Below are 63,647 nucleotides of genomic sequence, written 5' to 3'. Positions count from 1 at the left end.
AATAGCTTAAGTATGGTGAAACCAGTGAACAGTATAGAATATGAAGTGATGTTCTGTCGAATACCTGTTTTGCCTTGTTTAGTACTGCAATGCTTCGTGATACTTTGGAATGAATATATCTTACGTGAGCTCTGCAGTTAAGTTTTTCATCTATTATTACCCCCAGAAATTTATTTTCACTGACTCTTTCAATATCAACACCATTTATTTGAATCTTTGCATTTGTATTTAAACTACTATTTCCAAATAACATAAGTTTAGATTTATTCAAATTTAATGATAATTTATTTTTATCAAGCCAGAACTTCACTTTACTTATTTCATTAGTCATATCCTCCAATAAATTCTGCAGATCATCACCAGAGCAAAAAATGTTTGTCGTCAGCAAAGACAACCATTTTTAATACTTTGGACACTTTACAGATGTCGTTAATGTACAAGTTGGAGAATTTTGGACCCAAAACTGACCCTTGGGGTACACCACAAGCAATGTCCATACATAAGGAACAACCATTTATTTTCACAAACTGCTTTCTGTCACTTAAATAACTCCGGACCCAATCTGAAACTACCCCTCTGACACCATAACGTTCCAGTTTTCTTATTAATATATCATGATCTATAGTGTCAAATGCCTTTGTCAAGTCTATGAATAACTCAGCCACATATTGCTTTTTGTCTATGGAATTTGTGATGTATTCTATTGAATCTAATAGTGCCAATGATGTTGATCTGCTTGATCTGAATCCGTACTGACTCTCAGTGAGTAGTTTTTGTTTATCTATAAATTTTTACTGTCGGTTTTTAAACAGTTTTTCAAGAACTTTTGAGAATTGAGGTAGTAAAGAGACAGGCCTGTAGTTGGTGAAATGGTGTTTGTTTCCAGATTTGTATAGAGGTATAACTTTTGCTATTTTCATTCTGTCTGGAAATCGACCAGTTTGAAATGATAAATTACAGATGTATGGTTTTATAATAGCCTCAATGACTCTTTTAACCACTATCATATCAATATCATTACAATCCAAAGATTTCAGATTTTTACAGCAAGTGAAGTGAAAAAGTACAGGCTCTGAAACATACTTAAAATAAGAAAGTAGAAATAGCTCCTTGAAGAATATTTCTACCACCTATTTTTATGCAAAGTTAGCTGAACCTTTTGCTACATTAATGTAATAGTAATGTAATATTATTAGATAGAGTAAAATAAAGTTTGTATTCCTATCTGTAGTACACAGTTTTGCCTCTTTCGTCTCTTTCTATGTGACATACCCTGGTGATTAATACAAGAACAGGACTGTCTTTCATACGTTACTGGATCTTATCCCAGCTGTTAAAACTCCCATTAACTTAAAAAAAATTAAATGTTATCCTCAGAAATTGTTCAGATTTTCAAAAATAAAAGCCTTCACTTATTTATCATTTTATTATGATTCCTTAATGTGCCAGGTTTACAAAATAAAAGCACACATTTTTCTTAGTTACAGCACTTAACTGTTTTTGTATCAACTGCTATCTCTACTGATCCTTTTTAGCCAAACAAGCACTTTTGTACATTTACATTTTATTTGATATGGACGTAGATCCTTAATATACCTGAATTTCTACGTTTTCATGATGCCACCCGACTTCAGTTTCTCGCTAGTGTTATCAGGCAATGACAGATATTTGCCATCAAGTTTTTTCCAAATGTTGTCAAGCAAGGGCAATTGCAAAGCAATTTTGGCTGTGCAGGGATAGGGTTTAAAAGGTGCCATTATCACATCCGATAAACAACAGCAATTATGTATAATTTCATGTCTTGCCACTGATGTTGAGATTGAAAAAAGACATACATATACACAAGGAAAGGTGGAAGAAAATGGAATTTTGTTGTTTTGATGTGCACTGTGCTTATATTATTTGGGCTTATTCTTGATATTGTGTCTAATGGGATATACACATTCTGCAACTTTCCAGTCACTTTAACTGAAACTGTGTAAACCTTGTGCACTGAAAGTATTAAATAAACATGTCTTTTGAAAAAAAAAATGCTAGGAACATAATCATTTTTCCAAATTAAAAAAGAGGTACTTTTAGCTGCTCCCTTATTTCCAAAGGTTTGTCATTTCCTGATGCAGCCCTCTCATTTGGAACCAGCATTAGGAGTATACTAGCTTGTGACCACCTGAGGCTGGGTTTGCATCTCCTCCCAGTCTCAAACTGGAGGTCTTTTATGTTCAAAGAATAAACGAATCAATTTAATTTCATAGCATACAGAAAACAAATAAACAAAGCGGTCACTGCCTGTAGTTAATTGTACATTTGAGACAATACTCTATAACTTCTTATGTCATGAGAGTATTGCTAAATGCATCACGTTTTCATGCACCATACTATTGTACTACTATGACATCACGGAACCAACAGAGGCAACCCTCTGTGAATGGATAAGTACACAAATTACTTTTTATTGCATAAAAATACTTTCTTTTGGCTTCTTATCTTGCAGGTGTGTGTTTATGATCCGTTATTTGGTGTCCACTGCCCTCTACTGGTTGGAAAAGGGCACTATATGCCACTATAAGCAGCCCATCAATGCAAGGTTACTTGTATATACAGTTCGGTTGCCAAAAAAAAAAAAAAAAGAGAGCACAGAGCTTACTCATTATGAAGAGTTCAAATAAAGAACCTAACCCATTTTAATATAACTGACCTCATATCCTGTCTACTATGGTGTGTTTAAAAATATGATGCAAAACTTGGTGGTTTTTTGTTCCACTTCAAATTTCAGTATTCGGATAATAATCATACTAGTGTAAGCTATTATTGGCCCAGGCGTGAATTCTCTTTGTAAATGAATTACACTTTATGCATCATCTTCTAGGTAATTCACGCACTTACAGACGCTCATAATGTCACCGAAATGGCTCCAAAAAAGTACACCACAGTGGCTATATTTATTACATTTAGTTATATTTATTATAATTACTTGTGTAGAACTTTTGCTCTGAATTATCTGACGGACCTCTAACAAGCGGATTGCTCAGCAAAATTATAAAAATAAGGTGGAAAGCTTAGAACTTCACAGAAATCAACCACAGACAGTGCATTAGTAGTAATAGTTGTTGTTCGTCGTCGTCTTCTTCTTCTTGTTATTAGTAGTATCAGTATTGGTTCTAATGGAAACATTGCATTCATTAATTAAAATGAATCAGGGTCTTTTGACTTGTATGAATACATTTTCACTTTTGAGCAAAAGTACATAAGGTACACATATCTAGAAGCTGCGTTTCCAGAATAATTACAGTTCACAAGACAAACATGTTTTTCGCCCCGCTTTCAGGATGTCACCAGCAACCCGGCTTCGACCTGGTCTCATGGTGCCTCATTAACGTTCTCACCTGCCCACCAGGAGTATTTGGTTACAATTTTTTTTTTAATTATTATTATTTTTCTCTGATCACGGACTTCTTTGGGCCTATGCTGTTATCTTACCCCACACACTGACGGGGCGCATTTGAACACTTAGGTCTCCATCTCATCAGCTAATGATTGACTACCTGGTGATTATGGCTGTGCAAGGTCCCTTCTAATCGGCCAGGGGACGACGGCTTGTTCCCATAGATACATCCCAACAGTTGAGCTCCCATGATACCCAGTCTACATAGAGTAGGGAACTACTTAGACTCGCTGGGCTTTTTACCATCACCTGCGGTTTATAGCGGTGCACACGCTGTAGCGGTTACTCCACACACTCCTGTGCAGAGGAGCGGGAATTCTGCAGACAGCTGACATTTGTAACGCAGGGAAACGTCAGCACTTTTATACGCTCCATCATACTTTTAATCAGCAACTTTCTTAAGTGCAGAAAGCAGTTTTTTCCTCCTCTGGATTTTTCTCTGTCCAGTCTGCTGGTTGAAGATTTGCCTCCATTACCCATTTTTACTCAACCCAGAACATTTGACGAGAATGGAACAGCTCTAATGACGTTATAATGGCCCGTACCTCTGAACCGTGAGTTTGTTGTAACGTGTTTTTTTCCCTCTCCGCCCGCTTTTACGCACAAAGATGAGTTCGGAGAGGCCAAACTTTCTCTCTCAACCCGTGGTGAAGAACGTTTTCATGTTTCGAAACGGCGATCCATACTACGATGCTCGGCGGATAGTGATAAACCAAAAGAGGATGTGCAACTTTGAAACCTTGCTAAGAGAGGTGACGGGCGGCATACAAGCCCCGTTTGGAGCCGTGAGAAACATTTACACACCGAGAGGAGGTCATAAAGTTGACTGCTTGGAGAGCCTGAGGAGCGGGGAGCAGTACGTCGCTGCTGGGAGGGAAAAATTCAAAAAGCTAGAGTAAGCATACATTGTGGTTTAGGCAAATAAGCTAGCCTACTTTTATAAGGCTTTCACGCTGTGTCATTATACAGACGTCAATAAGCATTAGATGCATACAGCTGTAGATGACCAGGAATAAACCATCTACCAGTTGCGGATGCATTCAAGAGGGAAAGCTGGCCCTTAGCAATCATTGTTAATCGAGACTCATGCAAATTTCTTTTGAAATATCCCTACTGTTTCATAATCATTGTAGCTGACATTAGCAAATATATATGTACGCAAATCGAGCCAATTGTCAGACACGGAGCTGAGTCGTGGCTTTAAAGTTTTGCACCAGTGCTGACTCACGGCAGTGATAAATGAGATCAGCACTGTAGAGAAGTGTACTCTGCCCTAGCCTAAAAATAAGTGGCCTCATGCAGCAGATAATGAGATTTGAGCAGCCACTTATTCATAGAATGCAATGGAGAAGCAGCAGAGGGGAAGTTAATGTATCCCAGATGCAAAAAGATTGCATACTGTCTCCATCCTCCTTTATTTTTACAGTAAAAACCAGAGAAAGTGCATGCAGATTTATTTTCTTTAAATATTCAGATAAAAATGTTTGGAATATCAGCTGTGATGATGCAGGAACAATTGAAATTAACACTCTCTGTATAACAACTTATTAAATTTTGTGCAGTAAAAAGCTGCACATTTGGTAATTGACTTTATGCGACAAGTGGCTAAATTCTAGTTGTTTAACTCTTGGTACAGCTTTCAGCAGTTAGGGATGAGAATTTGCTAACTGCTGAAAACGTTATTCTGCATGTGTGGGGTGCAGAATACCTTACAGAACAGGAAACCTAACCTTTACGTCACGTTATCTCTTGTTTTTAGTTATCTACAGATTGGCTCCAGGAAGAAGAAAATGATGCAGACCGTTCCAATGCAGGTATGGCAAAGCGGCTTCAAAAGTCAGTAAGATCCACGCTGTTATAGGGTAACAGTGTTAACAGCCTGGAATTCCCAGGATTTTTTTTTATAGCTGGCTTTAAACTAGCAATTAGAAGAGATGGTTTATATAATTTACAGTTCCAATAATCCAGCTAGACTCCTCAAATGCTCTCTTACTACATCAAGTCCACAGGTTGCATTAGATTTAGTTTCAGACACTTTAGTGTGTTGAAGTGGCTACATTTCAACTACAAAGTTGTTATGTCCAGTTTTTAACATCCAAAACTGCTTCAAACTGAAAAATATATTTGGGAACACTCACAGCATAAAGATTTTATGAAGATCCTTGAAGAAAGGTGTTATGTTTAGCATTCCCCCTAATTGTTCTCTGTGAGGAATCACTGTGTTGTCGTCTCAGTTTCCATGCATTATTGATTTATGGATCATAATCCTCCCTCCTTTTAATACATCTTTAATGCATCAATGAAGTCAGAGCCAAAGGAGCTTAAAGTCAGGTAGCCCACAGGTTCATGACCTCCTTATTTTTTTTTTAAACTAATATAAAATGTATCCTGGCGAAAGCACAGAATGGTCTAGTAGAACCCAAAATAACAAATTTTGCTGACTTCATTTGCATTATGGACAAGATGTCAGAAAATAAAGAGGTGCAGAATTTGACATGCTAATTGCTGTCAGAGCAAATAATGGGGCACTCCAAATTTTGTCAGGGTATTCTAAAAAGTGTGCAGCCCATTTTTAAAATTATTGTAATTTATTTTTTTTAACTTATGACCACAACTTTAAAGACACTAGCTGTCATCATCTGCTCCTCTTGACTGTAACGTGTTTATCGTTCAAAGAGAACGTGCTCTTGATTATGTCTCATCACCCGCTGCAAGAACTTTCATTATAGATGACCTTGTTAATTGTTGTTTACTTCACTGGTATCTAGCGAGTGCACACTCAAGATATAACTGAGTAGGTGTGTGATGTGGCAGAGGTTCCATTTAAATGATGCACTGAAAGAACAAGGAGTTTCCTTTGTTTTGTTTTGTTTTCTGCCAAGTGGACTATGTACAAGGACGCTAAAACGAGCCGTGGGGACTTTTTGCCCACTATAGAATGAAAGATCAGATACTGATAAACAAATCGATAGATAATAAAAACTTGTGCGATGTCCCTAGAGACTGATGCATGCCTTGCCTTGCTTGGTTTCTTCCTGATTTGGATTGGTTAGCTAGGTCTAACAAAAAACATAAAATAAATAAAAATAATTCTATTCTCTAGCAAACAGCAGATTTCAGGATTTTTGATTGTGGTGTTTTATCATCTTCTGTGGTTTCCAAAGCCTCTCTCTGTAGTATGTTGTAGCATTTTCTCCCGGTGTGTTGTTAAAAACTGGTGTACCACTGAACATGCACCGCCCTTTATTTATCTAAGATTTTTTAATTTTACTTCTGACCTTCACACCTCAGTTGCCAGGTTGCACTCACACACACCAGAAGACTTTTAATATAACTCCTCCCTCATCCCATTCTCCCCTAGGATGCAAGTCTCACAGTAGGTTACAGGTGTTGTGGGACAAAACCTGCAGAGCTTACTCTCTGCAGCCTCACATCACAGGGGAGCTCATTCTTTTGCTGTCATGGACATCACGGATGATTTTAGTGTGGACAATAGCGGATTTTCTTTATAAGTAAAAGCTTTGATGTTGCTCTTTCTTTATTTTGTACTTTCGTGTACTAAAAATACAGGGAGTGCATAATTATTAGGCAAGTTGTATTTTTGAGGAATAATTTTATTATTGAACAACAACCATGTTCTCAATGAACCCAAAAAACTCATTAATATCAAAGCTGAATGTTTTTGGAAGTAGTTTTTAGTTTGTTTTTAGTTTTAGCTATTTTAGGGGGATATCTGTGTGTGCAGGTGACTATTACTGTGCATAATTATTAGGCAACTTAACAAAAAACAAATGTATACCCATTTCAATTATTTATTTTTACCAGTGACACCAATATAACATCTCCACATTCACAAATATACATTTCTGACATTCAAAAACAAAACAAAAACAAATCAGCGACCAATATAGCCACCTTTCTTTGCAAGGACACTCAAAAGCCTGCCATCCATGGATTATGTCAGTGTTTTGATCTGTTCACCATCAACATTGCGTGCAGCAGCAACCACAGCCTCCCAGACACTGTTCAGAGAGGTGTACTGTTTTCCCTCCTTGTAAATCTCACATTTGATGATGGACCACAGGTTCTCAATGGGGTTCAGATCAGGTGAACAAGGAGGCCATGTCATTAGTTCTTCTTCTTTTATACCCTTTCTTGCCAGCCACGCTGTGGAGTACTTGGACGCGTGTGATGGAGCATTGTCCTGCATGAAAATCATGTTTTTCTTGAAGGATGCAGACTTCTTCCTGTACCACTGCTTGAAGAAGGTGTCTTCCAAAAACTGGCAGTAGGACTGGGAGTTGAGCTTGACTCCATCCTCAACCCGAAAAGGCCCCACAAGCTCATCTTTGATGATACCAGCCCAAACCAGTACTCCACCTCCACCTTGCTGGCCTCTGAGTCGGACTGGAGCTCTCTGCTCTTTACCAATCCAGCCACGGGCCCATCCATCTGGCCCATCAAGACTCACTCTCATTTCATCAGTCCATAAAACCTTAGAAAAATCAGTCTTGAGATATTTCTTGGCCCAGTCTTGATGTTTCAGCTTGTGTGTCTTGTTCAGTGGTGGTCGTCTTTCAGCCTTTCTTACCTTGGCCATGTCTCTGAGTATTGCACACCTTGTGCTTTTGGGCACTCCAGTGATGTTGCAGCTCTGAAATATGGCCAAACTGGTGGCAAGTGGCATCTTGGCAGCTGCACGCTTGACTTTTCTCAGTTCATGGGCAGTTATTTGGCGCCTTGGTTTTTCCACACGCTTCTTGCGACCCTGTTGACTATTTTGAATGAAACGCTTGATTGTTCGATGATCACGCTTCAGAAGCTTTGCAATTTTGAGACTGCTGCATCCCTCTGCAAGATATCTCACTATTTTTGACTTTTCTGAGCCTGTCAAGTCCTTCTTTTGACCCATTTTGCCAAAGGAAAGGACGTTGCCTAATAATTATGCACACCTGATATAGGGTGTTGATGTCATTAGACCACACCCCTTCTCATTACAGAGATGCACATCACCTAATATGCTTAATTGGTAGTAGGCTTTCGAGCCTATACAGCTTGGAGTAAGACAACATGCATAAAGAGGATGATGTGGACAAAATACTCATTTGCCTAATAATTCTGCACTCCCTGTATGGTTAAAATGATTTTACAAAGCCATTTAATTACTGTCAAACTGTTGTTGCTAGTTTTGACTCTAGAGCTTGCATGCTATTATTAACCCTGATGAGTCTTTTGTATCCAGTATTTAGGATGAAGGGTTAGTAAAGTGCCCATTCTGTTTGGACTACAGTATGAGCATTGGTCTGCAAAGTCCCTAAAGTTTATACAGGTCTGTTGTTTTGAGCCTCCAGATCCCATGTGGACAAGGTGATTCACCAACAAGCTTTTAACTTAGTCCTGTTATCACAAAACATCAACATTACTCATTCAGCTTAATGCATTATTAAAAACTGCACTAATAGGTTTTTTCTTCCAGATAAATTTAATTAACAGCTGTATGTTTGATATAGACTTATTGACACTTTTTGACTGTTTCTTTTTTTCTCTTTTTTTTAGATTAAACCATTTCCACCAAATAGATTCATTGTGTCAGCTCGATTCCTGAAACCCATCAAGGAGCCATGCACCATATTGTAAGCTGAATTTTCATTTTTCAAGTTTTTAACTTCACTTTGGGAAAAAAATCTTCTTAAATTGTCCCATTATTTTGGATTAAATACACAATATAAATATATGACCAATTTGGACATAGAAAAGAAGTAGATGTAGTAGATAGGTAGTGTAAGAAAAACTGGACTTGACAATGGAAACTGAAGCAGTTTGCACCAAAGTTCTGCCTTTTATTTTTTTAACTGTGCATTTCCCTTCCATAGTGTGGTGGCAAATGGTGATATATTGAACTCCGCAGTGAGGCTGTTGGTCCACCAGAGGATACTGGGCCAGTTTGACAAGATACTAGAAATGATTACAGAGAAGATGGGTTTAAGAGTCCTCGGGGGAGTTAGAAGGTAGGTGGACAATTTCAAAAAACAAAAAACTGCATAAATGTACTGCATTTCTTTGCAAACTTTATTATATAAACTAATTTGCATCAGACTTTCAACACATGCACTTCCGTTACAGCACATTATTCCCAATTTCATATATTTGCATTATTGAATTTTGATTCGATTTTTGATCTCAAAATGTATTTACTACCGATGCTAAAATGGATTTTCTTTTATTAAGTAAAAATATACACTACCAGTCAAAAATTTGGACACACCTTCTCATTCAGTTATATTGTAGGCATATGCTAAAGACACCAAATATAAGAATTTAAAATATAAAACATGTTTTGAGTTATTTAACTTTTTTGTTTACTATACAATTCCATATGTGTTCATTCATAGTGTTGATGCCTTCAGTGTGAATCTATAATGTAAATAGTCAGAAAAATAAAGAAAAACCATTAAATGTGAAGCTGTGTCTAAACTTTTAACTGGTAGTCTATCTGCTCTGACACTATATGAAACATACATTCTACTGGCACAACAAAAGTCGGTATGCTTCATTTTTCAACCAGCTCAATAAACGATCACATGGAGCCAGCACATGATGTAAACAATAAGGCTTTTGATTCTCTTTGTGTGTTCTAGTCTCTTTACCTATGAAGGCCAACAGGTGACTGAGGGGAATCAGCTAGAGAGTGGTCAGCTTTATGTGGCTGTGGGAAGAGAAAAGTTTAAGAAGCTTCCTTACAGTGATCTGCTCTTCACCAAACCCAGAGGGACGAGGCGAGTCAGAGGGTAAAGAAAGTAACACTTTATCTTAACACTGAGTGCTTGATTTAAAAACAAAAATGAAGACTTGACATTTACCAAACTGTCACACATCTAAGATCTGCAAAATGATGTCATTAGGTTTGAAATTTTGCATTTGATTTAGCCTGCATTAAAAATAAACACAAGCATTTCTACAATAGAATTGCACACGAATAGCAGTGAGTCATGAGCACCGTTAATATCCATCACTATGTGTAGTCTTGAGTCATTCATGAAGAGCTGTGGAACTTTAAAAATAGAATACTATGGTGACCAGGGATGCTTCTTGGAAACCGTACAGTTTGTGTTTAGATCTTTTCCACTGGGGCAACTAATTACTCCTTTAGGGCTACAAAGCTGCTTTTAATTCCCTTGAAAACTACAATCCTCACGCATGTTCCATCTGTATGAAGGTGTTCTGTTTGAAATGATTATGATTACAGATAGATATTATAGGCACGTACACACAACTATGAAGAGCTTAATTATAGACAGACTAAAAAACAAACATAGATATTAGGAAGTTTGTGAACAGATGTTATTTAAGATAAGACAAGACTTTATTGATTCCACGATGGGGAGATTTTTGCGTTACCTCAGCTCAAGTACAGATATCAGAAGGAAAATACAAAAAATACAAATAAAATACAAACAAATAAAAAAGAAGTAAGATAATGCACTATATACAATGGTAGCATACACAGTATGTGATTATGGATATGGTTGTGGAAATATGCAAGACATAAACTATATAGCTTAAAATAACTTTTCTACCACTACTATTCCTATGCATAGACATGTACATGCACACACACGTACACACTAAATATACCTGCACATGTCATGTTCAAATGTATTACACTTCAATCCTTTATGTATGGGTTTCATGTATGTAAGTCAATATTCGTTAATCATTTTTGCAGTATCAAATATATATGTCAACACTTTTTGTCTGTTTTCTTTTTTTCACAGAATGAAATCTTATTCTTTGCCGCCCATCTACAGGTTCTCAAAACAGAGTGAAAATGTCAGTAGTCCAATATTTTGTGAGCTGTTATTTATTTATATTTTATAATCCAAAACTTTTCCAGGATTCTTTAATATGCAAAGCACAGAGAAAAGATTTTCTCTGAAAAATTCTGCTGGTTTAATTATTTAGGGATGGCTAGCAAATAATGATGTAAAAACATGGTGGTCTAGACTCCCCAGTCCTAAATTTTAAGCCTGAATTAAATTTAGGATCAAGTGGACTTGCAGAATTGTATTTCATTGTGAATATAAAATATTTAGTCATGTTTCTAAAAAAAACAAAACGTTATGGTTCATTTCAAAATCCCACCTTTGGATAAACTGATGCAGCAAACCCAAGATGTAAGTCTTTTTTTACTCTCCATCATCATGATTATGAGAAGTTTCTTACTAACTAAATCTGACTGCTACTTTCTGCAGGGTAAGTCGATGGTCCAGAGCAGTGACAGTGGAGATGGAGAGTCTCCTAAGGCCTCGCCTCCAAGCCACAACAAGGAACACCTGTCCTCCATTGTAAGAGAGATTTCTCAGGCCAGACTGCTCTCCTTAAAGAAGATTAAGAGCAGACAGAGCTTGACTCCTGGTGCATCTGACAATGGTAATGCAAAAACACGAAAAAGATCACCGTGAATAGAAGTGAAATTTTAATATCTACACCTGTTTGTTTTCATGGTGGCTATTAAGCTCAGCGGGGCTGTATTCATCCCGAAGTCAAAGAAAGGAAAGCATTGCTACTGTATATAGTATAGGTTTATATTTAAGGGTTACTTTGACTACACTGGATAAACAATATAGCAGTGACATGCTCTTGCTCATATTATTCTGGGGCTTGCATTTGTAATTATATCCTTAAGTAGTTTGTTTGTAATATATATTTAAACATAGAGTTATAATCAGTAGTATTTACTTGTTTCAACACCGTCAAAAAAGTCACATTTTAATAAAAATGAGCTAGTGAAGGAAAATCATACAAAAGGAATCTAATCAAAGTTTGTTTGACATATTATTACCCAAGAACTAAAATAGTTTAGTTCATGGATAATAATATACCCAATAACCAATAGTTAGCAACACTCATGCTCCTGTGATTCTGTCATCATCATCACCACTTTCTGTATTCATTTTTCATCTATAGAGTATGGTAGATGTGTGCAAGTGGAAGGTATCAGAATAATCTACTTCTTTAAGAATTTGCCATCCCATGTTTCACAAGTGGTGTTTATGTGCTGCTGAGAGTTTAACATACACAAAAATATGATGTAATGCTTTGTCACTGGAATCTTATGTAACCTGCTGCATTCATAAATGTCCACACAGTGGCACTGTTGCTCTGCAAAATATTTGCCATGAAATATTAAAAGTAGGTCTAACATGATGACATTAACCTTTATTACAACAAACACATTACGTCATCTTCTTGTGATACGTATATAATAATGTCCTACAGAAAGTTTGGCACCTGCCATCCTTTTTTTTTTTTTTTTTGGAAATTAGGAGGTTTTGCTGCTCTGGGACTCTTAATCTCATTATTATTATTATTCATCCATCTATCCATTCATCCATTGTCTTTATGATTATCAGTTTTAAAGTCAAAGGGAAGCAAATCTTCTGCAGACTGCTGCTGACCTTGTTATAACTGATTCTGTGGTATGAACCACATTACGTCATGTTGTGGCTCTTAATAGATTTTGCCTGTTGGCTCTCTGGCAGGGGATTTGACAGCAGAACCCCCAAAAGAGCATGGAGAATTTGTGACTGTGGTTCAGAGGAGGTGGCTTTTTGCATCAAACGAGAGAACTGAGGAACGTGTGTGTGTGTGTGTGTGTGTGTGTGTGTGTGTGTGTGTGTTCTCTGTGTTGGTATGTTCATGTCTGCATTTGCAGCCTGTAATGTCACCCTCAAAATTGCCTGTATCAGATTGTGTGGCACGTCATATTACAGGCACAGAAAAGCATACTGCATTGTTGGTCCCCTTGGATGACATTGAGCAAAAATTACATTAACAGACAGACATCTCAGAAAACAAAATCTGACATAAGACATCTTTAAATGGCTTTGAGGACATTTCACTTTCTCATGCAGTCCTCACCGTTTGACCTGTACAATGCTTTCTTAGTCCTTTCATGTTAGTGAGACACAATATTTTCCTTATTTGTTTGGTTTCATAGAAAGACGGAGTGTTTGTCTCTGTCCATGGTCCTGATTTCACTCTAAGCAGTATATTTAATTCCCAAAGACATCTTTATTCTTTTTATTTATTGCTTTTTTTTTTGTTTTGTTTTGTTTTTTTGGTTCTCAAATGAAACATGAACAAATACTGGCTTACACAACAACGACAACAACAATAAAAATGTCCCTTTAGCCTACCATCTTAGGTAGGTTAAATTCAGTGTTGTGTTAGTATTTGGCTTTGCAACAGGAACACAGTGTTCATATCACCTTTTATGGTGATTGTAAGCAGCACAGAGGTGTTTGGTGTTATTTTCCCTTTGGGAAATCCTGCCCTGGCCGGGCATGAGGTAAATACACCCCGCTCTGGTGCCAAAAGGAACACAGCCAAAAGGTTGCCAGACTGGCAGAGGCTGTGGAAAGTACAAAGCATGAAACCCACACTTCAGATCTCTGATGTGTTGGAACATTGGAACCAAGACAAAAGATATTATATGATTATAAAAGCATCAATTCATTATAAATGTATTTGTCAAAGATGGCTTTGGAATGAGGGATGAGACTGTAAGGACAAGCAAGCCGATGACAGCGGGAAAAAAAGACAAACGAGACCGAGTGACCCTGTAACCGGAGATTCTCCCTCTGCAGTGCACTCACTGTGTTTACAACATGGAGTTTAGTTTTTGAGTGCGTGTGTCTGTGTGTGTGTGTTCACCAGTCCCCGTTACTCACCGTCTATTGTAAAGCCTTTACCTTTGCTGTTTCATTAGGGAACACAATGCTGAGTGAGAGCAGAGAGAAGGGAGAGGAGGTGTGACATCTCATGCAGCAAACTTGGAATGAATGACATGAATTTGACCTTAATATAACAAAGAGACCCAGCTTAACCCTTGCATCCTGTTCAGGTCAAATGTAGCCTTTTTTGACATTTGACAGCAGAAAACGTACCCTAAATGTCATGCTTTTGACCTGGATTTTAAGACTTTTTATAAAGTGACCCAAAATACACAAGATGTATTTAAAAATTGTATTGTATAATATAAATTGTTGTACCCTGAGGCTGTTCAGGGTCAAATTTGACCCATACAATTGCAATTGATTTTGGATATATATCAATATTCACCAAAGTATTCCCAGCCAGCCAAGAGACTTAAGGTCAAATTTGCTAATGTCTTATGCCAGTGCCATCTGGGTTTTGGCATTAAAAAAGTACTCTTGGCATTGAGAGTGCAGTGATAAGATTGTTTGGAAGAGGTGGGAGCTCAAAGATTTTTGCACCAGAACCTGTTGTGTCGTATTTCTGGGATTTCCTTTCTCAAGTCATAAAATATAAAGAGGAGGATATTTAAATCAAGCATCATGCAGTTATGTAGTATGTGGGAAGCATATGTGAAAATGCCACATACGTAAGGTTTTAGTGGTTAGGCATAACAACTCCCAACAGTTCCAGAATGTTCTCGTGATTTCCGCTTTTGATAAAATATGTTTAAATTCATTATATTTGTTATGTTTTCATGTGTTGAGTAAAACAGGGCATGCTACTGTGTGATGGTAGATACCATCCAGTAGCCTAAACGATACATTCTTCCTGCTCTCTGAAACATTAATTAAGGATTATTAACATTATTGTTAATTTCAGAGATGCTATTTAGACATTCTAAATTGACCTGTAGTTCAAAACACACTTAATATGAGGGGAATTAACCCAGACTATACTGTGAAGGCATGAAACATAACCAGTATCTGTGGGTTAAAAGACTTAACCAGAAAGACACATGGCTTGTTGGTTTGGTCTTTATTATTCTTTTAAACTTATTGGTCCAATTTAGTCAGTGTTAGCGTTTTCTTTCAAAAACAGCTTGAATGGAAGCAATTAGCAGTTGTTGCTAGCCTCAAAATAGAAATGGGATGTTTATCAGTGTTCTCTTTCTTAAATGGCCTCTGTGGCCAATTCAGTTAATGGCTCTCCTGGGAAAAGAAGGGGAATGCAGCAGAACCAAAAGGGGAGACAAAGAAAAGCGTAACCGAAAAAGGAGAAAAGGATGTGTTTAGACAGGTGATTGGGGATAAAGAAGGAGAGAAGAGGGAATAAAAAGCTGAGATGATGAAGTGAGTAGAACATTATGGAGGTGGAGAAGGGAGGAAAAGGGAAAACAGGTGGAATCAAACAGTGAATTTGATGAATAACCAAGGGATGATGAAGCATGAGTACTGGATGGAATAAAAAAAAAAAACGCTCAGAGAGATATTAACGGGTAGAGGGATGGGTGGGGTTTGGATAATTGCCTTTCATTTGGATAATCTCTCCATTTAGAGTCATCAAAGCAGATTTTTAGTTGCCTGGGCCCCTCGCTGGCGCCAAATTGCTGCTCTGAAAATCAACAAAAGAGCCTTGTACTTCAAGAAGAAATTACTGATAAAAAGGTATGCACAAGAGGAGAGAGAGGAAAGGTAAAGGCAGAGCAGGGTTCTACTGATTATCTGAACTTTTACAGGCTGTGTACATGCCTACTTATTACATTAACACTGTTGGTGGGGGGTGGATGAGACACTAATTAAAGGGTCAGGTTTATTTTGTTCCCTAAAGAACTTTTTGTGTGATTAAATTTGTGGAATACTTTTAATCCAGGATGCTTTTTCTTGTAGGAAGAAATAATAGCACACAATGCAATAAATAGTGGATGTAATGCAAGCTACAGTACAAATAATGATTAGAAGTGGAAGCCAAACATTGTTTTCCACTTTGTAGTTAGTTACTATAGGAAGTTACTATAGGATTCTTTGCAGCTTGAAACCCTCAGAAATAGGGTAAAAAAAAATGCATCAGCTTAGCTAAAAATGGGCTTTCTATTTCTACTTCTATTTACTTACAGAGCAGCCAATATTCCAACATGGTTCATCATGCCTTTTATTTAAAAATATAAATCTAGAGATGTTGAATTTCACACACATGATTTCTGCACTTGCATTAATACTTCAAGGGCATTCACTTTACACAGAACCTTCATGTCTGAATAGCATGGCTCCCTTCTTTTCTTGTACTTTATCTTTTTGAAGGTAGCAGAAGCCAGTTGAATTTCTGTTGTATTTAAGTATGTTTTATGAAGGATGTACAGCATACATTTTCTCAAAAGGGCTTTGATTTGAAGTCAGTTTTAAATAAGAAAGGGAACAAAAACCATTCTTTGTATTATTTGAAAGTTGAATGTGAGAGAAATAAAAATTGCTGGACATGAGTGAGTGAGCTTGTGTGCATGTGTGTTTGTGTGATTATGCTTGTCTCTGCATGCCTTTGCGTATGCACAAGCCAACCAACCAGATCAAACCTCAGCCTCTGGTGTCATAAAATGTGATTCTGCTGGGGGGAATTAGCCCTGTTAGCATATGTATCTATAATGCTTGTCAGAGTGAAATAGGGTTCAACCCAGTGTTAGGAGGCAGGAGACATGTACACAAAGAGAGTGTGCATCTCAAATCGTGTGCCTGTGTCAAAAAAGAGGCTAAGCAGTGAGGGATGAATGATGGCACCACTTTTTTTTTTTTTCATTTGCTAAGTTCTGACAACGTGTGCTGTGTGTGTGTGCGCACACATGTCTGTTTTTATGTGCATTTGTGCACACGCTCATATGTCAAATTTCCGACATCACCGCCATGCTTGTCTGTTCTTCGTGGATTCTTCTATTCCTTTCATCTCCTTCCTTTTCACTACAGCAGAAAAGGGTTCTTCATGACCCATTGATGCAGGATTACTGGATTAAAGAGCAGGGAAGCTGTACTAATCTGCCACATTCATCTGTTAACAAGTGTTTTGGCTGTGACATACAACAGCACCGGCTGTGATGGTGATGTGTTAAGGTGATGTGTGACACTCTTATTGACACAAATATTCCTCATGTCTATCAGGTTCAATCTCTACTTTTCAGGCTTGTCTTTTTTTTAGCATTTCTCTTCATTTGGCCATCTAAAGTTTATATTATTTGTTAAAGAGAGGTTTAGGAATGCAAGCAAATGGCATCAACGATGCATTTTAAAATGTGTTTTTCTTTCTTTTCTTCTAGTTTTAGTCCATATAATGTAGTTTAGAGGATAAAGAGAACATGAACAACTATCAGAAAAGATATAAATCAATTAGTAATTAAATAAATATACAGAAGACTATCAGTGCTTGAATTATTAGAGAAAGGAATTGCGTTCAGTGTTTTCTTAGATTTGATGATTACAACTCAACAGCATAAGTACTTGAACTTGGAATAAAATGGTCATGCTCTCATGTTTTTTTCAGTTATGTAGAAAGGAAAAGAAATCAGATTTTAATATGTGTTCATATTGCACTTAGACATTCATTCAGATTAAAACCTTTGTTTAATGAAAACGGTCAATGGCAAGATTTCAGGCAACTTTGAGAACAGTGCAGGGGAAAAAGCTCCATGAATTATTTAAACATTTAACAGAAGCTGTGACCTTTATAAATATTACTTTGGCTGTCTGGTTGCAACATTGTTAAGCAAAGGTTTTCTTTGATTTAATGTCAAAGCTATCTAAGCACAGAGCATATGAGGAATTTTCTACACAAAAGTGCATGGCATTTTTTTTTCCAGATGTATCTTGGAAACAAATCTCAAAGATAAAGGCTATACATAAGAAATACTTAATGCCACAGTGTAGACAGCTTGTGTCTATTCTTAATGCTAGACATTTCAATATACCATATCTTTTAAAAGGACATGGCAAGGTTTTGCACTTCCATTATATAACAATAATATTTAGCGATGGCAACAAATGCCAAGATAGTGATCCATTGTACTGAGTTAAGCTCCGAAACTGGTGGATCTTACCATTCTAATAATACCAACAAAGGGAGATTCCAGCTGTCTTTATGAGTAAAGTCCTTAGGGTTGATTTGGAGTAAGTGACATGTGAGTCACCAAATCTTCATTAGCATTATAAGTATCAAGTCATGTTATTGTGGTATCACAGAATGAAAGAGTTAGACCAGTCAACCATTTTTATTCTCAGCTGTTCAGCTTTTCTGTGTTTCAGATTTATGTAAAGCCAGCAGCAGCTGGGTCTCCCATGTAGCCATACAGTCATTGCATGTTTTAACAGGACCCTGGTCAGTGACCGGAGCGCACATGCAGAGTGGCAGCATTCCAAATCACTGTGCATGTTGTTTTACACCCAACTATAACTCAGGTACAGGCTGAGTGGATTAAATCATCTGGGTGTAAATATGCAATTTACTGTACTGTCCAGTGAAATACAAGGAGTGATGTGTGAAGTGATTCAGGTCCATTAAGTAGTATTTCAAGACTTGAGAATTTATTAGCTGCAGTACAGTTAATGCTAAAGTAGACCAGGCTTGTGGAGGCCAAGCAAATAAATAAATAAAAGTACACATGTGTGTGATGTAGTGTGGTGCTTCCACAGTGTAGTAGTTTACACACTCGCTTAACAAAAGCGCTCCAGCTTGATCCTGAGAGGAGACACGAGTCCCTCGAGGGTTGTGTCAGGAAGGGCATCTTGCTAAATCAAACATGCAGAGTGACCCCCTTGTGAATAAGGGATCAGCAGAAACTGGCTTTACTGTGTAAAGCAGTGATTTGTTTTGCTCTGAGTTACAACCTACTGCAAGTGTCACCCTGTCAGAGGTTATTATGCCTGGTGATCATCAGCACTGAAAATGTTGCAATAACAAATGTCTATCCTACCTAGTATCCACAGATACTAGACAGAGCACAGTAGTTATTTTTTCTGTAAGGAAGATTTGGTTAAAAAAACAAGGTAAAGAAGAGTTTTACCTGGGTTAATGGTTTTCTAAAAAGTCCCAACACAAATTAGAGAATAATTTGCAAATTTGCAGAACAACAAAAAGAACAGTGTAGATTATACCACTCACTCACAGATTCCTTTGCAATAGTGGTTAAAAATGTCCTGTGGAGAAGTTTATTGGACTTTAAAGTGCTTCCTGAAGGAGTGGAAAATCTTTGAAACATTCTTGTAGAATGCATCTCTTTGCTCATGTTTGATTATTAAGTTCTGTATTAACCTCTTCACTACACCTTCTAAGAACATCACATGATTTCAGCAATCCTTTACATCTGGTAGGCAAAATGATAAAATACCTGCTTTGCTACTGTGCTAAGACTTGAATTTGGTGAAATGTCCTTTGGCAACTTTTTAACAATGCATTTCAGGATTTAGATCAGCAAAAAAACCCTGCATCGCTAAAAGCAGACTGTATTTGTGTGTGCACGTGTGCAATCTATCCAGCCTATCACTTCATCTTGAGTTGTGTTTTATTGCATTTCTCTGGAGCGACAATCATCTGTAACTTTACCTTCCAAGATAATGCCAGCAAGAGTCGTTTATATGAGTAATTATATCTGCTTGCAGTTGCATACAATTTTACTTCTTACTAATGGATGCAGCACATCATCTGAAATGTGGGTGTGCTCTGTCTGCTTATGCCTTGTGGAGGAGGGAGTGTGTGTGTGTGTGTGTTTGCCTGATTATGAAAGGAAAAGTCAGACACATTTTACACTCAGTTGCACACACATACATAAAGCAGTCCAACCATTTGCAAAGCCAGACTCTCCGGATATACTGGAATGAGAAAGAAGGGGGAGATTCTAAATATCATATTTAATTTGATTTAGCATTTTCATGAGCCTGTTCCTCATCCTTAAATCATGTTAAGATGTTTAGAGTCATAGCAGCTCCTCCTCTGCTTACTGCTTACACTGAATCGCTTGGCCCTCACTCCTAATGAATGCGGGGTGATTTCCATAAAATATTCTTAAAGAGGTCTGTTATTATTACCATAACGTTTCATCTCCCACCATGGCTAAACTTCAATCAGTTTTGCATTTGAAATGCATTAAATGTCTCCATAAACTCTTCTAATCTCTACCGGAGTCATTTTTCTTCCTTAACCGGTATGTGTAGAAAGGAAAACTAATATTAAAGATATTAATTGCACTGTTCTTTTTTTCATTCCTGATTAGAAATTTCAGTCTCATCCAATGTTTCAAAACAAGTGTGTAATTATGTTGTTTATCAGAGCGTATACTTGTCTTCCTCTTATGTTTAGGGTTAATTACTCCAAGGTCTTTGATGCACATGCTCACATGAAAATAGAAAAGCCCCGTATCCATTTTCACACTCCAACAGAACTGCCTTGCTGAGCTGAGCTTGTTTGGAGTTGTAGTACGATGTCTTCATTTAAATTCCTGGACTCCCAGTCTCACTTTACAGTTGTTTGTGTTTCCTCGGGGGGAACTGGAGGATTTCTTCTACAGGCCTCTAGTCTGTTGGATGATTATCATGGGTCATCATATTTGTTTTGTGATATCATACAAAAGCAATGGTTAAAGGAGAAAACCATCTACTTTGCATGCCTGTGGTGATGATTAGGATGATTACTGCAGTGGTGATAATAAAGATGAAGACAATGTTAAACATTCAGTGTAAAATTTAGATCACTAAATGAGCTTATAAAATGTTTACTGGCTCTCTCCTGCACACTTCCATTGTCTAGGGAAAGTTGTTTACTTGCAACAAATTATCTTGGGTGCTTTTCCTTTAGACCAGCAGGTGTCACTCTTGTGCTGCATGTATTCAAATTTGGCAACATCTGCTGAATAAAAGCTGAATAATTTCAACAAGACTTCGACTGAAGGACGAATAAAAGCACCCATATTTATGGGACAGATTTTTTGGGTTTGTAAAATGAATTAATTTGCAGTGAGTGCGAAAATTTTGGTTTCAGGGTCTTGAAAAGATGAGCAGTGGGCACATAAAGGAACACTTTGGCTCTTTAATGCCCAAAGATTGACAAGATTTGAGGGCAAGTTTTTACAGGTGTGACACTATATTCATCTGCTTTTTTTTTTTTTTTTTTTTTTTTTTTTACATGTATTCATTAACATTGTCAATTATTATTATTTTACTGTATTTTACATGTTTGTTTCTGAATGAGTCCAGTTAAGTCTACTGCATCTATACCAGGATAGTAGGACACTCTTTATTTACCTTTCCTTTATGTTGTACTGGCCACAACAAGCCTTTTCAGTATTCAATATTGCACATTAGGATGGAACACAACTGGAAAACATGCTTTAACTTGTTTTTTTCGGTACTTTAAGGAATCAAATACCTCTCTGTAAAATGAGCTTCTGATTTTGCATGCAGAGCTAATATTGTCTGTTTTTCTAGATGAACTGGAACAGAAGTTTGATGAAGGAAATGCTGATTGCCAAAAACTAGAAGACAATGGACCTGAAGCGGTATAAACATACACTACTCACTCGCTCTTTTTATTTTACATATATATTTACAGTCATTTTTATACATAATCCCTCATTTTCAGACTCAAGTTATTAAACAAAGCATTTTTAAATAGGATTGTTCTTAATACTAATAATGAAAGTCAGTGGTGGTAGTCTAGTCTACCTGACTGACAGCCTGAAGTCTAGAACCCATGGACATCACCAAATGCTGTTCTTCCTCCTTCTTGAGGTGGCAGGTTTTTACTCCAGCCACATTCAGTAGTTGCTTGTTTGTGGGTCTCTCTGCTTTTTCTTCAGTTAACTGAAAAACATGCTTTATTTGATTGGGGTCAGGTGACTCACTTGGCCATTGAAAAATATCAGATTTTTTTTTGTCTTGACATATTCTTGGGTTGCTTTTGCAGTTTGCACTGTGAAGCACTGTCTGATCAGTTTTGCAGCATTTGGCTGAATCGGAGCAGAGAGTACAACCCTGTACACTTCACAGTTTATCCTGCTACTTTGTCATTCACATCATAAATAAACACTAGTGACCTGGTTTCAGTAGCCATACATTCCCATATGTCCATCATGTCTGACAGATGATGTGGTATGCTTCGGAACATGGGCTATTCCTTTTCTTCTCCATGCTCCTTTCCATGATTCTTGATTTCATCTGACCAAAGAACAGATGAAAACGTTGTTCCAGAACTGTGTAGGCTCTTTTAGATATTTGCTATGTTCTTCCCATTCTTCAGTGGAACCACTGATTTGCACCTTCTCTTTCCATTTATGAAAGCATCTCTTCATTTTAGACTAAGCTCCTTGATAGTTTTCTTGACTGGTCTAGAAGTCGTGAAGGCTTTTTTCGTAACCAACAAACGATGGTGTTCCAGTCCTTTTGGTTTTGCTGAGCTGGCCAGTGCATAGGTCTCATAGGTTTTTGTTTTTTTTCATGTCTTTGGGACATCACATTGAGAATTCGGGGGAAAAGATACCAAATACTTGGATTCATCTCCAGATCTTTTTCTGCTTAATTTTTTGATAAGATTATGAGGGGACGGACTGGTTTCACCTGGGCATGAAACCGCTTGTCAGTTAACTGTTCAATTACTTCAGGCGTCTAAAAACTATGTATAAAAATGACTGTAATTCCTAAACAGTTACAGTATGGCAATAATTGATTGCTGTTTATCGTTTCTTGATGTTTGATTTAAAATCTACTGTGCGGGTGTACAGAGGCAGATAGCACCAACGAACCATAGCATCAACAGAACAGTGTAAATCACAGAAAGAATTCAACATACTGCATCTGTTAAAATATTTAGAGATATTAATTGCTTCTGTGGTTATACTGCATTACAGAAACTTGATGCTACTGATACAAATGAAACAGAGGAGAATGTTGAAAAGCCAGAAGAAAAAGAGGAGGTTGCCACTGAAAATGGCAGAGAAGAAGGTGATTTACCTAGCAGTGAAAACAAGATGAATAACCAGGAGACAAACGGTGAAAAAGAGGGGGGAGGTGGAGGAAAAACAGAAATCGATGGACAAAAAGATGGAAAAGGAGAAGACATAGCAGAAAATGAGAAGAAAGTGGAGGAAAAGAAGGAGGATCCAGAAAAGAATAAGAAGGTGTTTAATGGTGAAGAGTATGGATCTAGCAGTGATAAGGCTCTAGACAGTAAGGAGGCTGAGGATGGAAACAATATGTCTTCTCAAGGTGAAAGGAGGAAAATTGTGGAAGATGAGAAGGAAGATAAAGACCACACTGAGGTGGAAAAAAGCACTACGGATCACACTAATGATGTAGACACAGTGGAGGAACAGAAAAAGACGGGAAACGGCAACGATCCAGAGACGACTCAGTCAGATAACGAGACTAAAGAGAACGATAGCAGTAGAAGTAGCAGAGGCAACAGTAATCAAGAAGAGGATGAAAACGAAACAAAAGAGGGCACTACCAAAGAGTCAGGTGAAGAAGAAGAGAGCAAGGTGAATGCTGAGGTCAGTGGAGAAGATAATGAGGTAGAAGGTGAAGCAGAGCTCAACACAGATGAGAAAAAATGAACCAGCAAAGATGCCGAGTGCACACACAGGGGAAGATGGTGATCAAGAGAGGCAAGACGAAAGTGAAAAATTTAAAGGATAGGAAAAAACACCAAGTTCTTTATACTGAAAATATGAAATTACAAAATCTATTTATATAATGAAAGTGACAGATGAAAATTTATAGAAATTTATAGAAAACAAAGCAATATAAAAGCAGTTTTGCAATGCTGAGCATGTAACCTAAATCTTTAAATGGTTGTCTGCTAAACTACAGAAACACCATATGGATCAAAACTTTATAACTTTCATGTTTGAAACAGAATACACATATAAAATCCATATATATTCTTATTTTTGCATTAAAAATGTTCTTAACTAATAGGTTGCTTTATTGTTTCTTTACACACTGTCTGTGAGCACTGTTGTGAGTGATGCAGAGAAATGATAATATAATAATATCCTTTGAAATTTTTCGAAAGAATGGTTATGCCTCTCATAGAAACTCATACAAATGTATTTAACGAGACATATATTATTGTTTGTTTTTGAATGGTAAGCTAATTTATAAAAAATTCAGATCTTCTTCCTAAATGAGTGCTTCCATCTGTAGGGCTAAAGTTGTCACTGAATGATTCAGTTAGCATCAAAGTGATGTGCATCATATAAATTTAACATACCAGAACACTCGTGCAAGATTTTTGTCCATTATATTTTTAGTCCCCTCTAACGGCAGGATCAACACATCACACTAGTCAACATCTTTTATAACAATGATGTTTCATCCCTGTAATGCAGTTCCAGAGACTTACAGAATTATTCCCAGTCTACAAGTGCAAGTGGAGGCCCAGAACCTTACTGTTACGCCTAATGTTGATTTCTGTCACTGAACCATATTTTCAATGTCTAATTTTTAAAGGCAGTTTCATGTCATATTATTTTGTAATGTTGCTGCTATGCCAATGTCCATCTGCTTCCAGAAAAATTAAACTGAGGGAAAAAAAGACAGTTTTTTTGGTCTTCTGTAACTGATACTTCAGTGCTGAAATGCATTAGTCAATGGAATAGTAAAAATAAAATCATTTAAAAAAGTGATGATGATGTATGATATTGGAAATTAATTTCACAGCAGGCGTAAAGCTTTTTTTAAAAGTTCACTGAGATGGAACTACACTCTCCATTCCACAAGAGTTGAGATGTACGTGTAAAATGTAAATACAAGAGATTTAAACGTTTTAATGTCCCATAAGCCCGTTTTTCATTCACTTTAGAACATAGAATGATATCAAATATTTAAACTGAGAAAACTATTTTGCAAAAGAAGAAGAAAAAAAAAGGTCAGGATTCTAACTGCTCAGTAGTTTTCAGTCCTACTTTCCTCACTTTTCTTTTCATGATGGGCCAAATGTTTAGCACCTGGACTTTTCTATTAGAAGGCCTTGTTGTAGTAGATGCAGTATGCAGTTTAGTGTCTTATACAATCTGAAAAAGATTCCATCTGCATAGAAGCATGGGCACTAATGCACCTCCACACCATCAGTGATACAGGCTTTGTAACTAAGTATCAGTAACAACCTGGATGGTCCCTCTCCTCTATACTCTGGAGGATGTGATGTCCATGCTTTTCAAAAAGAATCTCAAATTTCAATTCTTTTCATGGTGGAACAGCTTTCCACTTTGACTCAGTGTATTTGGATCATGTTCACAGATGTAGATTTTTCTGTGGATCACCAACACGTTCTGGAAGTTTTCCTGAGCCCATGCAGAATCCATCCTGTTTTTAATGCAGTGCTGCCTGAGGTCTCAAATATCACATTCCTGTCCCTTCCGCACAGAGATTTCACCAGACTCTGTGTAGTAGATGTGATATTTAAAGTCTTTGCAATTTTACATTCAGGGACATTATTCAGATGTTTTTTTTTTACAAATTGGACAATTTGTCACTGCCTCTGTAAAATGCTCAGTCATTTTACTGACCTGTTGCCAGTTAACCTACTTAGTTGCAAAATGTTCCTCCTGCTGTTTCTTTTTCAGTAGCATTTATATTTCCAACCCCATCACAACTTTTTGAGATGTGTTGCTGCCAAACTCAAAATACAATTTTTCCTGAAATAGTAAAACAACTATGTTTTCTTTTCTCTTTGGTGAATAAAATATCGGTTTATGAGATTTTCAAGTCATCAGATTCTGTTTTTATTTACAGCGTCCCAACTTTTTGTGGGACGCTCTTGGTTGAATTTTCCAAACAGAACATTCTTAAAACCCTTAAAACTCTAGGCATAGGTCATTATGTTGTTGTTATGAAGACTTAGATGGACTAATATGGACTTAGAGACCTACTATAACTAATGTCTCATGATGCATTAGATCTAGATCTTCAGTCTGTCTTAGTGAAACTGCACTTTGGTCTTTAGCTGCTTTCATCCTGACAGGAAGAAAAGTGATATTTTTGGAGAGCCACTCTTCTCACTCTCATTCAGTGATTTTAATTTGTCATTTTTTTCCTGAAACAAAGTTCCATAAATCCACTATAAACCACCAGCTGCAGGCAGGAAATATGAACTCTGATCTAATTCAGTATGTATGATGGCCCCACTGCCCGCTCATCCCCGCAGCTGTTCAAATTGGGATTCATGCAGTCGATGTGTTTGTGAGTCACCATCCCAAGAGAGATAAGGAACCTGGCTGAGAGGGAGGAGGAAGAACGAGAGAGCAAAGAGCAGGAGACGCAGAAAGCAAAGGAGGTGGGGGCAGAAGTGTGTGAGTCATAAGGCCTGCCTGGTTGAGGTGATGATCCTCAAGATGCTATTTCTGGCGTCACCATTAATTCTGTGTTATCTCCTCCACCAGCTACTGTTTTCTGAGTGTGTATGCATGTGGGCGTGTTCAGTAAGGCCCTAAATAACACACCCTCCAGACTGATTACAAGGGGGGCTTCTACAATGTAAAAATGAACATTATTAACATATTGTTTGAATTAATTTAAATCTATAATTATTTAAACATTGATTTGAATCAATAATCAAAAATTATAATTTTTTCTTGATTAAGAAAAAAAGGGAAGGCACCAGATTTTAAAGAACACAAAGTCCTGCTTAGCTAGTATTGTACAGTATATTTAAATAACCCTGCAGGGAATTTAGGAAGTAAAAGTGTCAGTTGTTTGGCACACATAGATGGCAACTGTGAGATATTAAAGGAAAACAGCAGGGAAGATTAAAGATTAAAATAAGATCAAAAACATTTGACCCTTGTGACAACAGTGAAGTATTTTTTATTTCTGTAGGGAGACATAAACTAAGCCACTTTATACTCCCACTTTATACCACTTTATACCTCTCACTTCTGTTGGGAGGTATAAAGTTTTATCAACAGTTAAGCCACCAGGCTGTCAGTTTACTGCACAGTGTGCTGCAATACAGTTTTCACACATTTCCGATCCACCGATATGTCAGTTTTATTGTGCTGTTCGAAAAATAGACATACTGCATGTAGACACTGATTTATATGTGTTCTTTATCCGATCTGTTCGCAAATAAGGGTAGCATCGTTTTTTATTTAGTGGGATGATCCACTGTTACATCAGGAAAGACTTCAAGTTTGATATATAGCAGAAAAAAAATATCCATTATGGATTAGAGTTTGTAATGCAGCAGGAAACAGCATAACATTACAAACCAGCACTGCCTGTTAAAGTCCTGGCCGCACTAGAAGGTTTGTCCGTAATGGCTTGTTTAACAGCTTGGCTTTTCTTCATGTACTGAAGGCCCGCAGCTCAGTGGCTGTGTATCTTGAAAATGAAATGCCTTGCTTATTACTAGGTTGGTTTTTTTTGTAGTTACAGCTATGCTTCTGTGTTGCATCTGAGAGTAAATGTGTTAAAATGACACCAGGACTTAGTAGAAAGAAGATTGGAGGTAATTAGAATAATATTGAAAAGGTCAACTTACATTGACAATAGTAGTCAGCATAGCAAATCAACATCTTATAGAGTAAATATACAAGCTGTGCTGCAAGAATTTGATGATGAGATATGGTTTAAAAAAAACTGAAGCTTGTATCTTGGACAGTAGAATTGTTCTAACCAAGTACAGATTTTTTTTACAGTACAGGTTTGTTTATAATGATGAAACAAAAGATACATGTTAAGAAAAACAAACAAAAACAAGCTTTTAAAGTGATAGGGTAGGATTACAGTAATTGTAATAAATATATGTACAACACATGAGGACACAGTGTGTTAAAAAGCAGAAAAACATGGCCGTTACCAGCTTATTGTGCTTCTAAGTTACAGTTACAGTGTGAATTCTTGTATAGCATAAAGGAATGAATAAAACAGGAACCGTCTTAATAATCACTCCTTCAGTTTCACATCCAGTACATAAGCAAATTCTCTATAGTGTAAAAAATGTGGTCCTGGAATTTAACAGCTCTCCGGTGTTAAACATTGCTGACTGTGATATAAATTATTGAGTTTCAAATTTTGTGTGTGATAGTAGGAAGGCATTTATTGAATCTCTTTAATTCATCCATTAGTGCTGTCAGATACAATGTTGCTGCGATCCCATTGGAGAGCTGAACGTGCTCTCATCTTCCCTCCGTTATGTAACCTGTGTGTCACATTGTCTCTCTCGATGCACCCATCTTCATTTTCATGAGTAGCACTGACTCATGTCTGGTAGCTATTAGCATTTTGATTCAAAACAGCGTCTGCTCTGATGGATCTGTGTGTGTCTATGAGCCTTTTGTCACAGGGTGAAAAGGAAACAATGGAAAGGAAAAGGTGGGTAAGCCAGTGTTTAGGTATTAAAAACTTAAAAATAAAGATAGAAGACATGATGAATGTCTTATTTGCTGTATGTTGGAAGTAATCTGACATATCATTGCTGTTCTGCATGCTCTGTCTGGTTCAATGTAACTTTCATCAGCCTGTCTGCTCTTGTGTATTGATTCTGTCTGAAGATTTACTGAAGGAAACAAGGTCACTGGCCTAATAAGACAGAAGATAGACACAGAATCTCCCCATACTGTCTCTTCTAATCTGCATTTATGTCTAATCTGTTAGGACACTGTGAACCTTTAGAAAGGTTAAGACCTTTGAGTTACTACTTTATCAGAAAGGGAAAAAAAAAGGTATTATAAAACGATGTCGTGCTTTGTCAGCCTGGATGAACGTTTCAGGTAAATATAGTACATTTACACTTTTAACAGCTAATAATTCCAAACATGCACTCATCCTGATGGTCACTAGTCAGAGGTAATGAGTGTTAAGTGGTACATTTGATCATTTCTGGGAATGGGGGACAAAAATTTCAAATATGCCACTTGCTGCCCATCGCCCTCCAGCAGTAACATCATTGCCTTTTACAAAAGTAAGAATTCTCTCAACAGTAAACAAACAGAAAACGCGCTCTGTGGAAACTACTGCACTGTGTCACTATTCTGCAGATGTCTTTTCCAGTGAAATTTAAAAAAAAATGTTTTCTTAATATTAAAGTTTCATAACATCTGATAAATAAATCCCCTATATTTTGTTCATCCTTTCTAAGTTTTTAAAATCTCATTTTAATGTCAAACAAAATAAGATGAGGAAGCAATACTATTTGTTATGTAAGCTGACCTTTTAAAAAGATAAACTGCACACATGGATCGACATACACACACCGGTCCTCTTACAACTTTCACTTTATGCCTTGATCTTAGCCTTGATCAGGGCTCTGACTTTGTGGTCACTGGCTGGATGTTCTGAACTTTGGTAAGTGTGACTGGCACCTTTCCTTCTCCGGGAGTTGGTGCTCTCATTATTGGAGTACCTGTGGCATAAGCAGTTACTGTGATTTAGATATTCATATTCATATACAAACGCAGAGCCATTTCAACAACCTTTACATTTATTCTGCTTACATTAATTTGAACGTGTTATACTGGGAAAAAAGAGAATGAAAACTTACCAACTGTTGCTTGCAGATCTGCAAACCTCTCCTTAAACTTCTGTTGCAGAAACAATTCTTCTTTGGAGTAGCTTTTGGCAAAGGCAGACAGCAGGAGACCCACAGCCATGGAGGTGCCTCCCACACAGAACAGCACTGCACCAGTCAGCTTACAAACATCCAGTGCACGGTTGAAACTGACGGCATGGCTGTTACAAGAACAGTTCAAAGCAATCATTTATTTGCCACCAAGTCTTTTTGTTCAATATTTATACAACTATTTAGAGTTATTTCTAAATTTAAACATATGCATGTCCTACTAGAACACTGTTCTTGGACATTATTGTCAAGACTAAGAAGTAACACTTCAAATAAAGTTCATGATCTGTTAATTGTAAGTCTATGTAACCTTTACTATTTCAGAATAGCAAAGGTTACCTAAATTCTTTCCCACTCGTACGTTGTACTGTTTCTATACCTGTCAACAAAGAGTAGATCATCTTCACCAAATGCTTCAATCTTGGCTGGAGTGGCATAACCTACCAAAACAACAATGAGGCCCGCAAACAAGATCAAGGTACCGAACGCGAGACAGACCTGTGAAAAGAAAAAGTCAAAAAACAACGAAAGTCAAAAACATATATTGTTATAGTTGTAAATAATTTGGTTAATTTGGTTTATTTTCAGTTCCATTATATTGGTGTCGTTTTGAACAAGCTAAGGGTTAATCTGACCTTCCAGAGTAAAGAGCTCCACCTGCTAGGCAATCTCTGAATCTGAAAATCTTCATCACGTTCCCAGATAGAAGCTGTGCAGTCCTCATAAAACTGGATAAGGAATCAAAGAAAAGTACAGGCATTCTTAAAATTCACATCTTGAACCTAAACCTACAAGAAATGAAGGTTTGGTGATTTTGTGCTTTTATCCGTTTGTGAGTTTCATAGGAGACGTCTTACTTTGTGTGGGTGCTGAGTCTGGTTACACTGTTACCTGGTGTAGGTAGGAGCGGACGCCATACTGCTGGTAGTTCCCACCGGTTTGAACTTGCTCACTATATTCTGACCCACAGATCTCTGAGCAAGAAGTCATCCTTCACATCTGTCTACCTGAGAACACACATAAAAAACACACATCTCCAATAACCTTTAAGCCTGATTTAATTCAAGAGATCTGGGAGGAAACTAAACTCTTGCACCTCTTCTTAATTATATAATGTACATATCTCCCAATATTGGAAACCTCATTTCAATGGGGGAAAATCTAGCTCAAAAACTTCTCGATTCAGCAAGGCAAGAAAAAAAAATGACAGTCAAAAGGAAAGTGTGGGTTTAAATATAATGGGATGTATCTTCATATTCAAAGATTTAGACTTACCGTGAAAGCAGCCTGATATCAGTGGCATTACTAAAGCCTAATAGTACAGCCTTCTGCTCACCACAGCCAAAGCCGCATGGGTGAGGCTATTTCTGTTTTTATACATCATACTTGCAGTAGGAGTTAAAAAAGGCAGTTTGTTTATTTTATTTTTTGTTGTTGTTTGCATACACAGTTTCTGGACAAACTGTTTAAACGCATAATTGCATACACATGTGCAGTACATTTATGCTTTTGTACACATAAGCATGTAGTCACTGTTGTTATGTAACAATGTACTGAAGGAATGGGTGCCATAGGGCATTGAGTTTAATGATGCATTCTGCTTGTCTGCTGTTATAAAATAAAGCGTGACATATTACTCTTTGGATCCAATAATGTTTCAGCTAAATGCAGAGGGTGCTGACATACATAGAAAAATCTTTTTTGTAATGTTTAAAGAAAAACTATTAACAAACATAACTGCATATTGGACTTTGCCTCAACAGTGAAATATGTGAAATATGTAACTATTAGGTGTTAGTTAAAAACTAATAATATCTGTGACCATATGTGAATAGATTTTATGAACATTAATCCCCTACTGACTGAGAGCTAACTGCATTGCACAGTTCTGCTCTGTACAAACCAATTATGCTTCATGTTTTTGTTAGCTAATACTAAATCGACTATTTCTGCTGGACTGAATTACAATAAGAAAAGGGTTTAATTGTGGGAAGGAAATATTGAGTCCATATATGTTAAAATGTGATCATGCTCTTTCCAGTAAGACACTGGTATACAATGCATTGTGGTTGGAATAATGAAAAAAAAAACTAAGTGTCTAACCTCATAAGAAAACCACTGGCCTGATATTGTAAAACTCATCAGTTAGATGTCAGACATAATAGTACATGAAATTACATACCTCTTGTAGCTGGAACCACATTATACCAAACTAGCGAGTAAATTATTTACAATATTATTATTAAAAAAAAAACATTATTTTTTTTAATTAAATTCAATTTCTTTATTGTCCCACAAGGGGAAATTAGTTTAGTTTAGCAGCAGGATATAAATAAACAGAACAATACTATAAAATAATAATGACAATAATAATAGTATATAATAATATATAATAATCATCTATATAAATTCATAGTTAATTACACATTACTAAATAACTAAATTACTAAATAACTTCACTTTTAACTAATTAGTAATCTTATATAATATGTTTTTTTTTCCATCAGTTTCTATGATATCAAATTTAAAAAATCATTAATAATATAGTATTGTGCATTACATCATAGTCAATGTCAGACGATAACACCTCACACACATCAGCACACATTGCATTTTATAAAACATATTGGTTGTTTGTTTGTTAGTTTGGTTTTAATCATTCCTAGACACTATCATTCTTAGGTAATAATGGTTTATTTGCTGATCAGTGATCCAAACCTCTTGTGAAGGACCTCTTGCTCACATTTGCATGCACTGGACATTTATAATATGCAGGGTTAATGGTGTAAACCACAACATTAAGCTGCCCAAACCTAACCATCTAGCGAAGAAAACGTTAACAGTAATTGAAACAGATTGTGATCTTAATGTTCAAACTCCTGTTACACTTCACATATATTATAAACCTGATGTTCACCTTTGTAATAGTCATTCAAATAATGTTAGTAGAGGCAGTAAACAATATTATCAGTCATAATCTGAAGCTTTACAGTTAATATCTAAACAACATTTTTAAATGAAAGTTCTACAGCCAAATTATATGTGGATGAGTTGTAGAGTAAATCATATTAAATCAATTTACTAATGCAAAGTGTACAGTGATAGTGCAATATGAAAGAGTCCTACAGGAGGAAATTTGAGTGGACATGTCAAGTATTTTTTAACCTCCAACCCACAGTGCTATTAATATGGTTACACAACTCTAGTTTAAACTGTCGGTTTGCTTATTTTTACTTAGCTTTTATAGTTACCATTACATAATCAGTGGACCTGATGATGTTTATACTTTTGTCTGTTTTATTTATGTACTCCATAGTCACAAAATAGTTCAAAAAGTTTTTAATTGGCGTAAACTAACCATATGACAAATACCAACAAAGGGTTAGTTCACTTTGTCTTCATTGTTGTAAGTAGATAAAGGACACATTCTCTCTCTGTGCAAACAACAGCTCTCATGTTGCTACTCTACCCAGCCAGTGCCTCTTATCTGAAATGCTGCATACAGATGAGGCACACTCTTCCCTAGTACGTTTACCTTTGTCACACACAGCTTAATTGTACAAAGTACAGAAGAATATTTATATTGTACTCATATATCATGTACCTGAAAAATGAACAATGAAAGCTTGAGTTTGCTGACTGACTGTTAGTTTTAATTTTCTGTTTTTTTAGTTGTTGAGTCAACAACAAGGTGTAATTCAAATTTAATTCAGTCTGTTAACTTTAATGGGAACTTGTTATAATAGCTTTTAAGAAAACAAACATTTTTAATTAGAATGGCTTGAATAACTTTAAACAACATCCAATCTTTAACTAATCTTCAATCAGCTGTTGTGTGTTTCCTTTCTACAACAGATAAAACAAGACATAAAAATAAAAGTAAATCAAACACAAACATTTTAACCCATCTCGGTTAAAAATCAGAGCTGTTAGGACAAATCAAACCGGAATGTCTTGATATAACGGTCCAAACATATCAGCACCACTGACCGTGGTGCTGAAAATCATTCAGCCTTAACCCAGCAGGAAAACACACAGACGTAATATGTGACGCCAGTCTGAAAATAGACTTCATCCACTCGCCCTCCCAACCCCCTATGAGATTGAGACCCACTGCACCGTTGAAGCTTAACCTTGCAAATGTGGACTTCACGTAAAAAAACAACACAAAAAACGTCCAAATCAAGTTGGCTGATATTGTAACCACTTGAGAAAAAGTAGCTAATCCTTTAGCATGAAATGACATACGCCGAAGAAACGTATTGGAGAAACGTTGTTCCATGTCATTAAGACAGCAACGCCCGAAACGAGTTTAAAGTAAGACAGAAATACTCGACATAGAAAAAATGAGATACAAATGAATGCACGGTGATTAAAACAAACATTACTTTGACATTGTCAACACGGAAGCTTCTTCCAGATGTGCAGCGGTGCATGGAGGACACGACTGAAGGAGTCTTCTTAGAAAATGTGAGTTCTCGGTGTGCTACTAACAAAAACAACAACCCGCACCGATGCTACAGCACTATCCCCATATTTCCAAATAATAATAATAATGATGATGATAAATCGCCATTTACCTGTCATTACCAGCTCGGAGAGTGATCATTCGCTGCTCTTCCCTTAGCCGGGTCCCATCACTCTACAGTCACCCCTCTCTCTCTGTCGATGATTCACATTTTCACGCTGTCTACTGCGCAGGCGTTCCATCCATGACAGTATATGATTCAGTAACGATTATAAATAACCAGGCAGGAGGGATGGAAGGATTAGAAAAAAAGAATTTCATTCATAATTTTACAGATAGATAGATAGATAGATAGATAGATAGATAGATTTCAAGGGGAACAAGTCAGAACAAAGTCAGAGAACATGCAATGGTACAGAGTGACGTAAAACATATATTTTTTTCTGGTCACATTCCAGAGCTCTCTATTTTTAGCTCACTTGGTGACATAAATGGCTGAAGGAAGTGTTAGTCACCATATCAGCAATCATCATGAAGGAGGTGGAATCTAAAAGAGCAAACTATATTGCGCCTCAGAAATAAAGTCCATGCGGAATAAAGAAAGAATAAGAATGGCAGACTTAGTTCCCCATTTGCCTTGCTCATGCCTTGCTTTAATAATGTAATTGACATTTTTATTTCAGCTTTTAGAAAAATGTTAGCTTTTTTTGATACAGGCTTTGGAATTTAAGTTGTATAAAGAAAACCTGTCACTGTTTGTTTTGTTGACTTGGTTGTGGAGAAAGACAGAACAGGTTTAATAAAATTTGTCTTTTATTGGTCAAAAGGCGTAATTGTAAGTGACTGGAGCAGAAAAACAACAGGAGAACAAACAAGGGCTGGACCATTCAAATTTTAAAGAGTGATTTGGCAGAAAGGTAACTGAGAAAGTTCATCTCTTTATTTTGAATGACTGATAGTGCACGCTGAAAAGTCTCTGTGCCGCAGTCAAATCACAGTAAAGGAATTCTTAAGTTTTTCTAGTGGAAAGGTAGTGAAATATCCACTATGAAAGTCATTGGATATATATGAAGTGATGCTGTAATGTCTTGAAAAAGAGGTCAAGTTACCTTATGCTTCAAATCAACATGTTTTCTTTTACCTGTATTAGGAAAGTAAAGTTGCCTTCATGCTTTTGTTGCTCAAAGTATTACATGTACAACCAGCATCGCAAAAATGTTGCTGTGCACAGCATTATTAAAATAGAATCCAGTGACTTGGAACCGCATCAGTTTTTTAAACTGAAAAAAACCCCTAGAATTTGCTGGCAGCAATACATCAAAAAAGTTTGGATAGAGACAGCAAAAACTGGAAAAGTAGATGGTAGCAAAAAGAAACACCTGGAGGAACATTTTGAAACTAATAAGGTTAACTGGCAAAAGGTCAGTTAAATGACTGTGTATAAAAAGAGCATCTTAGAGAAGCTGAGTTCCTCTGAAGTAAAGATAGGCAGATGTTCACAAATCTCAAAGAAATGCATGGAAATTGTGGAATAGTTTCAGCATAATGTTCCTCAACATAAAGTTCCAAAGACTCTGGGTCAGTCATGCAAATGAATGCACAGGCTCTGTTCATTGTGCAATCCACATGTGGAGGTAAAAGCTCTATTATGAACAAAAAGAAGCCATGATATGTGAACATGAACCAGAAACACTTCTGGATTATTTGGGTTAAAGCTCATTTATCATTGAATGAGGCAAAGTGGAAAACTGTTCTGTGGTCAGATTAATTGAAATTTGAAATTCTTTTTGGGAAAACATGGAGGCCACATCCTCCAGACTAAAAAAAAGGAAAGGGACCATCTGTCTTTTTTCTGCGCTCTGTTCAAAAGCCTGCATCTCTGATGGAATGGGGTTGCATTAGTGCCTATGAAACTGGCAGCTTGCACATTTGAAAAAGATATCATCAGTGCTCAAAAGTATATTAACAGCAACCTGTATTTAAAGCAACACACAGCTCCTTTGCACATGTGATCTTTTTCAGGGAAGGCCTTTCACATTTTAGCAAGACAATGTTAAACCATCTTTTGCATCAGGTTCATAGTCCAAGGGTCTGGGTGCTGAACTGGCCTGTGTGCAGTTCAAACCCTTCATCAAATCAAAGCTTTTGGCACATCATGAAACAAATAATATGACAAAGAAGACAAGCTTAAGTTATATATCAGTCAAGAATGGCAACAACATCTCCCCAGACTCCAGCAGCTGTTTTGTTTTTCAGTTCTATGGTGCAGCTCATTGATAAACATGGTGTACAGGTGTACACGTCACCCCCAAAAACACAAAAAGGAAAAAAAAACACCTTCTAACCTGATGACAAATAATGAACCTTCACAGTAACATTTTTAAGGTAATGAATGCAATAAATAAAGTAAATGGAAGGCTGTTGAATAATGATAGGGGATTTTTTTTTTTTATCTGTTTACCACTGGTTAACAAGACAACTCTACTGCCAGATGATGTGCCTGTGCAATGACACCACAGCATACTAATGCTTTTTTATTTGGACAAAATGTTCTGTTATTGTTCTCTGTATTGCTCTGTCTCTGTCCCTCGCTCTCTTTGCCTCTCTCTCACTCTCTCTCTCTATCTCACTGAGAGAGAGGTTTCTATGGCAACCTGAGAAGGTCACCTTCAGGAAGTTCTCTGTGAGCTGTGCAGAATGCCAGTTGGATAATCAGGCTTCCTGTAATGACTGATGGCAAACCATAGCTCATTAGAGAGAGACAGCACTGAGCTGCAGAGAGCAGGGCCGAGTATTGGTCACAGTAGAATAAAATAATAAAATGTTTATATTAAAGGTATGCTACTTAAATACTGTGTGTCTGGTGTTTGTTTGGCTAACAGGTTGTTCACCTACAACACACTTAGTGTGAAATACAGCACAATAATTACTAAATGGATGCAGGTTGTGTAGCTATAGAAGGCACATAGGATAAGAAATATATATAAGAAAGAAAGCATCTCATATTGCTCATGTTTGCTTCTTGGCATATCACTTAAGTTAACTGATATATAGGGTGATGGTACCTGGCAACCCGCAGGACATTGTGACCTACATTAGCAGTGATGCTGCAGCCGGAGTACATTATGACTCAAGATGCCTTTTGTGTATAAGTGTATGACAGCTGATTATGAAGGAAACTCCAATTTTACCACAAGCTATCCTGCAGCCCTGAAATGGTTTGACAGTAATGATAACAGGTTTGCTAAATCAACCTCTTTACTTTTGGGGACTTCCAGAGTTTGCCTTCACCTCAAGGTTAACTGCCTCATCCCCTGTAATTATACAGTATTTTAAAAAGTACAACTTTGTGTTTATTTAAATAAAAAGGGGTTTGCATGCAGATTTAAGTACTACTGAGGTGGACATTTCTCATGCAGAGTAAAACTGAGGTTATGTTTTGTAAAGTTTGTATTGTGCATTTTATTAGATGCTCAAATTTATCCGTAAAATTTTCATGACACAGATATAAGATACAATGAAATGCTGTATTAAAAAACTAAGCTGCATGGAAGCATAATGGCATATACATTAGCATTAAATTTCAAAAGCAGACAGTGCTTTTTTCTTGTGCTTTCTGCTGGTTATAGAAGAATGCTTTCTAAGATATGCATTACCACTTACTGTGTGTTGCCTGAAAAGCTGCAAACTGGTTACACCCTTGTCTACTTCACACTGTGCATCCAAGCATCACACCCATTTCTTGAAAGAATCAAACAAGGATGTATGGACTTTTTCCTGTGTATTATGTTAATAGCAACACGGTACACTTAATTATTTTTTTTCTTTTATCTGAGATAGTAGCAGGATAGGAAGGAACACAAGCTGTGGAGATGGAGCGTGATACTCTGTGTATTATTCTGTTTGGAAGTCTTACAGTATGTCCAGGCATTCATGATGATATTACTCTGAGAAAACCCACCATCCATGTAAATTTTGCTGCACATCACAAACCCATGGCAATAATATTATCTGTTGGCAGCTTTATAAACTGAATTGAACTAAACTGAACGGAACACCATGATAGGCATGGTGAGGGACCAGTACAATATTGGGCAAGTAGTTTTAATGTTGTGGCTGACGGGTGTAATTTTTCAATGAAATGTAAAAAAATAAATAAATAAATAATAAAGTTTGGAAAGTTCTCATTATCTAGTTACAGAGTAAAACAGCAACATAGCTATAATATTGTGCTGTTAGCAGGGTGTCATTGTTACCATGTTAAAAATCAAATGTTTCAAGATAAACTTTCACTTGTTAATAAGCTGGTGTATTGTTTCTCATGGGAAAGTGGAACAATAACATTTTAACAAGATTTTACTGAAGTGTCCCTTCACTTGGCAAGCTACAGTTCCTCTGTTTTAAATGTTTACAGGCATTTGTTTATGCACCTCTCTTAAGGTTTTATTCTAGGCATTTTAATAAGGTTGAGGTCTGGACTTTGGGCCTCTGCATCACCTTGATTCTTTTCCTTTTTGGCCATTCTGTTGTAGATTTTCTGCTGTGCTTGGCATCATTGTCCTGTTGCATGACTCAGTTTTTACCAAGCTTCAGCTGTTGGACAGATGGCCTCACATTTGATTCTAGAGTACTTTGGTATACAGAGATGTTCATGGCTGATTCAGTGTTGTGGCTGCAACAGAAGCCATTTTATTCTCCTTTGCTCTATGATTTCCCCTGTTCTCGTCTGTGGTCTTGTGTTCTTCCGCTGCAAATTTATTTCATTATACTCTGATTTATATGGTGAACCTTCTCTGGAAGTTACTGGTCATGTATAGGAAAATGTTGTCCAATTAGCCTTTTTTTCTACCAACCATTCATTTCATGATGCAGTGTTCAAGTGGCACTAATCTTAAATAAATATTTTTCACATATTTAAAATAAATATCTATATTGAATTGGTAGAAAAGTACACCTTATTAAGCTATTTTGCCTCGAGAGTTGTGTATTTGATTATGTCACCATAATTTATATACACTATATCTTAAAAGCTATATTAAGCACCCATATAACTGAGTCTTATTTAGAGGTAGGGAGGGGGGGGGGTGGGGGGGGACACTTTAAGCTATTCTGTTAGTGTGCTCTAAATTATACTACACAGTAAGGCTCATTATGATTGGATAATTCTGGATAATTTGATCTAATAGACATAATATAAGCAAATCAAGTCAGTTATATTTCTATAACCCAGTCTCAAAAATCACAATTTCAATCAATTGGCTTTGCTATCTGTACAACATACAAATCTATCTTCCATTAGCCACTAAATCTTAACAAGAAAAAAATCCCATGGTGACAGAGATGTTATAAATGAAAATATCAGATAAATAATTTAAGCATCTCATGGCAATACATTATTTGCCATCAATCTACCGACGTCAACACCCACACTGCAGTCAATATTAACTTTCTGCTAACAAGCCTGACATCTACTGGACTTCGTGGGAACTGCAATAACAGTAAACAAATTCAGCCTAGCCTCAGCACCATTACATACTATCTAGACACTGACCTACATTCGTCAAACATTTACTGATATTATTATGTGTACTGTTTGACAGTACTTAAATTAAGTTTTAAAAAAGTTTTACAGCATTTGATGTCGGTGCAGCCAATGAAAAATTGAAACATTCTGCTCATGAAATAAAATAATCTGCAACTGGAGCTTTTCCTCGATGCCAAGGCTTGTGCAATAGCTCTTTGATATAATGTGATTTATTTATTTCCTGTTATATTATATTATGATGAGAATTGGAGGCACAGAGGAAATGAAAGCTGATTCTTTGCAAAAGCTATTACAATTGTGAAATGTGCATCCATAATTCAACATTTCTGAACTGAAGTTTCAAGATTTCTTACACAGAAACTAATTAATGTTTTCTTGTTATTTTTTTTTTCAAGTGAGACAAAAGATAAGAAAGATTTTGTAGTAGTGATCGTAGCTGCATTGCATTTGCTCTCCCTACCTCTCTTATATTGTATGATAGATGGAGAGAAGGAAGACCAGATTTATCCATCTTGAATCCTTAGCCTTGGAATCTGCCATTCCAGGGCTGGAAGCTTGGACTTTCCACTTGGACTTGGACCATGCTGTATTTCATAAACCACTGACTGGAGGGGGCAAAAGTGCCATTGTGATGGAGGTGATCTTTCTCTTTGGAGAGAAAGCTGTCAAAGTTATAGCTGTACAGACATTAAACCAAGGCAGCATTTATTCAGTTGGAAAGAATTGTGGTGAGAAAAAAAAAGTAAGATAGAGCAGTAATCTTTGGTTAAATTAATTGGTTTATCTTTAGCTTCATTCTTATATGGGCCATGAGCCCTGTAAGCCAGTAATATGGGAAGAAGTAATTGAGAGAAATCCCATATCTATAAATGCTAATGTAATTCTGACACAGGCCCTTCAGTAATGGCATCCATGTAATGTATTGTGACCAAAAAAGGATCAGTTTCACATCATTTTCAGTAAACTAATAATGATGTTTATCCTTAATTATAATTATCCTTATGCTCCCATCATGCTTTAATAAACAGAGAAGACTGGGATTTTCAAAGTTATGGATTTGAAGGCAAATAGAGAGGAAATATGATCTGAAAGGAGCTGTCAGGTATAAATCCTATACATCGTCCAACACAAAATTATTAATAGCCAGTAACACTTAATGCACATGCCCTGCCACGCACACATTATGAACACAGATTGCTGGGTCAATAGCCTGATGTCCCTGTAGTTACCTACCCCCACATTTTTAGCTGTTTTAATTGTACCATTTGTGCACATGTGCGCTGATGGTGGTCGTCTTTCACTGGTCTATCAGGCTTGATGTATGGGTCTCAGCTGTAATAGTCTCTTTCCTCTGCAGGCACAACATCTCTTATAAGAAGCGCACTTAACAACAATTAATCACGCTGAATCACACCCCACAGGGTCACACTCTCTCTCACACACTTGTTTCAAGCCATTTAACTGAGAACTGCCAAAAAAGTATAATAAATATAAGATTTTTTTTTTAAAAGGATAGAGCAGTTCCCCAGAAAGGTTTGGTTTATTAAGTTTCTTAATTTAGGAAGAACACGTAGCATGTAGCAAAACGAGCACTGCAAGCAAACATGAAAAGATCAACCCATAGCTGAAATACAGCGGAGGGAAAAACATGATTTCAAATCTGCAGCTATTTATTCAGGGGTAAAGGAGGACCTGTTATTAATTAATAAGTGTGTGGTTGTGTGTTATTACCTTAAGCACTTTGAGTTTATCTTCCATTCCCAATTAAATGAAGATCAAAATGCAAAAAAAAACAGGAAAAATCACACGAGCCACGCTATGCTGAAGACTTTATTTCATGAGCTACCGTAAATGTGAAGATCCAAACTTCTTTTGCTTTTATGATAAGCAAATGTATGAAAAAAAGCTACTACTTTACTTTTTGTTTGAATGTTCAGACGAAATTCAAGTGCCTCACACACACACACACACACACCTACACACACACGCACACACACTTATTTGCTAAACACAAATGCAAGAGTTTTTTTGGAGTGCAACTTGAGTGTAGAATGTAACCTTGCACCTGCCTCACAGCTGGCAGGGTAAGGTTGGGTTCCTCTGGGTTTTAATATGACACACCAACACACAACCCACCCATCCACCCACCCACACACACATGCACACACAGACACACACAACCACACTACAGTATGCTTGCCTATCTTCAGCTCTTTTTGTACTTTTCCATCTGCCCTTCAGTTTACTCCCCTCCTCAAACCCCCTCTACTTTGTTGCGCTTCCCCCTTTACTCTGCATCTCTGTAATTGGTCATTTAAATGAAAAAAGCCTCAAATTGGAGGATTAAAGGTGATAGAGAGAGAGAGAAGAGAGAGCGAGGGAGAGGGTGAGTGAGAGAGAGAGAGGGCTAGAGTCCCATGGTAATATGGCAGACAGTCTCCAAGGGTTGTCCTTAAGAACAAAAGCATCTGGAAGAGGCCTCCTTTGCTCTCTCTGTTACCCTGGTTACAAGCTGGCAGCTTGTGCATGTTTGCAAAGTCTGTGAGTCTGCAATGTAAGTATTTGCTAGGTTGGCCAGGTTCCTGATTGCATGATTGTTGGATTTACAATTAATAATAAAAAGATTGTTTTTCATTTTAGAGATGATGCAGAAATGATCTGATTCTCATGATGAACATAACAATTTTTGTGGGGAAAATCTAAACAGATTAGAGCAACTGTTAGTCAGTGGAAGGCATTCAAAAGTTTAAACGTCCAAGTGTGCATTTGTCTCTCTGTGTGTATGAAAGTGTGCTTGTATATGTGTATAGACAGGATGGCTGGCAAGCAACTGTCACCACGTGGCAACAGCCAACCACGCTTCACTTCTGGCCACGCCAGGATCTCCAATTACAGGAGCCAGCTTTGCCAAAAGCCCCTTCTTTTCCTCTCAATAGATAGGATGACTGGGCTGCATCCTCTGACACACAAACGCACATGCATACACGCACTTCTTTCCCGTTCCCTCTTCTCATGGTGCACCTGCCTCCCCGGCTCTCCAGGCCAGCTCAACTCCTATGAAAGGAGCTGAGCTCTTTTCTTCCAGAAAGCTAATCCAACACCTGTCTTCAGGCTTTATACTGTGAGAAGAGGACTGTGTGCTGCGCGAGTGTAAATGAAAGAGTACAGTGTGTGTATAGGCCAGTCAAAGAGAGAGTGTTTGTTTTTGAAAGAAAGAGAGGGAGGGAGAGAGACAGTTTGTGTTTCTGAGAGATCAAGAACAAAAATGGCGTGTATGTGGCTCTTTTGTGGAAGGATTTGAGAACTGACATATGGAGACTACAAGGCAGACTGTATTCTTTTCAGTGGTGATGGCGTATCAAAGGACATTCGGGCAATAGTTTGGGTCTTATTTTGCATGGGGTCGGATCAGCTATGAAATAAGGCCAGGAGAGCTTTAATTTGTCTTTTAATGCCACCTACTGTAACTGTTGACTGTATCACTGTGGCACTGACTGCAAGTACATAGCATTTTCCCAACACGATATTTAATATAGTGGCATGAAAGTCATTTATGTAGCTGAAATGCTTCTTGTTATGTTAACTGTCCTGTTGAAGGGATTTACTATTTACATGAAAAGTTCTGATTACAGTTCAACTTATGTTTTTCTATTATTATTATTCACTTTTGGCACATTTCTGTCTCATGTTCACTTTAAGTCATGTTCCTTGCCAGGGATTGTATCCCTAGAAACTATTCAGGGAGGTAATACATGCTGTTCTGTGTACAGAGTGTAGATGATGTTCTGGTTCTTGTTGCTCTATTTAGGAACATGGGGGGGTTGAAATATTTTTGCCATTTTTTACAGACTTTAATTTAACAGTACGACTCACATCAGGCCCTTTGAAGATTCGCCTCGAGCAGCAGGGGTCTCTCAAATTGGAAATTGGAGGTAAAATAAATCTAAGATTGCTTCCCTCCCTGTAGGGTCCCAAAAATGGCTGCAGGGGAGATATTAGAGAGAGGGCTCAGAAGGAGAGTTAGATGGATAGAAGGGAGTGGTAAGAAAGAAAAGAGGGTTAAGGGACAAAGAAAGAACTAAGAAATAAACAGAAGAGATGGGAGAAAATCTGAGAGAACTGTAGAGGGAAGAAAAAGGTAAAGTTAATGGAGGTTTATTCACTTTAGCCATCAGGGCCTGCAAAAAGTCATTTTGCCAGCAAAGGGTGAGTGTGGCCATAATCACATGTGCAAGCCAGTGAGTAAGAATGGGTCTTTTTCCATGTCTGAACTTGCAAGTGTGCCATCAACAGCATGTTGAAATGGTCCTGTGTTTATACTGAACTTTGTTATATATTCATCCAATTGTTATGGCAATGCAATAATGGGATACACATAATCATTGTAAGTCCCCACTAATACACAAGTCACAGAAAACAAATGATCTCTCACACTACACATGTGAATAAAGGGCAAGGTTGCTGGGCTTCATGGTACCGTATCATTCTCAAGGCTCCAAGGACCTGTGCTAGCCAAATGTTTGTGATCCTCTGTCACATTTACTATTAACTCAAACAGGAGAAAATACTAGTGTTAAAAAAGTTAACACTGTCAGCCTCACTTAATGATTATCAACCAACTTGGAGAGATTAGTCTTGGCCCCACATAGCTGTCTCAGGTAAAAAAAAAAATCTCTTGATCCTCTGAAGTTTGCATATAGACCAAACATGAGTGTGGATGACCCAATAATCTATGTGCTGCAGAGATTGTTCTCCAATCAAGATAGTAACAGCTGTATGATGAAGATCACCATTGATTTCTCATTCAACATCATCCAGCCCCTGCTACTGAGAGAGAAGCTACAGAAAATATCAGTGTAGATGTCAACCTTCTTATGGATTACTGACTTCCTGACAGGCCAGTGTCAGATTGATCAATCTTCTTCTGATTTGGTGATGTGCACAAGCAGTGCTTCATAAGGGGCTATGCCATCTCCATTCATGTCAACCTTGTACGCCTCAGGTTCAGCACAACCTAGGGTCATCCAATTTAGAGAAATACTCTATGAAGGAGTACAGAGCACTGGTGGATGAAAAGAGGATGAGAAGGCTCTGTTTCTTAAGGAAGCTGGGATGCTTCATTGTGTCCACAAAATGTTGGTGATTTTTCATCACTTATTTGTGGCGAATGCAGCATACTTTGCTGTAGTCTACGGGAGACCAGCGATGGCGCTGGTGACAAAAATAGACAGAATGAAACTACTAGGAATGGGTCTGTGATTGGCTTCAAACAAGACATTTTTGAAGCTGTGGTCGAGAGAAAGTTACTGACCAAACTGTTGCCCATCATCGATAATACTGACCAATCTTCTCCACCATTTACCAGACTGGCAGCAGAACACCATCTCGAACAGACTGATACGTACCAGGTACTCCTTTTAATAGAAACCAGTGAGACTCGAGGGGGTGCTGGGGAAGGAGAGGAGACAGTTAGCTGAATTTTCTGAGAGACAGGTTTGCCTTGTGAGTTTAGACACTCTTACTTTTCTGTGAGGGGGATCCAAAGTTGGGAGGGGTTCGGTACATCTACTCAACAGGCTAGGTGAGCAGAGTGGGCAGGCGGATAGCAGTTAGTGAAAGCAGCTTACAGAATCCTAGTGAGACAGCGGGGAGCACACTGGAGGCACTGAGGATGAACCACGGACAAAAATGGGCTGGAATCGAGGAGCCAAGCTTGGAAAAGGCAAGCTGGAACGGAAAGAGAATTTTTATTACTGAGCTATGGATCACAGAGTAGTCACTACCACCACAAGGGTGAAGATGCTCTTGGGACAATTATCAATCCTAAATACAGCAAACTCAGTGAGTCTGCTGCATTTAAGACCAGGGGAAATGAATGGTATCTGCATCCAAACTCATCCACAGGCGAACCCACTGTAACCAACTCCAGAGAAGGAAACCAAAGCACAGAGGAGGAAAAAACAAACACGATATCCTGACAATGACAGTAGCACATTATTTGTGAGACATGGAGGAGGCGGTAGTGTTGTGACTATGATGATACTTCAAACTCTGAGTCATTCATCTGATCTTAATCCAGTAGAGATAGCTCTTATTAAATACAAAATTAAATGCAAAGAGACAAACAAATGAGCAGAAGCTGAAGGTGGCTGCAGTAAAGGCCTAGCAGAGCATCTCAAAGGGAAAAAAATCAGCAATTGGTGATGTCCATGGGCTCTAGACTTCAGGCAATTCCTAAATAGTTAAATCTGTGCATGGAAATAAAACAGGATTGGTTGTGAAATCCCTCAATACATTATAGCTGCAAGCGTAGGTTTTTCATTCACACTTAACATACTTTTTATCTGACCTGGGACAGGAAAAATCAAGTTGGCAATTAAAAACAGAAAATCAAACATCATTACACATGTGTTTATTAACTTTGATGCTTTTATTGACTTTTGTTCCAAGGAGGATTCTCATGGATGCCCTATGATATAAAAAATGAATTTGATTCACAGAAACAAAATTAGGTTCAAAAGAAATATAACCAAAGTCTGGTTATATATTGGATGTAAATTGAATATGTTTTGAAAAGAACAAACAAACAAACAAAAAAAGTACCATTTTAAAATTAAGCATCCTCCATTTATTTTTCAGATTTTTTAACCACTCATTGACAGTATACCATTCCTGGAAATGCCCATATATTTCCAGGAACAAGACAAGAATGCAATGTGTTCACCGCAGTGTATTTATATGTATTATCAAGTACAAGTTACATAAAATCACTACCATCAACAACTAAATGTGTGTGATACAATTTAGGTTGAGTGTGTTTACTTGGCAGACAAATAAAGTCTGCAGTATCAAAAAGTCTTTCCTCAGCTAAGAATTTATATTACTATCAGCCTAATGCTAGAAAAAAAGTTACCATGGTGACTGAGCAAGCTGAAAAAAGCCAGTCAGCTCTTTAGACCTCTGTGTCTGAAGACTCAACAAACCTAGATAAAACATGCATGTGGCTTCTGGGACCAATGGCCTAATTTTGGTTCAAATGGCTGATATTTCCATGCATCATTTTACAAATGCTGCAGAGACTCATCATGTGACCAGTGAGTAGAATTTTTACTATCTGCTCAGACTTGACTGTTCAATAGTAGTGGCACTGCAACCACACATCAGAAAGCACATCAGGAATAAAAAGTCATGTCTCTTGCCTACGGATCCTGCAAATTTATATGCAGATATCTGTTTACTGAGATTACTTTAACACACATATGCACAGCTGTGTTTTTTCTGAATGCCTTAGAAGTAGTTTATACTCACTTTTCCATCACAATGAGATTATAACTGTTTCATTCAACATTGGCTAAGCTGAGCTGGTGTAACTGGGAGCAAGATGAAAAAGCACGACTGGGCCTTTTCTCACTCATATTCTCAATCTCACACATATGCGCACGCACACATATGCGCACGCACACATATGCGCACGCACACACACACACACACACACACACACACACACACACACACACACACACACACACACACACACACACACACACACAAGCCAGGCTGTTAAACAAATATCAGAGGCTCACTGGATTACCATATCTGGGTGAGATAAAGAAGCAGACGATGGTTACTTAACTTTGACTTAATGTCCCCCATCTGCCTCTTTCTATCACTTCCTCCTTCTGTCTGACTGTTGTAGTTTTTTTCTTTCTGCATAAATAAATAGATTTTTAGTCTTGCTCATGTTCACTTTGCCTTATTTTATGACTAATTGTCTCAGTGTGCTTTTCTATGTGTTTCTTTGTGCTGTTCTGTTTCTCTCAATATCACCTCCCTGCTTTTGGCAGATGATTATATCAATGAAAACACATTAAAATGACAATAAATTTCTTATCATGGAGCATCCACCATGAGGCTGGGGATTATCCATTTTTACATTAGACTAGGCTGCCTGTCAATGTGTACAACTGACACTGCAAATCACGTACATCTTCCAGAAAATCGATTTAACAAGTCCACATGGGCACGGCGACACTCGTGCACATACACAGAGTCAAGCCCAGTGCACGCAGACAGGGGTATATACTGTATAAAGTTTCCAGCACATCCTCACGAAATGTCAGGAGTATGTACATGAGATAGGGGACCCTGACATTTTATTGACAGTTTTAGGAATTTTCGGATTATCCAGATAAGTAAAAGATAGGGAAAAAAAGGAATGCATCTTTTTCTTTTTGTGTACAAACTACTTTTTTGAGATTATATAACTGCATTTTTCTTACATAAGCAACTGGAAAATATCTTTTTTGTGTGTGTATTTCTGTTATTTTAAAATTGATTTGTATTGAAAAATTCTTAAAATCTGTGATGCAATAATCTTTATTGCCCATCATGCATTTAAGCCTCAAGAATACACAGACGATCTACTACATTTAGTAAAAATTCACATTAGGCAGTAATTCTGTAATGCATTTGACTCACACATATCTATAATGTAGAGTTAAAAAGAGTAGCAGTATTTGTGAAACAGTGCACCCATTATTTTATCAGTTTGATTTTAGCTCAAACAGCCACTCATAGCTTAATAAAATATTGGTATTTGAAAGTCTAAGTACAGTGTAGAGTTAACCTTCCCTGATTGCCTGATTATGTTAAGTATTCCAACTGGACATTTCCAAGCGCCAATGATAATGAAATCAGTCCACATTAGATTCTACAATTTCATCTGTCGTACAATTTGAATAACAGTGATCCATGGGCATGAATGTTCCATTTGAATCAATTGCAGTTCAAATGTCACAGCCATAGATAATTGTAAGATCGACCCAGGAGTGATGGTTAAGAAACCAAAGGCACTGAAACGTATGAATCTCCATTTTAGAGTAAGTTTGTTTTTTCATTTGTCAGAGCCTAATGGCGCTATTAGGCAGCTCATTGGCATTTGCTGCCCCACAGAATGAATTCATGCATATGGCTGTTCATCCCAAATAGGGGACCATGTGAACAGGCGCATACAGAAACAAACACACTTACAGTTAGTAATACATTTGGCTGTAATTCTGCAAGCACGGTATTTTATGCATTTCACTTTCACCTGCCAGTTTAATTGAGATTTGCTTGCTAGTAGTGAACATGGACCCTGGTGTTTGTAATAATTCACACAGATAGTGGTGCCTGTCCTTTTCATGCATACAATAATGTGTTCTTAGGCGTAGATTAATGGCTTTATATCTGCAGTGATACCAAAATATAAACAAATGGATGCAGGATAGACAATATTTCCTGTTCTTTAAGGAAACAGATTTCTGAATAGGAAAAATGATGAGAGAGAGAGAGAGAGAGAGAGAGAGAAATCCTTTTCCACATAGAGCACATACATGGCAAGAAGGGGGCGTTATTACCAGCAATTTGAAAGAATCGTCAGTAACTTTACTAATAATCTAATTATTGGAATAGTAAATAAGTGAATTCCACATGGAAAGCATTACATCAAGGGCAGTTCTTCAATTTGACTTCCAATTATCTGTAATAACAGATGAATTTGCTTCAAAGCAAGTTTAGCTACACTTATCTTGCCTACTGTCACTATGCAACTGACCAGCAGAGCAAACCTGTGTTTTACCTTCTCTTGTTTTAACATCTCTTACTTTGTTTCTTGGCTCCTCTCCTTTTCCTTCTCTCCAATTTCAAGATACCTATCTTTCCAGCCTCTTTCTCCCCCATGTCTTTCTTTTCCCGCTCATTCTGGCTCCCTTTTCTAATTTTCCTCAATGACGGATCCCCCACCTGCCTCAGATAATAAGATACTCCCACAGGCCTGCGAGACTCATTCCTCCTGCATCCATCACTCCCAGAGTCACATTACTGCCCTTTACAAGCACCAGGATGTTTTTCTCCTTAATTGTAGCCGTATACATACCTCATCCCGCCAGTAATAATAAATGGTCTTGTCCTCCATTATAGCCATTAGGGAGCTCACACTGTGAGCAGCATGCCGCCCACAGTGAGGAAGGCTTGTTTGGTATTGGATGTTGTAGCCAAGCAATGGAAGAATGCCCCTGCAGTCTGGAAACACATGTTAGGACATTCAGTATGTTGACTAGGTGTGCGTAGCAGAGATGGTGTCTGTCTGAGTTCTTCTTATTCCACACAAGTAAATAAAAGCACCAGGTTGAACAGAATATTGAGGTAAAAATAAGACCAGGTCTCAGGAGATTAACATCACATTATGTCCCTGCAACCAGATGTCGCAGACATGAACCAGTGTAATCAAGAAAATAGCAGTAACAAGTCTGGGCAGAAGATGGCACTATGTTCCCATCACATTGCTCACGCCATGCTCTTTACTGTATTCACAGAAGAGCAGATCGTTCAAACACACACACAAAACATTAAAAGCAGGATACACAGTGGGGCTTGAATGAAATTGTGAAGGGTGAATGGCTAAGTGTGTAAAAGACTATACATTTTACAGCTGTGGCATTTAGATATTGTTGGGACTCTGATAATACAAATATTTTGAATGTGTTATTTCACACATTGCAGTTTATGAATGAAGTCACTACAAGTAGAGTAGCGACATTAGATGTGCGCAGTGTCAGCACCGTCCCACTGAGAGCGAAATCTGAAGTCTCTCCCGCAGAGAACAGGTACTGGCTGTGATGTTGACACTCTGAACACAATGTTAAACCTACTGTTTGTGCAATAATTAACCCTAATTTAGCTAATGTGTACATAAACCTGAGGAAGTCACATTTTTCAAGCAAACCTCAACTTTAAAAAGCTCAATTTTGTGAATTTGACTAAATTAATACCCCCCTCCTGCTTGTCTTTTTGATAAGCTGTTGTTGTTTGAGTCCACTGGTACAGGATGCTTAATACAAAACCATTCAAGTTAACCTATTAGAGTGTAATGTTTATTATTGAATACTCAACTTATATCATTAGAAAGAAAAAAAGAAATGAAAACATTAATGTGTCAGTAGATATGACCTGTATTGTTTTACTTTGCCTTTTCCAAATATGTTAAACTCTGTTTGTCCAGCACACACTGCTCAGTGTTGTGTTATGCCTTCTTCTCTTTAACACCATTACATCGTGTTTCCCTGAGACATTTCATCACTTTTTCAGCAGTTTGCTGTCAAGTCTGTCGCTGTATGTGCCTAATACCAACAAGCCAATTTACAGATGGTGACACAAGAAACGGACCAGGAAATCATTGCAGACAGATTCATAAATATTGGCTTCTCTGTTCTTTTAATGGTCAAGACTTAGAAGTTTAAGGTATGGGAGTCCTGGAGCTAAAAGACTCAAGGATAGATCAATGTCAGTCGTCAGGGGGAATGAAAGCCAGTCTGGTGGAAAAGGGGGGAAGAAGGAAGGAGCTTCAGGCACTGAAAAGTCATATCATAGAGTCGTCAGCGTGGGCTGTGGTGGTTTCAAATCATGAATTCTTTAATGTACTAAGTCAAAATGGTCCCCTGTGCCCCTGCACTGCCTTGCCTGGCAGTCTGAAAATAATTGAGGACTTGAGCCAAGCAAAATGGGATGGGGTGAGTAAAAAGAGGGAGTGAGGATGCAAGGCAGAAAGAAGAGGAAAGCTGAAGAAGGAAAATTTAGAGAATGAGTAAATGACACGAAAAGAGAGATGGAGATAGCTCTTCGCAAAAATTACCTTACCTTATACTTACACAGCTCTCTTGCGACTCAGGGGCCATCATTTTTTCAGTCCTCCTGCCCCTGCATCACTCACACTCATGATGAAGCTCTGGTGGAAGGTGGGAGGTAATCTAGTGGCATTTCAAGGAATGGACCTCAGAGGAATACTTCTTTCATCTAAGGTCATTAATCGCAACGTCCAATCTTCAGGCTCATAGATCAATAGCAAAGTCCTGTGCTTGAAATGAAGGCATGAAAAGTAATGCTGAAGTATAAAACATGGTATATGTTCCCCCTCAGCAAGTTTTTAGCTGGGTCAGTAAACTAGGGTTTCGTGACCTTTCAGCTTATGAATTAGCTGATCTCGAGGTTTAGTTGTTTATGCTATGATTACAGGCTAAAACCTACCGATAAGCCCAAACTGGAGTTCTAATCATCATCATCATCATCATTATAATTATTATACTGCAGTAGTTATTTTTCTGTGGCTGTATATTTTTTTAAATTTCAATTTAGTGCTGTTAGTATGTCCTCAAAAAGAGTATAATTAAATTTTATATGATTAATAATAAAAATTGCTGCATAGCAGCTGCAGTAAATCTAGGGTTCTAAAATCAAGGTTAAAAACATTGCTCTGGGCAGCAATCCTCGATCAGTGCTGTTTGGGAGCACTGATAATTCCCTTTCCTGGTTTTTCAGTTCACTGAGTACTGGCCACTAACTCTCTTAGCTGGTTGGGTGTTCATTAGAAGTCCTCATTCAGTAGTTAGAAAGGATATGAGTTTTCAGCCAGCCCATTAAAGGCCAAATGTCACCAATTTAACTGTGTGCAAGGCTCATAAAAGAAGTCATGCATGCTATTGATGTTCAGTACCTTTCCATTCTTTATAACGAGCTGCTTCCAGGGAACTGCAGCATGTACAATGGATATCTTTGGACTTTAAATGGACGAGTAATGAGCATGCCTATTTCATTACAATTTTGTGTCTGCTTGCTGCAGATAAAGATTTTTTTTAACCCTTATTTGTCTATTTTTTACTCTCCTGGTTTGGCAAGATAAGATAAAAGGCAGGTAACGTCATGATTGGGAGTCATACTTAATAATCAAAATTTTCAGTGTACTACATTTTAACATTAGTATTGAAATGCATGCTGATCAGCCGGTAAAATGATAACCTCGTCATCTTAGTTTACAGGCTAAAGCCTTACTTTAGCATGTTAGTGCAGGAGTTTGAATGGCAGTAGGACTTGATATTTATTTAAGAAGGACAAAGTCGGGTGGAAATTTTTGTATTTGGTTAAAAAATACTAAATTCTCAATTTCTTTTCTTTTTGTTTCGACATGTAAGTTAAGTTAAGGAACCACTTAACTCATTCACTGCCAGCCATTGGCAGTGAATGAGTTAAACCCATTGACTCATTCACTGCCATTGACGGCTATAGACGTCAATGGCAGTGAATGAGTTAATATATGCATGTTATCTTCAGGGAAACATGAGTGTGTATAACAAGTTTCAAGGCAGTGCATTTATTAGATATTAGTTATTTCATCAAAAACAAAAATATCAATCTTAGAAGTAACAAAACTGCAAAAGTTATGAGGAAACATAGTAAGGGGAATGGTCAAAGTGTTCTGTCATTTTATGAGGATATTTCACTGAAAACTAGGTGAAAACTAGGTCTGTCATTGGTCACAGCCACAAAAGTCACTGATTCATTCGCTGGGGGGTTTGAATATAACATTTTATGGCAATCCACACAATAAGTTTTGATAAAGAAAAATTCAGATGATTATTCATGTCTGCTGAATATTACTGTACAGAACCTTCTAGTGATAAAGTTTCTGGTATTTCTCAGTCTTGTCAAAGCAATCACTTGCTGACTGATGCAGTGATATCTCTAACTAACTCTACAAAGTAAACAAATAAATAAATAAACAGGCTAGAAAAACATTCATTTTCTTTTTTGTTTTAAGTCTCCCAATAACCATCTCATGCAGTAGTGTAGAATATATTGCAACAAAATCAACCCAAATACACTCACTCCTTGTGTTCAGTATGAGGGGGACAAATAACCCACATCAGCAGGCTTCTCAACATATCCACAAGGGGAGAAAGGAAGAAAGGGGATTGGCTTATTCCAAAGATGAATGTGCCTTGCAGCTTTTGGGCAAACAACACAAAACCACTGAAAGGGAACATCGGCATCATTTGATGAGGCATTCCAAATGTCTCTGGAGGCTGAATTGCCAAGGGCTAAATGATAAATATATGTTGTTGGTGGTAGAGTGATTCCACTGGCTGCCCTGAGGTGCTCTGTGGCTGCCAGCAGTATTCCATTTGTCCTTGAAGGTGTTGGCTGCAAATGTTGTCATCTGCTTGGGTTGTCTTTTGTGGCTAGTTTGTTTGTGTTCATTACCTAGGCTAGTCTTGTCTTGGTTTGGACTTGGGAGTCCCACTTCTATGCTGCTTTTTTTCACTCTTTCTGTATTTCTTGCTATCTTGTTATATATCCTTAGGGGAAATCTGTATTACTATCATGTTGCCCTGTGCAATATATGGACACGCTATGGTAGACAGGCAAACATGCACTTCTACTCCATGTAAGAACAGAGCAATGTCTGATCTTAAATGCAATGGCTTTACAGTTGCCCAAACCCCGAATCTTGAGATTTGTTGTTTGAATTTTTGCAGGTTTTAAATAGAATCTTTAAAAGTAAATAATTTAACATAATATATGCATATCAGGTCAATAAAATAGTACACATTACAAATGAAATAACATACACTTGGTGGAAAAAAGTTTGACTCAAAAAGTCTTCTAGAGAAATTGAATAAAATTCTTATGAAGCAGTTTCAGCAAAATGTAATACGGTTGCCTACACAAAACTGTACATTTTCCTACACTGCAACTAGACTATGGAAGACATTGTTCCCTCTTTTTTAGTTGCATAATTCAGCAAACCTCACACAAAATTAATGCAAATGAATAATTCTTGTACGGAGGCTTTCATATTCCTATCTTTTTTTTTTGTTTCCTTTTTTTTACCTATATGCTTGAATTATTGATGTAGGTTTAAGAGAATTTCTTCTCAGTGCACAATGTGTATTATCTATGCAAATGCCTAAAGACAAAATAACATTGTAAAAACCTCCATCAGACAGTGGGAATGGAAGAGATGGAGTTTGAATATTTACAGTCAGTTAATGACATTTCCATTCTGTGGGCTTGTCAGAAATAACAAAGCCCTGCATTTACCCTCTGCATCTGCTTAAGTCGCTTTTCCTCCTCCCTGTGCCCCAAGTGGCTCAGAAATCCTACTTTATAGCAGAGAGGTGTCAGAATTTTAAACAGGCCCTGTCTTTATCCCCAGCTTCCCCGAGCTCTTTCCCTTTAATTCCTGAAAGACTAGGCCATGGTCGCCTTTTAACCCTCACCTGCTCCTCTGCTAGAATAATGTTGGCTTCTCTCTGTTCTGTGGGGGAGGATGCTGAGTGCTGACGATGGAGGAGAGGGGAAAGGGTTGGTACAAGGGAAAGGAGAGTGTTCCAAACGGAGGGGACTGATAGAGTTAAGATGGGAGTGAAGGGTGGGAGGTGTATGTGTGTATGTGGGATGAGGTGGGGAGTGTCTGCCAGTGACTACATGTTCAGAAAAAAAAAGGTGGAGGGAAAAGGAAAATACTGGTGGAGGTAGACATGGAAGACATGGACAGAAAGCAACAGCTGGAGTTATATTATTCTCTGGTGGGATGCTGACTAGCCATTTATTATGTCTCACTGTGAAAAGAAAATAAGAGACAGGGAGAGTGGAGAGGTTTTTTTCGTTGGTTTTTTTCTCCATCTTTTGTCAGACAAACCTGATGACGAAGCAATATCCTCACATCAGGTAACATCCACATTGTAAAAAGGGAACAACTTCATCCTGAAGTCAAAATAAGGAGGGGTAATTAGCCCACATTGTACGGAAAACAGATTTGTACTTTTGTCTTCACAACAGAAGATTCTCGGTCGTTCTAACATTGTTACATCATTTTATAAATTGCAATACATCCATGCTTAACATTTTCCAGTATCATAGCAGTAAAATTAATAAACTGGGAGAAGTTTCCAGATGAACTGTCTATAAATGATATTCTGCTGTATGAGTAATTGCCTGCAATTCACTCCCCTTTGAGTCAATCTCATGTGTGAAGCCAGCGCTGTTAATTAGACCTGTTTTTATGTTCAAGGAACCAGCTGAGCCTTCCTCTTTCTCGTCCTCTCCCTCCCTCGCTCTCTTTCTCTCTCTAGCATTTGTACTTAATTACCGAGGGACTGCTGTCTGCACCAGCAAGGCATAACAAAGAGATGTAATGCCATTAGCAAGCACAGGAAAAGGAAAGAAATTTAATCATTTCTCTTATTCTTATGTCTTCCAAGAGTTAAGCAAAGATACACCTCATAACTATTAGAGATATAGCACCTCTTGATGATTAATATTAGAATTGGTCATTATGGTTTTTTAGAGTGACAGATACATAGCACTATGTTAATATAACATTCTTACTATGTTAAGGTCAATAATCAACCAAAAAACCCTTTGCTGTGAGAGGTTTTAATGTTAAAAGTCAGAGAAGACATTACTGTTAAGGTTTTGTGCAATTTCTAGCAGTATTTTAATAAAAGAGTCTTTGCAATTACGATGTGCGCTTTTTGCAAATAGCTGTAAGCGTGTTTGAAATGCTCATTAATGCACCTGCAGCATGTAATGTTATCTTAAAGGTAGCATGCTCTGTTAAAGTTATGTTCTGGTAAAGCCATAGCACAATAGCACAGGTGGAACACTCTGCCTTCTGAGAAGTAAAATTATTTTAGTATCAATATAAATACTTATAATGATGCAAATGAAACGGCTTTATTGACATAAAGTACAGAATGACGCCTACTGGGTGTTGAAAATTGGATTCACAACACAGTGGTTGGTACCATTTGTTGTTGAGAGAGCAGTGCACGACAGTGTGGTTATTGAGTGGCAAGGCAACATGTGCACACCCTCTGAGCACACCCGCTCTCCTATATACACACAAGGTGAGAGGAAGTTTTACAGGTTCTGACACTTTTGATTGCATCTGTCACGATCTGGTACAGGGATTCAAGCGCAGAGCGGTAAGGTATCTCCAAGGTGTGGTTTATTTACAGTGCAGTGCAATATATGTACAGTGAAGGGATCCAAAACTCCGGGGGGGGAAATCACAGGGTAACTCGCTCACGTCTTCTTCTCTCACACTCACACACTTTCCCGCAGCAGGGAGGTCGCAGGTCCGGGGGGGGGGATCTGAAGCAGACGAGAAGGCAGGTCACCAACTAATCACAAGTCACGGATATGAAGCACAAGAACTGTGAGAACACTAACGTTAGGGGTACAATCATCCAGCGACGAGAGGATCTGTGTTCCAGCCTCAAATAGTGCTCCCGGTGATGATGGGTGAGTGTTGTCAGGTCTGTGTGTGGGCCAAGGGCGGGAGCCCACAGTGAGCTCCGCCCAGGCAGAGAGGGAGAAAACAGCAACAGCAATTGTAGCCTTGTGGGGCCGACCGGGCAGGCACGGAGACCATGACAGCATCTGACACCACAGAACTCCACAGGACATGTAACGTGGAAATTATCCATTGATTACGGGCACCCTGTCCCAGGTTTTATTTGTAGTGAATTGAATCAGCCATGGTTTTGCTGTGCTACGCAATACCTGAGGTTATGAGGGAGAGTTCATAATTGAATGCAGCCATAACAGCAAAAGCAATCACATAGTTTAGAACTTCTATATTTGGCCCACTGAATTCCCAGAGGTCCATGGCGATAGCTATGTTGTGTTCATTACAATAATTATATTGATTATTATCAAAAGATGCAACCTTTAACACTCCCAAGGAATCAAAAGTGGCCAATTTTTCAATTTACCTTAAATATCTCTCACTGTTAGGATCAGGTTTTTACATTAAAAAATGCCTATTTAGTTTAGGAAAAAACAGTAGATCAGTCTTGCTTGCATGAAGCTTAACACACCATTAAAACTGGACAGGAAAAATTGAGATGTAACACTAAATGGAGCTTGTAGTGTATTCAAATGTGATGCAAAGAGATACCAGCTATGCTTCTTTATGTGTCACATTGCAAGTCACACCAGGCTGAATAGCTTTACTAGCCATGATTCATGGCCATGATGTGTTATAATTATGTTTGAGAGCAAGGGTTTGGTTAGTCTTGTGTCATTTTTATATACTATATGCTATTTATATACTATTCTGTCTTTTTGTAAATCAAAAAAGGAGTAGAAACACTTATTTATTTTCGATATCTGATGAAAATTGAAACTGTGTTGCAATGGTGAATTCAATGGATTTAAAGTGTCATCTCAAACTATTAAATTGAAATCCTCTGCATCTTTTTGGTGCATTTTTCTATATCCATAATCCCCATTCTTCTTCTTTTTTTCATCTGTACTACCTGTCTTTCCTTTGTAATTGTATAGCCAAAGATTTGTGATTAATTGATACTCTTCAAACTGACATTTAAAGGTGTTCGGTAGGCATTTCATAATCTGTGATGCCAACTAAATGTACAGTAGTTAAGCTAAAATAGGATATCCAATCTGCTGAGGTCATCTCAATGCTATTGTATGTTCTAAGGATTCTACAAAACATGTTTGGACTCCAAGATATTTTTATAGCTTGCCTTCAGTGCTTCATTAATAAAAAGAAAGCAGGAAAAGTTTGAAGGTGAAAGAACATTTGTATGCTTTGTTCCTGAAGCCCTATTATTTTTAATACATAGTCTATTGTAGTGTCACCATCAAAGAGCAAAATTCAATTAACTGATCTGTTTGATCAGATTGGCACTGAATAGATAGTTTAAAATAAACGAGGCTTGAAATTTGCGTGGATATGTGTGGCAAGAGTTAAATAGTGATCCCCGGGCCATAGAACAGTTGAAAGTGACACAGAAAGCTCTTTTGAGGTGAAGGACTTTTCCTTTCCTGTGATGGATTGGCAACCAGTCCAGGGTGTACCCCACCTCCCGGCAAATTTCAGCCAAGATAGGCTACAGCTCTCCCAAGACTCTAGTTGGATAAACGGTTAAGAAAATAGATTGATGGATGGACTTTTCTTCTCTAGCATCCTCTGAAGCAGCCATTAGTTTGGTGGAGGACCATGGTGGTCCCGAGCCATATCAATTCGAGCTCTTGGCTCCAGCCATTGTAATGCACAAAGCTCTCTCCTTGTCTCTCTCACTCGCTTTCTCCCTCTCAGCGTCCTGCCAGATATGAGTCAGAAGGGAAATGCAGTCTGACAAAGAAGCAATCAAAAACACAATTTGAATTTTCAAATTTTATGAAATAGATTAACTCTGAGTCAACATTTACTTTGTAAGGTTCAGGATGATTTAATACAGGGACAGTAGCAGTGCAAATTTTATGTTGACCCACTTTCAACTCATAAAATGTCCAATGTTTTTCATTACAGTGCAGTACTTTTTATGTATTTTTAATTATTTACCTTTTTATACAACTCATTAACATATCAACATGTTGACTACCACTATATTCACCCAACTGAGAGGAGGTTTGACTCACAGATTGACACCTTACCGTAAGTATGGTGGAGAAAATAGATTAAGATTATTTAGTATTATTCATTAATATGATTGTTTTTGTTTAATAATTGTGCCATTATATAGGCATTTTTGAGCTTTGGGTTCACTGCAGGTCAGGGTTTTTTGTAGGTGAAAATCCATTGAATAGAAATCAGCAATTCCTAAAAAAGGTGAGCCTCCCAATTAATTCTCAGTGAGCAGAAATAATCCAAACTAATACCGTATTAAGAGTGCAGTCTAACTGATGTTATTCTGACTAAGCAAAGATTCTGATCCATCAGACCTAAAAGGGTCACACTGACTTGGAAAAAAAAATCTTTTCCTCTGGCCACTCTGTTTTCCCAATAACAAATGAGGATGCCCAGTAAGTTTCTACAGCTGTATATAAAAACATTTTTTTGTACAAACTGTTAAGGCATTTGAACAATTTCAACACTTAATAGCAAATTATGAAAAAAAGCATTTGTTTCAAATATTTTACAATATTTTGCATTTTTACTCCAAGTTAACTCAAACTCTCTGACCATCATGCATCTGTATGAAATGTGGGTCCAGTCAGAGTAAATAAAGGAGATGATAAAGCTTTATGAAAGGAGTCTAATATGGCTTAGACTCCTTTTGGACTGATGACAGTGATTGAGGTGAGCTGTTGAAGATCCTGAAGATCATGAAATTTTCTGTAAGTGCTGCTATTTTTGCCGGTGTTAGCCACTGTTCGATGGTGTTACTGAAACTACTTCAAAGGTAAATAGAAAATGGATCTAATGTCAGACTTTTACAATTAACAAATGAACTCCCATAAAATATAAGAATGTAATCAATCAGTTTATCAGATAGAAAGTGTGATTTTTGGGGCACTAGCCTAATGTTATTTTAGCTTATAAACAGCTGTTACTAGCAGATTTATCAGCTGTCAGTAGATGGGAGAGTCACATATTAATTCTAATGATAATAAGCAATTGTGGCAATATCTGAAATAAAAAAAAGCATGTTTATGAATGTTTTAACATGTTAAAGTCCTGAGTTCTGAGGCTTCAGATGAGGAGAAACAGGATGAGGTGGAGTTGGTTACATTAAGAATAAATTATATCCTACAGAGTCGCACACAGACACGAGTCAAAAGCTCAGAAAAAATCATTGGAAAAAACACTGTACATCATGTGCACACATCTCAACTGCATGTGGACAGATAGCAGTAATAGTCATTCTAGCAAAATATTAACATTGTTCTTGACACCAAGGGAATCAAAACTGAAAAACCAACAACAAAAATGTTTATTTTACATTTAGCTAACAGTACATACCAGTTCAAAATGTTTACCATTACAAACATCATTATTTTAATAAGAACTTAAATGATCAGGAAAGGGAATATGATGTTGTTATTCTGAAATAGCAGCAAGTAACAAAGTAGTCGTTCAGTGCAGCAGATGGCAATTGAGGAAGTTCCTTTCCCATTTTGATAGAGGTAATCCTTTACGCTTTAAGTCAATTTGGAACAAACGGAAATTAAAAAAACAACATAAAAGCTTAGTGTATTTCCTCTGTAATAGCCCAATTTATCCATGGCCATTACACCATGCTTTCAAAGTTAAGTGCAAAATGTTATATTGAGGTAAACCATATGGGTTTTCAGAGCGTTTGTTCATTATGTTAACTTGTTCCCTGTCTGTCTCTTTTTATTATTTGTAAAAATGCTGCCTGATGCCCTCCTTGTCTTTCATTTGCTGCAACTTTATCTGTGAAAATAAAATGTTAACTTTGACACAGACTGGTGCTATTTGTGACATTGCCATTTTAACAACTATGTTTTCATTTAGTAGTAAGAGTAGTAAGTAAGTAAGTAGTAAGAATGACTTTTAGACTAAAAACAAGTCTTTTGATTATCTAGACTGGGTGATAATTACTTTACAGTATGAAATATGTCCATTGTACTATATTTATTATTTTAATAACACAGTTAGGAGTCTGCGTGTCAGTGTTCTTAGTGCTGATCTATGGAATGCAATAACAATAAGTAAATAATCAGTGAGTCAATCAATCAGTAAATCAAGTGATTTAGTAAGCTAGTAAGCAGATCCAGAGATACTAAATGTACCGTAAATGTCGGGCTATAAGCCGCTACTTTTTGCACAAGCTTTGAACCCTGCGGCTTTTAGTCAGGTGCGGCTTTTCTATGGATTGTCCGTGATTTTTGTCATATCGTAAGACGATTTGTTTTGTGTGTTCCGCTGTTGTACGGCACTAAGTTGCCTGGCGGAAGGATCGGGGTTCAAGAGTGGTATGTTAGTCACATGTCCGTCCGCCAGGCAACGTAGTGCCGTACGAAGTAGCGCGAAAAACAAACTTCAAAGTAGCGCTACGCGTTCAGCGGGAGTCGTGGATGATGAGCGGCGATAAACTTGCAAGTTATGCCCAAAAAGCAAGTTATGCCCAACTCCACCGGTGGATTCTGACAGCGTGGAAAAGTGTGAAAACATCCACGATCACCAACGGATTTTGAAGGGCTGGACTGCTGCATGATGGAGAGGAGGACACCGCCACGGCCCTTCTGAGGGTGTTCGACTCTGACACTGACAATGAGGATTTCTTTGGTTTTGAAAGTGACAACGAAGGAGAGAAGAAGAGTGGATGACGAAGCCATCCTGAGCCTGTTTGTATCCGACACTGGAGAAGAGGACTTTGGTGGTTTTAGTGCGTAGGAAGAAGAGAAAGATGGTGGTGAATGACTGACTTTTCTTCTTGTTAAAGCTGTGTCACTGCACCTGAGCCTAAAAGGTAGGCCGAATCTATTGTTCTGGTGTGCTGTAGGTTATTGTTATGTACTACATGTGCAAATATGTACCCATAACTTGTTTTTCAAAATATTAATAAAAGTGATGTCTCCAAACAGCCATCTCTTTCCTGACAATTCCCTTTGTGCATATTCTCTTACATATGATAAGTCAACATTGAAACACCTGCGGCTTTTGGTCAGGTGCGGCTAATGTATGTACAAAACAGGATTTTCCCCTGATTTTAGCTTGTGCGGCTAATATTTAGGTGCGCTTTGTAGTCCGGGAAATACGGTAGAATGGTTGCATGCAGTCTACATAATCAAACAGTCGTAAAGACTTACTCTTACTCTGTTACTGAAGCACTATGACCAGCTGCCTTATGAAAAGAAACCAATTGCATTTAACGAAGTCCATTTGTTTTTAAGGCACAATGTACTCATCCAGCTACATTTCACTTATTTAATTTAAGGATATACTTTGTTAAATTAATCTAACAAAGGAAATCCTGCACAGTACAATATAGTACACTGTATTTTAGAATGGCTTTGAAATCTATGCTTCCCTTGTTTCTGTCCTTTTAGTTGAGTTGCAGCAGTGAACAACAGCTCTTTGTATCAAGCTGCCATATACATGAGTGATGGAGTTTGGGGAGCACACACTTGAGTACACACAGCATGCTTTGCGTATATATCCAAGTCTCAATCATACCCTCTCTATTCCATCTTCATTCAGTCTTATAAGACAGCACATAAAGAGTGGTATCTGTGCCAAACTGTTAGTTTCCATTAATACTCAAAGTTTTTACTTTAAACAACATTCTGGACAACATTGGATCTATCAATAAAATTGTATTAATATTATCCATAATAATCCATAAAGTATAAAATAAGTAAAATTTATTTTGATACAGAATAAATATAAAATCAGCAATTTAAAAGAGATTGAAAAGAAGAAGTCTGGAGTCTGGCCCTTTAGTGCTCTGTATGTGAGGGCACTGGTGGGCCGATGGTGATTTTTCGTTTTTATGGGCCAATGTTTTTTGTTTTCTTTGAAGATTAAACCACGAGATGTCCTTACTGAATCATCAGAGCTGAACAGGTGATGGAGAAACAGGTTTACCTTTTAGGTGACATGAATGAGTTGAAGGGAAGTTATGAACTGTTTCTGAGAGACAAATAACACCAGGATCCTTTTCCTAAGTAGCTGACAGCTGGTAACTGTGCAGGGGCGGATCTAGCAAAGTTTTGCCAGGGGGCCAGGTAGGGCATTAACAGGGAAAGGGGGGCACAAAGAAATCCTTTTCTTTCTTATTCTCATGTAAAATGTCTAGCTTTAAATTAAAAATGATCTGAATCTTACAACAAACGTTTTCATCTGATGTAAAATGTATAGAAATCATGCATATACCAACGAGACAGTGTACATCAGTCACAACAGCATTTGTTTTCATTCAAAGGCTTTATGGCTTTTCCTATAATACCTGGCGGGCCGGTCTCTAGTCAAAATGCCCGGGCCGATTTTTTTGTCCCAGTCCAGCCCTGGTGTAGGGTGTCAGCTTACTTCTGAAGAAGGATGCAAAACTTTTTGAAAGAAGTCCAAAACAAGTCGGTGAGTCAGTGAACCTCACTTCTGACCAATGGCAGTGATACTTGTGAATTGTTGATCATATAATGAACTTTTCTGTTCTTGCGTTTTTGCTGCTGTTAGCCACTGTTTGCTGGTTTATTAACTACTTTTTAATGGACTTAATGCTCTCATATCTTACTTAGCAAAAAAGGTTCCA

The 63,647-nt window shown here is 37.6% G+C and overlaps 2 protein-coding genes across 2 annotated transcripts; one reads left to right on the top strand and one right to left on the bottom strand.

The window, feature by feature from the left end:
• The first annotated feature begins 3,658 nt into the window (after nt 1–3,658).
• On the top strand, nt 3,659–24,753 carry LOC146658619 (doublecortin domain-containing protein 2-like). The gene is made up of 9 exons (XM_085421709.1): nt 3,659–4,337; nt 5,202–5,256; nt 8,999–9,075; nt 9,316–9,450; nt 10,081–10,230; nt 11,218–11,272; nt 11,695–11,872; nt 21,658–21,728; nt 23,076–24,753. Exons 1-9 carry the CDS (start codon nt 4,051–4,053, stop codon nt 23,778–23,780), a joined length of 1,713 nt encoding a protein of 570 aa, XP_085277835.1. The 5' UTR covers nt 3,659–4,050; the 3' UTR covers nt 23,781–24,753.
• A 2,313-nt stretch (nt 24,754–27,066) lies between these two features.
• On the bottom strand, nt 27,067–34,453 carry nrsn1 (neurensin 1). The gene is made up of 6 exons (XM_085421708.1): nt 34,369–34,453; nt 30,680–30,795; nt 30,424–30,516; nt 30,168–30,286; nt 29,711–29,898; nt 27,067–29,572 (listed from the first exon to the last, which is right to left on the bottom strand). Exons 2-6 carry the CDS (start codon nt 30,776–30,778, stop codon nt 29,469–29,471), a joined length of 603 nt encoding a protein of 200 aa, XP_085277834.1. The 5' UTR covers nt 30,779–30,795; nt 34,369–34,453; the 3' UTR covers nt 27,067–29,468.
• Between the last annotated feature and the right edge of the window lie 29,194 nt (nt 34,454–63,647).

The sequence above is a fragment of the Rhamphochromis longiceps genome, linkage group LG11 (assembly GCF_057381845.1).
Source record: "Rhamphochromis longiceps isolate RC_006_pf linkage group LG11, R_longiceps_female_GT1.1, whole genome shotgun sequence".
NCBI lineage: Eukaryota > Metazoa > Chordata > Actinopteri > Cichliformes > Cichlidae > Rhamphochromis > Rhamphochromis longiceps.
This window is presented reverse-complemented; position numbering and strand designations above follow the sequence as displayed.

Excerpts from the sequence above, each read along its gene's own strand:
- LOC146658619 (XM_085421709.1), top strand. The coding sequence starts at position 4,051 with ATGAGTTCGGAGAGGCCAAACTTTCTCTCTCAACCCGTGGTGAAGAAC. Across the intron at positions 4,338-5,201 it reads GAAAAATTCAAAAAGCTAGA|TTATCTACAGATTGGCTCCA; the intron begins GTAAGCATACAT and ends TCTTGTTTTTAG. Across the intron at positions 21,729-23,075 it reads AAGACAATGGACCTGAAGCG|AAACTTGATGCTACTGATAC; the intron begins GTATAAACATAC and ends ACTGCATTACAG.
- nrsn1 (XM_085421708.1), bottom strand. The coding sequence starts at position 30,778 with ATGACTTCTTGCTCAGAGATCTGTGGGTCAGAATATAGTGAGCAAGTT. Across the intron at positions 30,517-30,679 it reads TCCGCTCCTACCTACACCAG|TTTTATGAGGACTGCACAGC; the intron begins GTAACAGTGTAA and ends TTCCTTATCCAG. Across the intron at positions 29,573-29,710 it reads AGATCTGCAAGCAACAGTTG|GTACTCCAATAATGAGAGCA; the intron begins GTAAGTTTTCAT and ends CTTATGCCACAG.